At 41.0% G+C, this 72,064-nt stretch overlaps 3 protein-coding genes across 5 annotated transcripts; all 3 read right to left on the bottom strand.

Annotated features, from left to right (window-relative positions):
- Nucleotides 1-16,633: 16,633 nt before the first annotated feature.
- LOC308315487 (enhancer of mRNA-decapping protein 3-like) lies at nucleotides 16,634-55,835 on the bottom strand. The gene is made up of 7 exons (XM_080763493.1): nucleotides 55,672-55,835; nucleotides 51,872-52,048; nucleotides 47,073-47,263; nucleotides 37,552-37,905; nucleotides 27,988-28,141; nucleotides 23,656-23,873; nucleotides 16,634-22,017 (listed from the first exon to the last, which is right to left on the bottom strand). The coding sequence occupies exons 2-7, from the start codon at nucleotides 52,036-52,038 to the stop codon at nucleotides 21,680-21,682; spliced, it is 1,422 nt and encodes a 473-aa protein (XP_080619619.1). The 5' UTR covers nucleotides 52,039-52,048; nucleotides 55,672-55,835; the 3' UTR covers nucleotides 16,634-21,679.
- Nucleotides 55,836-57,242: 1,407 nt separating this feature from the next.
- On the bottom strand, nucleotides 57,243-68,429 carry LOC308315459 (cytochrome P450 1A1-like). 3 transcript variants are annotated; one of them, XM_080763444.1, is made up of 7 exons: nucleotides 68,326-68,429; nucleotides 61,434-62,298; nucleotides 61,153-61,279; nucleotides 60,959-61,048; nucleotides 60,089-60,212; nucleotides 58,898-58,984; nucleotides 57,243-58,376 (listed from the first exon to the last, which is right to left on the bottom strand). In XM_080763444.1, exons 2-7 carry the CDS (start codon nucleotides 62,271-62,273, stop codon nucleotides 58,079-58,081), a joined length of 1,566 nt encoding a protein of 521 aa, XP_080619570.1. In that variant the 5' UTR covers nucleotides 62,274-62,298; nucleotides 68,326-68,429; the 3' UTR covers nucleotides 57,243-58,078. The 3 variants fall into 3 exon arrangements, with proteins under 3 accessions (XP_080619570.1, XP_080619571.1, XP_080619572.1); XM_080763445.1 differs by lacking the exon at nucleotides 68,326-68,429 and adding an exon at nucleotides 62,565-62,668; XM_080763446.1 differs by lacking the exon at nucleotides 68,326-68,429 and adding an exon at nucleotides 62,565-62,663 and having other exon boundaries at nucleotides 61,434-62,319.
- Nucleotides 63,624-68,423, bottom strand: cyp1a (cytochrome P450, family 1, subfamily A). The gene is made up of 7 exons (XM_080763436.1): nucleotides 68,326-68,423; nucleotides 67,168-68,032; nucleotides 66,927-67,053; nucleotides 66,737-66,826; nucleotides 66,139-66,262; nucleotides 65,369-65,455; nucleotides 63,624-64,783 (listed from the first exon to the last, which is right to left on the bottom strand). The coding sequence occupies exons 2-7, from the start codon at nucleotides 68,005-68,007 to the stop codon at nucleotides 64,486-64,488; spliced, it is 1,566 nt and encodes a 521-aa protein (XP_080619562.1). The 5' UTR covers nucleotides 68,008-68,032; nucleotides 68,326-68,423; the 3' UTR covers nucleotides 63,624-64,485.
- Nucleotides 68,430-72,064: the final 3,635 nt, after the last annotated feature.

Here is a 72,064-nt window from a genome sequence, read left to right as displayed (position 1 = left end):
GCTCTGTCGGTTGTTGATGTTCCATCTTGGCAGTTTTGGGCTCTGAGCGCCGCCTTGTGGCCAATCGTGCGATGTGGATCAACTTGTCACAAAATGTATTGTCACAACAAGGTCAGAAAATCAGATGAATTGACACAGAACAGGTTTACTTTACAGGTGTATAATTAAGTGAAAATCGTTCTTGTGTTTTCAGGAAAAAGAAAGAGGGAGCGAGGAAAAAAACAGAAAAATAAAATAAGAAATCACATCTGTGTGAAGTGAGGGGCGCTGTATACATCTGACGTAATTATCAGACAAAACAAACATTAAACTCTGTCCATGTCAATGGTGTTTTTAATGTTTGTTTAAGGAAAAACAACCATTAAACCTGTATATAGGAGGGGCTAATCAATGATATCTAAATATAGCATAAAATTCCTACAAGTAGGGGACATGCCATTGTGCTGTTATACCTTTCTGCATTTTATGTCTATTACCTAATGCTAATGCAGCAGGCTATTGCATAGGCAAAAAGCTCGCTGTAGGTAGGCCACTAGGATGGGATTAGACACGAGGTGCAAAGAGTGGCTACGCATCGGTAAGTCCACTCCACATAGTATAGCAGCAGGACATAAGGAGGTAATAGACATCAGTGTATTAGACATAACATGCAAAAAGGTATAGCAGCTCAATGGCAGGTCCCCATAAGAAGGATTGATTGATTGATTGATTGAATACTTTATTAACCGTTTGCAAATAGTACAGTGGTACGATTAAAGTCGATTATACAACACAAAAAGCCTGTTTTCCTATCAATTCATCAAGATGGAAGTCCACATAGGGCCGATAACTTCACAGGTAAAAAATAATCCATATGTTTGATCCACATAGGGCAACAAAACCACACAAAGGGAGGTATCCAACCTAGGAAAAGGTCAGTTAATATCTAGTGATGTTAGGCTTTTGGTCATCATCAGGCAAAAGAAATCACACCCATGTGAAGTGAGTGTTGCAACTCTGTGTGGGGGTCCCCGGAAGTTCCAGACCCACAAGAACGCGGCCAGGGTGCCGGCCCGGTTCCGGCGAGCCGCCCCGCGTCCGAAATGGTTGAGAAATTACAGTTACCGTGAGGGGGTCCCCAGGTGGGCCCCCTCTACTGTACTGTAACATCCCAAATCATCATATATACAGTTAATGTGTGTAAATGGTGCATTTATATAGCACCCTTTATCCAAGGCGCTTTACATAGATTGTGCATTACATTCACCCATTCACACACACATTCATGCACCGATGCAAGGCACTAACCAGCACATCAGGAGCAATTAGGGGTTCAGTGTCTTGCTCAACGACACTTTGACACTAACTTTGGGGGAGCCCGTGTTTGAACTGGCAACCTTGCGGTTACCATCTGGCCACTCTACCCCTGAGCCAACACCACCTGTGTGTTTGTGATAGGCTGCACCAAGTGACACTTGGTTGTGCAAACAAACCAAACACAATTTTCGTGCTCGGACAGACCCAGCCAGCCAGGGACGGACACAGCCAGCCAGCCACCCAGCCAGAGACACACATAGCTGTCAAAATATACTCATAAATAGAGAACGAAACTAATGTTGTGGTCTTACCTGGGCCAACAATAACAGTAAGATGAGAAAATAAATAAATAATTCTACTACGTCTGTCTGTCTGTCGGTCTGTCTGTCTGTCTGTACACTCTGATCGACGCATCACAAAGGGAAGCGTTGTCAGCATACCTGATTTTGAGCTTATACAAATCTAATGTAGAACAATATTGATTTAAACGAAGAATTCTAATGAAAGAGCAGAATATTGCACTTACTGTACTTTATAGTAATTTAGTTTCAGTGTATCTGGAATTAGTTTTGGTGAGTGGTGCAGTAATAACCATAGAACACATGACAATATGAACACAATGCTGGCCATCTATGTTGTTTTTCACCTCTTTTCTCTTGTCAAAATGCAGTACTCCTCCCCCTACGCCGGTATCCCCCCTCAGAGCTCCTTCTCACTTTCAAAAATGAACGGTGGCCAGAGCGCTCAGTCTTCTGGTCTGTGGAATGTAAAATAAGACCATTATATAAACCATTATAATAAAACCATTATAATATAACCTTATATGTTTTCACTGTTGCTACACATGAAGCAAAGCATAGTTTGGCGTGAAAACGTTTGGTGTAGCCACTATCAATTTAGGCTGCATAGGCCTAATTATGTACGTGGACGTAAAAAAGAAAACAGCGATCGTTCATAATGTAACTGTAACAAAACGTAAACATGCAGTTAGCTTGCAAGCTAACTGTTAGATTGCAAGCTAACGGCAGAAATATAACATGATACAGTAAGCAGTAGCACTGCAGGCTGTAGGCAGCAGACACACATACATTTGTAACTTGCTTTCGCCGTGTACGTGGAGACTGAACTTGAAGTGAACACGTTGCTATGACAATGCTGGTGTTTGAAATAATTAAGGTATGTGTCGTGTCGTTAGCACTAAATACCTGTGATAACAGCGCGCAAAACAAGGCTAGTATTTATCTGGCTAAATAAACACTTTAATATTAGGCCTTCAAAGTAGTTCACACGGGAAGAAATAAGGCTCACATATAAATGAATCTAAACTAAGGGCTCTTTTCTCGGATCTACTAGCCTACATGGTCTAGTATACTGTAGCACTAGCAACAACAAGTTAGCCTGCTGACTGGCGTTAAACTCCTACGTCACATCATAGAAGAACCAATGGAATGTGAGCGTTGAACGTGAACCGTGAACGTGATGATAATAAGTCATTTCCTAGTCTAACCAATGGGAAGCGCATATTTTAAATCGCATTGAGCATAGAATTCATCTTCATCATTCATCTCTGAACAGCGAACAGTTAAGGTGCAAAGTGTGACGCTCATGTTACAACTTCTTAACTAACGTAACGTTAGCATTGTATGTTAGCATTGATATTTCCGTCTGCATTACAGCAAATATGTTCAGTATGTCTACTGTCTAATTTAAAACATTTAACTTCTCTCTTATAAAGCATCAACAGACCAAGGGCTTACACGCACACTGGTGATTGGCGGAGAGGATTGGTTGACAGGCCGTTCCTACGAATCAGCTCACAGGATCATCATTTACAATATTCCCCAGCGGCAAGGAGACGTGAAAACTGCACGAGAGACCAAGATGGACGGCACAGGTGAATGTTTTCTATTTAGATATAATGATTTAGTTAACATAATAATCATGAGGCAATACAACGTGTCTTCCACTTTACCATAGTCTACTGTGTTGGTGAGCTGAAATAGTCAAAATGACGATGTAATTTACACAATTGATCGATCCTGTTAAAAGTTATGCTAGCAGTCAATTGAAAGTTTAGCTAAAGTCCTTTATTCTGTCGTCGACATTATTGTTAATATGCCGATGCTTTGTAGATTTGTAACTTTTAGCGTTTTGGGGTGACAGAGTAAGCCTGGGACCGAGGCTAGGGTGACAGTGGTATGAAAGGGAAAGGGCACCTATCCAGACGGCTGCAATTCGAAACTGGCCCCGTAAATTCTGAATCCTCCACCCAGGCACCCACCCCTTTTCCCCCTCACTGTATGTTCTTTTCCCCTTTCTACCTCCTCTATGATGATTTCCTGTTTTTGGCTATATAGAAGTGTATGGTGGACCCTATTGTAAACAAGTGTAGTGCATGGTGTCGTCCACAGTTAACAGTTGAGTTGTGCTTGAAATGTACTGTAATTCTACAAACTGTTAATACATTCTTCAATCAATCAATAAAACATTGATTGATTGAATGAATTAACATTATTAACAGTTTGCAAAAAAAAAGTACAGTGGTAGATTTATACAAAGGGTGCTAAAATGATAAATAAGGACGTGTAATTACAATGTCATTTGTTATCGTGTGGAATGTTAAACTGTGAATACAAATGATAGTTCATAATAGTAGCCTACTAGAATAGTGTGTATGTGCAAACATACCTAATAATGTATGTATTGTTGTTATTATTATCATCTACAGGGCCAATGGTGAAGGTTAAGCCGAGGTTCTCCGCTCCTCTGAAAAGCTCGAAAGAATCAGGAGGAGCGAGACGAGGAGAAAGAGAGGAGCAGACAGCTGCAGGGCCGAGCAGCAAGAAGGCATGGATTCAGTTGTCTGTTGCCAGTGCCACAACTGATTTCAGTCATTTGGATTTTATAGAACAGTATTTTATAGCAGTGGTTTTCAACCTTTTTCATATCATGTTCGATTATTTATTCTGCATTTGAGCCACAGACCCAAAATAATATTTTGTCATTGCATAAGTTGCACAATTCTGTGCTGTATTGATGTTGGGAACTTGGGATTAGGAGAGATAACAGGCAAACGTTGATCAAAATAAGAATTTTCTACATTCTCTAATTGTGTAGACTTCTTGTAAATTAAGTAATGCAGATGTTTGAGAGTTTAAAATGATACTTTACAAGCTTTACAAACACGTCTGCATTGTGAGCTTGTAGATCTTCTATTTTTGGTTATTAGTTATTTTAAATGAAACTGAAAGAGTAATAGAAGTGTTCAAACTAGCAATAGAATAGATTGTATGTTTGAATTGGTCAAACTAGCTACAGTACATGTTGCAAGTTGCATGTTCAGAAGCATCTTCCAAAAACCTTAGTTATATGGTCTCGGATATTTCATAAAAGCAAAAGGCTAAAGGCTCAATCTGTGATTTCTTCAACTGGAATGTAGAACATAGTGTAGAAAAATACAAACAAAACATAATAATTCTACATATTGTACCAATTGTTTCGGAATCACAAATCACAGATTGGGTTTTGGGTTAACAAAAGTTTTCAGTCAAGAGATTCTATTTTGTGTTGGTAACCATGCAGAGTGGTATAAGTGGGAATAAGAAGGGAAAGAAGCGACCGGTGAAGGAGGGAGAGGATGGCGGGAGAAAGGACAACATGAAGAAGAGAAGAGAGGAGGCAAAGGAGGACGACCAGAAGCAGGTAAAGAGAAAGAAATGGAAGGAGAAAACCAAGAAGAGAATTGAGGAACAGGAGGTAGGCCTACAGTGGTTCTCAAACATTTTTATGTCAGCTAAAGTATACAATATGGTTAAAATGGCTGTTGGCTAAAATGATTGACACTCTATTTAGCTTTGAGAACCACTGCTGTAAGATAAGATCTTACATGTTTGGTTAAGTTACAGTAAGATGAGATATGATGTTTGTTCGTGGCTTGTCTAAACAAAGTAACAGGAAACGTACATTGTCCATTCACTTTGGTAATCAGGTGCAGCGCACACAAGATCAGGTACCGTACGGATAGAGTCTACTGCACTGTTTGATGCTCCCACTGTTTATTGCAAGGACCGTTTTCCATCACAAATGGATCTTCATCAGGAAGGAACTTGTTTCATTCATTTCAAGTGTTCTGAAAAATGAAAATTCAGAAATGACAAAAGCCCAGAGGGCTTATTTCCATTGAGGTCCTGTGAATTCAATTAATCAAATTTACAATGTAAACGTTTTCAGTCAAGAGATTCTATTTTGTTTTAAACCATGCAGAGTGGTAATGGGAATAAGAAAGGAAAGAAGCGACCGGTGAAGGAGGAGGGAGAGGATGACTGGAGAAAGGACAACATGAAGAAGAGAAGAGTGGAGGAGGAGGTGGACGACCAGGAGGTAGGCCATCACAAATGGATCTTCATCAGGAACTTGTTTAATTTAAGCCCTTATGCCCTATTCAAGGTAGACAGACAGACAGAGGGATCCGGACGCAATTCCAACGGAGTATTAGTCCGACATGCTGGAACAACGGTCGGACTACCGCTCGAACATGCACTGCTCCCGTGCTTGCGGTTATTAAGGTTAGGTTAGGGATAGAGGTAGGTTATATTTACCGGTATGTCTCTGTTTTCTACAGGCGGCTGGGGACATCTCAACTGATGCTGAACCAGATGACATCATGCACAGGTCACTTACACACACACACACACACGCACACACGCTCACACACACATGCATGCGTATACATACACACACACACACACACACACACAAGCTTGCACGCACACATACACACACACACGCACACACTCCTTGTTGAGACCTTGTTATGGAAACAGGGAGGAAGAGGAGGAGAGGCCTCAGTCCAGAGGAGGACAGGAGGATGAAGGAGAGGGAGAGGCTAAGGAAGACAGCGGTAAGTACAGACCGGACCCGTTTGGAAACTTTAGGACTTTAGCGATTCCATAACAGTTCCCTTTAAGGATTCCTATACTGTATATACCTCAAAGTGGGGCACAGGGACACTTGAGAGTGTTCCAAATGGACTCTAAAGGTGGTTGCACAAATGGACTCTAGGCACGTTTTTTGGGAAACCGACAGAAAAACACAGCTAAAACTCAGAAAACTTGTCAAGTGTGCAGGGACCTTTAAGTACACCTCTGAGAGTGTCTCGGGGGTTATGGTGTTCCTTGAAATGACAAGTTTGAGAATCACCAGTATTGTAATTGTATAGCAGATGTGAAGTACTCTGACAGTGTGATAAATCCGGTTCTGAAAACGGTTCCAAATGTAATGGAGCCAATTTCGAGGCTACAGTAGATGTTGGATCCGGTTTCTGGATCCCAACCCTAGTTCTTGCCAATAGTTTTAGAGATTACGGACTGTGGAGACTGGAGAGGTTGTTTTCATATCAGTGTACAATAGATCTCACTTCTGCTGTTATCAAACATTACAAACATCCATCCATCTGGCAATTTTACCAATTTATAACCACTTCCTAGCATCCCTAGTTTGGGCATATTGAAATGATTTGACAAATGAGAAATGACCAATGATTGTTGGTAAATTTCGACATTGTCTGTTGGGTTTAAATGATTGAAGCCAGGAAAAGACAACACTTAAGCATATCACTGTACAACACAATTTCTATATCCCAAATAATCCCAGATGCTATCTAGTCTCATATCGTGATATTGTTATAATCGCTATATTGCCCGTCCCTAGATCCACTGCTGTCTAATACAGAATGTTGCATTTTAATAATGATAACAATATCTATTATATTGTGTTCTAGGTGATAAAAGCTGGGTCCAGTGCTGTAAACCAGAATGTGGGAAATGGAGAAAACTTCTCCCACACAGCGATCCCTCCGAACTCTCACGAAACTGGAACTGCACAATGAATATTGGTACCATTACAAGACTTATACATACTAGATAAAAACACTATTCACAGTCCCACTGCACACTTGAGTATTGATTTCAAAATATTGTTGTTCATCTTTGAATCATTCATTGATTTAAAGCCACAAATATGATATATTCTTTATGAACCCTGAAGAAGTTTCAGGTCATCCGAGAACTGTCTAACTGGATACCAATGGATGTCAATTGTATCCAATTAGGATAGAGAACTCATCTGAAAATGTTTTGTACCAGGGACCTCCAGAAGAAAAGATTTGTGTCAAAAATATTCAAAATTTTTCAAGATTTTCAAAAGTAGCACTAGCAGATGTACAAGCTTGCAGCGCTACGGGAAGTGACACCACTGTTCCAAAAATCTTTTGTGTTGTTATATAGCTAAATTCTAAAATGACACAGATGCTTTCCCGCCCAGTTTTAATGGGTTAAAGGGATGTACTGTATTTGCTTTCTTACCACTACCAGTAAGCTTTGGGAAACCGATACACTAACTCTGTCGAAGCCCAGGGTTAAACTGGGAATTTGTTTCCGTTCTGCAGTCTCCACACTAACTACTGTATCAAGCTAGTACTCTATCGCTCTACATAAAGTATTTAGTAGTTATTTCTCTCTCTCTCTCTCTCTCTCTCTCTCTCTCTCTCTCTCTCTCTCTCTCTCTCTCTATCTCTCTCCCTCTCTCTCTCTCTCTCTCTCTCTCTCTCTCTCTCTCTCTCTCTCTCTCTCTCTCTCTCTCTCTCTCTCTCTCTCTCTCTCTCTCTCTCTCCTCTCTCTCTAGATCCAGTATACAACAGTTGCTTGGTTTCTGAGGAGGAGTGTGATGAAAGTGAAGAGTGCGTCATCATGAGTAATTTGGTGCCAGGTTCTCTGGTCTGGGCCCAGCAGAGAGGATATCCCTGGTAAACTACCCTACATACAATACATACCGTAGTCCTACTGGTAAACTACCCTACATACAATACATACCGTAGTCCTACTGGTAAACTACCGTACAGTTTCCCCGTGGTAGGAGGTCAAAGGGGGGTGAGTGTATTAGAATGACTCAGAGCCTCTGCCTGATGGCCTCAAAAGTCGAATATCTCCCAGGGGGATAACCAGTGATATAACTTTCACGCGGGAGACCCGAGTTAAAATCCTGGGCGTTACACAAGCACATGGACGGATTGATATCGATCAAAAACAACCCTTAGCACCTCGCTTACAAAAGCGTGTGCACAGTGTGAATGATATCGGGAATGACTGACCTGGCTGGATACATATCAGTGGTCCATCCATTGTGTGACCTGCTTAACGAGCAAGGGCAAAAAAGATCTGTCCCCCCACCACCACCACCACCACACCTCACCTCCTTCGGGGTAGCAGACAGGCAGCTATAAAGCTTAGTAAGTTATAGTCTACCGTAGCTGTATATGTCAGATGTTCTGTCTGAAGCAGTCAAAGCTAAGGAGAATGTTAACAATACAATTTCACCATTGAGCAGCCTGCCCTGCACCGAATGTCACATGATAGAACAGCAGGATAAAAACAGATAGATTATCTATCTATCTATGAGCAACAAAAAACAATTGATTATCCATCTATCTGCATAAAAAACAAATAATCTATCAGCATAAAAACAAATTGATAAAAACGAACATAAAACCGATATTGTGATAAATATCGTTATCCTGATAATGGCTGAAAAGATAATGTGATATAATATTTTGCCATATCGCCCACCCCTACCTCATATCACTTAATTCAATTAAAACTCATTATTTGATAACTTTTCATCGTGCCCCTAAGATTAGAGACTAGATTTTTTAATTTTGGAGCACACTGCCTACATACAATACATACTCCTACTCCTACTGGTAAACTACCCTATCCTAGCTGGACCAAGGACCTAGGGGTCTCGCCCAGACCCATACAGCTCAGTGAGCAGTTTTATCTGTTCACTGAGCTCAGATCTTGTTTTGATGTGTGTGTGTGTGTGTGTGTGTGCGTGCGTGTGCGTGTGCGTGTGCGTGTGCGTGCGTTTCTTGTTCTAGGTGGCCTGCCCTGATAGAAGATGACCCAAACACACACTCTTTCTACCAGTTTAAAACTGAAGCCGACACGCAGCCTGTAAGAATTGATTTATTTGAATACTTTAACAGTTGCAAATATAGTACAGTGGTACAATATTACAATCATTGCTAAAAGGATAAGTTACACCAAAGGACATGGTAGGGCATTCCACATTTTGGTGGCATAGCAGTAGAACAAATTTGTCCCCATGTTGGTGCCGAAGCTGGGTTTGAGTGAAATCAGTGGAGCTTCCTCTGGTGTTGTACCTGTGGGTGTCTTTCACGTAATTGAAGTAGTCTAACATATAATATAGTATAGTATGTATAGTTTACATAGATACTCCACTGTTACGTTCTTAGTTTATAACTACTTTTTATATATGTGATGTATGCCATGTTTTTGTTATTGCTTAATGTAAATCGCTCTGAATTAAGAGCGTCTGCTAAATGCCTAAATTGTAACAGGGACATGGGTATCCCTGTTCTCTTGAAGACCAGGTCTGTTCATGCAAGTTGTGCAAAGAATCAACTGTCAGTGAGGTGTACTTTATATTTATGTACATTGGGAATATTCACCAGCAAAACTATTATTTTTTCACTTGACGTAGCACTTGCACTAGCCTCGACGACCTTACAGGAGTATGCAAAGGCTAAACGTATGTAATTTAGATACCAGTTTATGTAGCCATATAGTACTAGTATAGTGTATACTCATAGTACTTCACTGTACAGATATACTTCTGTTAGACAGATATTAGGTGCTTATGATTCTTGATGACTATTTCTATTTGATTACCATGTGTTGTTGTTGCTTACTGTAAATCGCTCTGGATTAAGAGTGTCTGCTAAATGCCTAAATTGTAAATTGCATTCTGAAGGGAATGTTTATTTGCCAAAAATAGCAGATCTAGCTCACATCATTGTGAGCTTGTAGATGGACAATACAGTAGCTCATTGCCAAGTACTTTCGTCAAATAATTCAGAGTTTATAATATCCTAAGATGCGTGACATGATCATCGCAACATAATTTTGCACACTCTGTAAACAAGACAAACATAATAATTTGTAGTGAAACTTCAAAATAGCTTGGTTAAGATCTTTTTACATCATTGTCTCAATTAATCTCTGTGGTCTGTTTTCGAAAATGGCATTCGTAAAATTGCCGTCCTAAAATGTTGATGTCCTCACAAGTATAGCACTACAAACGTGTGTGTCTGTGTCCGTCCATCTAGTCTCGGTACCATGTCACATATCTGGGTGAACCAGTCAGCAGAGCCTGGGTGCCAAAGAGTAAGGTCATGCCTTACATGGACCTGACGGAACACTATGTGAAGATGGTGAGTAGTGGTGGAAAAAGAATGCCCAGAATATAAAATGTAGTTAAGTAAGTACAAAAGTATTGGTATCAAAATATACTTGAAGTACAAAATTAAATCATTCAAATGTATGAAAATATTTTGGAAATAGCAGATCTACAAGCTAAATGGGGCGCATTGTGACACATTGTGTTTCTATTATTTTATAGACCTCATTATTTTGACTCTGTTTTTTCGTAAATGAATGCCCTGCTTGATCATACAGCAGCGTCAAACAAAAGCATAGAAAGTAACTGATCTACAAGCTCGATATGTGCTGCAAAGCGACGCGTTTGAAACTTGTAGATCTGTTGCATTTGCTGTTTTTTTCTCACACACAGATTTCACAAATTTACAGTAGTTTTACTTTTAATATAATGTTTCTTATGTTTACAGTCTGCATCTAAGGGGTACCAGCAGAAGCTCAAGGCAGCCATTTTCATGGCAACAAAAGCCCAGAAAATACCAGTAGTGGTACCTATCTTTCTGTCTGTCTGTCTGCATGCCTGCATTCTTTACCTGTCTGTCTGTCTATCTGTCTGTCTGTCTGTCTGTCTACATGCCAGTTATCACACAATTATTTGAGCGACAATTAATAGTCAAGAAAAATGTCCTAATGGTGACAGCCCTACACTACCTGGAGTCACTTGGAGGATGTGACTGAGTGACAAATCATTGGAAATGATTATGACGATTGTGAATAATTGTGACAGGCCTAACTCCCAGGGTCAGTTAATGACATGCCCAGGTCTGGGCATGTCATTATAAGTAACGTCTTGCTTGATACACCCCCTGGACATGAATTATAGGTGAAAATTCAAACATTCACCCCGTCTCTATCTATCTCTCTCTCTCTCTCTCTCTTCCAGAGGAGGCTAGAGGAGTTTGGGTTTTTCCCTAGCCTGGCAAAACAGGAAATATCTGATGGAGAGTCCGATTTTTCACTGTCTTCTTGTGACAGCGAACTGAAAGGTACCCCACCCACACCCAACACTCTCACACACACACACACACACACACACACACGCGCGCAAGCAATACAATTGTATATCAAAGACCCATACATTGATTTGGTCCTTTTTTATTACGATTTAAAGTAGTGAAAATATCCGATCCACAAGCTCACAACGCCTCGCAACCCGAGCTTTCCTTTTTTCTTTATTATTATTTTTACAATAAAATAACTAAACTGTAAATAGCAAACAGATCTACACAAAACAGAACTACAAAATAATTGATAAAAATACAAAACTATAATAACTGTCTGTCTGTCTGTAGAAACAATGGGGAAAATTCTGGTTGAGAAAATGAAGAAGGCTCACAAGAAGGTAGGATTAAACCAGGGGTGCCCAAAAGGTAGATCGCGATCTACCAGTAGATCACAATGGCTGTGCAGGTAGATCTCATGACATGCCCCTAAAGAATATTTAATCTAAAAACAATTTTTGGCATCTGCCAGACTGCCACTTGAATTAAGTTGACTTGATTGATTGATTGACTGACATAAAAAAGGGCCTGTCAGGCTCAGCTCAATGCAATACTTTGTTTTCAAGCGTGTTGCTGTGCACAAATAACAAGTAACAAAAACTCATGTTTTTGTGAATGTTAGAAGTGAACACTTCCCATATTTCTGAGATATCGTATAAGCAACATTATGCACTTATACTGCCACCATCCATGTAGGCATATAATCACACATCCATACCATATCAGATCTGTTTTTATAATTATTTATTTATTTCCTCCAATTATATTGACCCTATTGTCACAATCAGCTCAGCTCATCATCCAATTAAATCATAGTTTAACAGCAGAAACAATTAGTTTGATAGATCATTTAGCAATTTGCCAATATAGCATAGGCTATTGATTTCCTCCAGCTAAGCACCCTGGCATTAAAACTGTCCTTTATTGACAAAACACTTGCACTGCCCTAGGCACATGATGCTCTGGACAGAAGACTCTTCTATTGCTCTGATCAAACTCAATTTACAACATGAATGTTCCTTCTGACTGCATTGAGTTTCAGCAAAAGTCGCCAGATTTTTTACATTTTCAATAAAGGTTTTATACTGCATGTGATTCTGGGTGGAGGTCTGTTTTGGAATTTAGGACAGTGGTTCTCAAAGTACGGTTCAGGTTTGAGAACCCCTGCAATAGGACATTTTACATTGTATAACCAGTGTGAGAGTAATGACAGAAACGCAAGACATTTTGAAATGCTTTTATTCCCCATACAAACCACAATTTATAGGATTATCACCTTTAATAACATGTAAACATACGTTCACCACGCTCTTCATCATCGCAAACATTTAAATACTGTAGTATGTGGTTTATATTCTGGTACCATTTGTACACTCCCAGATTTTAACACTGGATTTTACAGTGTATTTAGAGAGTATTTTTGGACTGTTTGAAAATCTGCCACGCAGTTAGGCACAGAGCAGCAAACTGGCTGGCTGCGCCGTTCAGTTCACACGTGTGTATGTGGCAGGCAGCTCCGCCCATAGATTTGTCGTATTTAAAAAAATATATAGAGGGGGAGGTGCGTGTGTGCGTCACACTATCCGTGTTTATTTCATTGGCCCGTTTGACCGTCAAGGGTTCAGCCTCCAGGAAGAAACCCTAAATACAAAGTTATTACACCATTTGACCATAAAAACGACTCCAGGGTGTCTAATGAAGTACTGTCACCCCATAGACACATGAAAAGATGGAAAAATACAAAAGTTGTGGCACACAGTTTTAAGTATGTCAACCGAAAATAGCCACATTTTCAGTGTACGACACTGGCGTGCAATCAGCCCTTACGGTGTGTTGCTTATCATGTGACGTTGTCCTGTTACGGTATGTTAGTTCCATGTCATCTCTGTCGGGTGGAAACCTCATGTCCAAAACTGCTACTTTTCAGGATTCAAATTAAAAAGTAGCAGATCTACTGTGGATCTGCTACTTATCAAGTCGGGCATTCACAAAACAACGCAAAAAGTTTAATTAGGTTTCTGCCCGACAGAAACGATATCTTTAATTCACATCGTCCCTGAACTTCATGGATTCTGTGTTTCATCTCTCTCTCCCTCTCTGTCTCTCTCTCTCTCTTTTAGAGGGACACAAGAAAGGAAAGAGAGAGGCAAAGAAGAGAGCAGCGGACACCAAGCCAAAGAAGAGGATTGGAGGATTGAAGAAGAAGGAGAAGAGGGTGGCGAAACCAGGTGAAAGAAACATTTGTTACAGAATGTGGAACTTAAGTTCTCACCGGTGAAAAGTTTTTTCATACTATGTTGTTACTATGTTGTTACTGCCTGTCCAATTGTCCATGAGTAGCTGTCTGTCTGTCTATGAGTAGCTGTCTGCCTTCCTGCCTGTCCAATTGTCCATGAGTAGCTGTCTGCCTGCCTGTCCAATTCTCCATGAGTAGCTGTCTGTCTGCCTGTCTATGAGTAGCTGTCTGCCTGCCTGCCTAATTGTCCATGAGTAGCTGTCTGTCTGCCTGTCTATGAGTAGCTGTCTGCCTTCCTGCCTGTCCAATTGTCCATGAGTAGCTGTCTGCCTGCCCAATTGTCTATGAGTAGCTGTCTGTCTGTCTATGAGTAGCTGTCTGCCTTCCTGCCTGTCCAATTGTCCATGAGTAGCTGTCTGTCTGTCTATGAGTAGCTGTCTGCCTTCCTGCCTGTCCAATTGTCCATGAGTAGCTGTCTGCCTGCCTGTCCAATTCTCCATGAGTAGCTGTCTGTCTGCCTGTCTATGAGTAGCTGTCTGCCTGCCTGCCAGCCAGCAAGTTGGTTAACAGAAAATAAATTGTTATGGCTGAGTAAAATAAAATACAATAAACACAATTTGCCTGAAAATAGATTACCCAGCTATGACCTTTTTCATGAAAAAAAATGAGTAGTAATATGGCTGACTGAGTAAAATAAAACAATCTACCTGAAAATAGATAGCTATAAGTGAAGAGCAATTTCCGCAATTACCATTTCCGCAATTTCCTCAATTTCCATTTCCGCATTTTCCATTTCCACCATTTCCGCAATTTCCGCAATTTCCATTTCCGCAATTTCCATTTCCATTTCCAACTATTAATGGCAGCTGGGTTTCATTATTCAAATAAAATAGAATTCTGTCCGTTTAGCTATAAAATTATGTCAGGGAATAGGGATACACAGTATATGTCTTTCATTTGCATTGCATCTCCCCCCCCCAAGCTTTTATTTTCGTTCGAGTAATAGTACAACTCTAATAGTATTACTTATAATAATGTAATTAAAGATAACTTCATTCAGATTTATTTATTTTTATTTCATTTTCCAGATTTTTTTTTTCTTCTTTTTTTTTAGATTTTCATTGGTGGGCCAGTCATAATGGTCCCGCGGGCCTGATGTGGCCCGCGGGCCTGAGGTTGAGTATCACTGTTCTAGGGGGTCCCTGGCAAATAAGTAGTTAATGTAGCAGGACATCCATTTATATTTTGGCTATTCAAAAATAGCATATCTACAAGTTCGTAGTGTGTCTGTTCTGAATCTGCACATTTTTAATAATGTAATTTTCACAAATCTTTTCTTCTGGGGGTCCCTGGCACAAAACCTTTTCAGATTGTTCTTGGCAAAATCAATTTGGTCTGTGACCTGAAAAATGGATTGGTGATTCATTGATATACCCCTTTTGGTGTTTTAACTAAGCATTATGTTATACTTTAGCTATTGAAAAATAGCAGTTTTCTAATAATTGTAGTGGAGTAAAAAGTATTTGTAATATTTGACTCTGAGATTTAGTGGAGTAAAAGTAAAAGTATAAACAATTGGAAAAGTACCTCAAATTTTTACTTAAGTACAGTACCTAAGTTACTTTCCACCACTAGCTATGGGTGGCCCAGCAGTGTTGTCATCACACTTCAAGCTAACGGTGAGAATACATTGTTCTACATTTAGATCATGGGATCAGGAAGTGTCAGAGAGAAGATTGTGATTGGCTGACACTTCACAAGGTCTTTGGAAGGCTCAATATAAATTTGGTAGGTACTACTTAAAGTACCAACCCATTTAAAAAAAAAAAGTTTTACATTATGTAGAAGCTTGTAGATCTGCTATTTTTGAACAGCCAACGTATTAATGGATAAACTAAACTCGATGACATGATTGTGATTCCAGTCATTCTACTTAGCATTATTGTATACCTGCACCTCTGTACCTTTAACAAACTGTTAAAAGTATTCAATCAAATCCAAATTACTGAAATCAGTTTTTGCAACTGAGAACTTAAATCCATGTACTTGTAATCCTGCAGCACCATATGGGAGCATAGGAGACCAAGAGGAGAGAGAGATGGAGTGGACAGACCGAGACCAAGAGGAAAGCGAGGGCGGAAAGGAGACAGACTTCTCCTCAGACTCCTGGTGAAGAGATGGGATGGAGATTTGATCACAAACCCTTTATTTTCTTTCATATCATCCCTATCAGGCAGAAACCATCTACATATTTTAATTCATTGAGTTTTTTCATAAATGAACACCCAACGTGATCATTCTAGTGTCGATCTGAGTACTGCTACTTTTGAATTTGAAAAGTAACAGTTTTGGACATATGAGGTTTCCACCCGGCAGAGACGGCATGTTGTGTTAGGTTTTAGGTAATTGTTACTTGATTAGTATTTGAGGGTGTTTGGATAATTGCTTATTCGTTACTTGATTAGTAATTGAGGGTGTTCAAAAACAAAGTGGAGAGAAGAGGGTATAAGTGTGATCAGGGAGTGTGGGTATGTTGTCGGGTTATGAATCCTGTTGGTTCTGAAGACAAATTGTTTTGATTCTGTTAAGACTCATGTTTTACAACCGTTAGTGGTTGCACAACGGTGGTAAATTTGTTACATTTTCAATAAAGGTTTTATACTGCATGTGATTCTGGGTGGAGGTCTGTTTTGGAATTTAGGACAGTGGTTCTCAAAGTACGGTTCAGGTTTGAGAACCCCTGCAATAGGACATTTTACATTGTATAACCAGTGTGAGAGTAATGACAGAAACGCAAGACATTTTGAAATGCTTTTATTCCCCATACAAACCACAATTTATAGGATTATCCCCTTTAATAACATGTAAACATACGTTCACCACGCTCTTCATCATCGCAAACATTTAAATACTGTAGTATGTGGTTTATATTCTGGTACCATGTGTACACTCCCAGATTTTAACACTGGATTTTACAGTGTATTTAGAGAGTATTTTTGGGGCCTGGGAGAATTGAGTTAACCACTTAAACCGCAGCAACCTTGTCAGGAAGGATTTAGCAAAAGAGGTGTCAAGCTGTGAGCTTGTCAAACTGATATTTTCTGCCACTGCGAAAGCCTTCCCCACAATAACAGAAAAGACACTAGAGTCTAGTATAGAGCCCTGCCCCTGAGGGACTCCGGTCACATCCTGGCAGAACCCAAAACTACTAAGTTTCAGGACCAGAGAAACAAGTTTATTAGCTGGTAGAATTGAAAATTAATTCCTCTCCCATGCACACACATTTGTGTGTTGTTACTGCCGTTGTATCCTATGCTACCGACTCACCTGGCTGTCATTGAGGAGCCCCCACCGGGAGGCATAAATAGCTAAAATAGTCGATAGAAGCTCACATGTCCCGATGCCACGTTTTGTGATTTGTATATATTTACGCCATTCGTTGTGGGGCTTAAGTGGTTAACTATAACACTCTGGCAATGAGTGAGCAGGTAATTATTGCTCAAAGACAGGTCAAATGATCAATGCCAGTACTGGTACTGTATTTAATACACCGTTTTCTTAATACAAATTACTTTGCATAGAAATGTAAACAATGAAAAGAACATGAACATACAGTTGCAGTTCAAAGCGAAATGTATTAACTTAAATTCCCTTTGTACCTTGTGGTATTAAAACATGGTCTTCGTCATACTAGTGTGTGCAGGCTGGCCAGTGGCCAATTTACACACAACATATTTACATTTTAATCTTTACTCCGTTTCAAAATGTTGCTCTTTTTCTTGACATTTGGGCAGGTGTCCAATATGATTGTATGCTTAAGTTGGCAAAATATGGTGGTCCTCAAAAGATAAGCATACAGAGCACAAAGCTCACAATGGTTGGAAAGACATGCTTTTAAAGAGAAAATCATGTCAAATGTGTGTCAGGAACGACGCATCATCACACCTATAACACCTTTCTAGACTTTGAGCCCAACTAAAGCCATTCCAAAAGTTGGAAATTATCAAATGTATTCAAACTTCTGGACTTGTGTGAAACAGGAGACACTGCCACATGGTGGACCATCTCTGTAACTACTACTCCAACAGCAACTTCAAATGCTACAGTGTTTACTAGGGGTGGCAAAAAAGAAATACAGTTTTGAATTCATAATTTCCAAAAATCGATTTCTTTTTTTGTTTGTTATTTTTTTCCCTTCTGGATACAGTTACAGGAGTTTTCACTACATGGTGTTTGTGATATGAAATGTAAGCTTACCCTAATCATCTTGGAGCTCCAGGTATGGAAACTTGGAAAGCCTTTTCCACTTTCTAAATTTCTAGTCAGACAATCAGAGATCTGCTGATAATGTGATATGCCTTTCCAGTCTCCACAGTCCTCGGATGAGCCAGCCAGTCATTTTATGTCTGGTGACCTCTAAATTTAAAGACTGTGTTAAGAGACTTGAGACCGTCTGATTTCGTAGCCTTGGATTACAAGTTGACAGCTAAATTGAATGAGAACAAATGCTGTATCACAAAGCTTTCCACTAAAACGTGTTACTCTAAGATGACATGTCAATAAGGCCCAGCTGTCTAAGGAACTATTTGACCTAGACAAAATGTTGGCTTTGAAAGAGGACTACATTAAGAAAACCAGATGTAGATAACCTTTTTGCCAACAAGTTTGAGGATAGATTGCTTATTCATGCTTTGTCAACATAAGGCACATTCTGTACAACAAAGTAACATGGACCTTCAAAATTCAGCCAGGAAAAAGGTGCGTGAGCGTGCGACACACACACACACACACACACACTATATAAAAAAAGGTTCACATGAAATTAGGGGTGCACGATTATGAACTTGCAGGATTATGACTGATTCCGATATTATACAGAGGACCACAATGGAAACAAGCCTAGGCCCTTCTAAGTTTTGCTGGTGAAAACAGATTAAATAATCTGCATTATTTTTAGACCGATCTGATACCGATATGGCATTTCTATGGCTGATTTGGCCTATTCCAATTATGCTACTGATTATATCGTGCATCCCTACATGAAATGCATAAAAGCATGGAAATGTAAAAGAAAAGGAATAGTATAGATCTATAAACCAACAACGTTGTTCACCTATTCTGGCCACGCGACACCATCATATGACGGAGTATAAAATAGGGCTTAAGTGGTTAATCACAAAATCCAATCACATAGACTGCATGTACATTGAAACAGAATACCATGCTGACTTGGCTCATCATTGGCCATTATAGTGCTCTATTACAAATACTCAATAGAGCCCAGGCAAATGAAAAAATGAATAAGTCAAGTCAGGAAAATGAGATGCAAAATACAATTTTTCTCTATAGCTACCTCGAGATGAAATTAAATGTCTATGGGAGCAAAGTGTGCACAGATTGCAAACATTCGAGTAATGACTTGCTAGTTTGGACACACTTGAGAAAACAGAATGGCCATGCACAAGCCCAACAACAGAATGAGAGCAAGAAATTAGCCACAACCTGGTGACCCCAATTCTGGTCACTGGAGGTTAAAATGGTCCAAAAAAAAAGAAAAGTTCTCAAAAGAGAAATAACAGAATCTACAAACTCACAATGCATCGCCGTGATGCATCGTGATCATGGATTTGACAAGGTGGCTAAATCGCTCATTTGATGGTACAAATTCAGGCAATTGGTCAAAAATGTTTTTCCACTAAGTTTGATTTAAAAATGTTCATTGCTCAACCTGTACAACAGTTTTGTAAGTCAAAAGCTCAATGTAGCTGATGACATCAACAGCAGTCAACAGTAAAAGGCTCTGTAATGGTAACCGCCACCTAGTAAAAGTGTATATTTATAGTACTAAACTAAACAAAGTAACTTTTATACATATTGCATCTTTCAAAATGGTGAATGGCTCATAATGAATCTGTATTTAAGCATATGTAGGTTTTACCCCTGGTTAGGTCAAATCCATGACATACTTCTCCCTCTTAAAAAGAAAATACACAAAAATAAATTAAAAACTCAAAATGAAACTCAGTGGATTTAAAGAAAAAAAATAAAGATTGTCAATTACAAAATGTTTAGCTGCGTTCCTTCCTGCAATCATGTTCGGAATAAAAATGAATTAGCTTTCCAAACCCCTAAATATGTTGTGGTGAAACCACACATGATTACAACTATCAGTAACATTATCTCCTGCATGATTCTTCTGAAACAAACATGGGTTCTTTAAGTGGGGTCCGGGGGGGGGGGGGACGACGACGACCTCCCAGGGGCCAAATAAAACACATTAATTTGGGGCGACCGGCTTGACGTGAAAAGGTTTGAGAAGCACTGTACTGAAACACTTGCATTGGGAAAGACTAGGCTGTTTTGCACAGCTGAATTGTTTGACACTTCAGAGTATCATTATGCTGGAAACAGCTTGCAGACAGTCAGTAGTTGTTGTGTGGTGGTTGTGTTGTGTGTGTGTTTTGTTATAATAAAACCATATTGTTGTTGTCGGTCAGAAACCTCTCAACTCCATATTTTAACGTATTTTTTTAAATTAACGGCGTGCTTGATCACACTACAGCGTCACACAAAATAATTGTGGATCTGCTACTTATGCCGTTTTTTTAAATTACAATCCTGAAAAGTAACAGTTTTGGACATAATGAGATTGGTGATTGTTTGATAGAGTCTGTCAGGTGGCACTTATCTTAAAGAAACGATTGAAACAACTTCTGAATGAATGGATAACATTCACATCATCAGTAAAGCCAATAGCAACAAAGATGATAAATGTGTACAGATCTACAACAACTTTCAACCTGGCGTCCCTAGATAAGGTGAAAATAGTTGAAAAGCTTGTAGATCTGATATTTGCTATATTTTACAATAATTACACATATTTGACAACAGGTCTTAAGCGGAGTGTTGTGCATTGCCCCAAATGGGCTGAAATATAGTTTACCTGAGCTATAACTGCCAGAAACATAATAAAAATATATTTCTGAATTGATATCCATGTTTTTGCTACAATTAATTCTACAATGGGGCGAGGGTTCCAACAAGGTCTGTAAACATTGTGAGAACCACTGGGCCAGGCCACTATGGGGGCAGATGAGTGGCAGATTTGGGACGGCCATAACCCTCAAATAGGATGACGCTTTGAGCCGAGCAATGCTGTGCTTGGTTCATAGGTCAGGCTCAGGCTCCATGCACAATCTAAAGGAGGAAACAGGAAGTGTGTCTCTTGGTCAGAGGTCACAGATATAGAGTCACAGCGGTCAGCATTTATAAGCATTCTTACACACTGTGGGTGAGCGAAAGGGCAACGCAGAGCCCTTATCAAAACACCCCAAAGAACAGGAAGCTTTTCCCTTTCATAAAAACAACAGCTATCGCACGCAACATGTAAAAACTAAAGACCCCCTGGGGGATTTGTAGTTAGAAGAAAAACACATAAGAAAACATACAGCACCAGCACAATGACCTGTTGTGGGATGGTGTCTGCAAAAGCTGCACTGGTTTAGCAGACTGAGCATTTGTACACTCAGAGTTAAATGAACACTCATACTTGTACTGCGTGCCCACTGCCCAGTTGCTGCAATGCCCCCCTCCCAATTTGCCTTTGTCTTGGACCATAATGTTGCTCTTGAACTATAGCACTGCGGTGCCTGGTACACCCCTTGTGGAAACAAACCATTCCCCTCCCATTGTCCCTTTGTGTATCAAAACCCGAGTCTGAACGTGCCTCATAAGCCTGAATTGAACTGCGCTGCACGCTAGTGTCGCACGACGAAAATAGCTGACACTGACGAGTAACATAAGTATAAATCTGGCTACACTGTGGCCTTGCGGAGTTAACCAGCCACCCCCTGCTATGCAGAGTGAAGTGGGATGACAAATTTGCTTGCGAAGGGAGAGTGGTAGTCGATGCCCACTTCCTGGAAAACCAGCTTGGGAATGCCGATGTCACAGAGGTAAACTCTGCCCTCACCCGGGGCCAGAGGCAGGGGCAGGCCCAGGGAGAGTGTCCACTTGGCCTGGATGGCCGGCTGATTCTCTCCGTCCGGAGGAGGGTCGATGCTGAGGACCGGGGCTCGGTTTCTGTTGGCCCACTGGGCAGCGGCCTGGTACCAGCTTTGCTCTCTCAGCAGAGGGTTTTCATGGCAGTCCAGGCAATTGATGACTAGGTCCACAGGACTTGTAGGCAGATCTGGGGGAGAGGACATGAGGAGAGGAACAAGAACACACATTTGATGTTGGCTAAGTTTGTGAATTTATAGTAGCTGTAGACTCTACAGCTACTATAAATGTTTGCGAGTTCCTCTACAGTGTAGAGGAACTCGCAAAACAGACCACTAGGGACAACTAATTTGCAGTGTTTTTTTTTAAAACCTTATGCCAATACCTAACAGGCTAACACCTGTTAGGTACTTATTTAACTTAAAGCTTTCAAAACTAGCCAATTTACAGACTCACGATGGGCCACACAACATGTTGTAAGCTTGTAGATATTTTTTAAATGTTTCCTATAGTGCCCAAAACAGGGGTGTCAGTTTGTGGTAATATCTGCATACATTGCAGATACAGATGTAGTCCAAATAGTCAAATGGGTCAAGATATAAAATCAAGATCAATCTAATTTAATAATTCATCAAAAACGTTCTGCACATGTGTGGCCTGAGGGTCCTATGGAATCCAAATTACTGAAATAAGTCATGGTGAATCCATGGTTTCCAAATGTAGCACCCAGAGCAGTCCCAAGAGAACATGCAGAAAGAACCCATGCAGCCTCAAAGCCAGGACCTTTCCTGCTGTGAAGCAAACTGTGCGAACCATGGACCTGTGATGATATCGATAAGTTCTGATCAACTTGATTTTAAGTTACCCTAAAATCAGTTAAAGCTACATTCGATTTGTTTTTTTTGTTTCATCTCCAGTAGAGGGCAGGGTTGTCTCATTGTGCAACTCTTCCAAGTTCCAACAACTCCACACAGTTGCACTCACACCAAAGACATTTTATAAAGCAGCACATTTCATACCCAGTGACAGTTCAAAATGCTTTACATGAGTAGAAATAACAAATTAAAACATAAAACTTTAAATGGAGAAATAAAACCGCATAGAAAGAGTAAAGGTCAAAGTGGAATTATTAGAACATTTTAATAAAAGTGGATAACAAATGTTTTTAGCCTGGATTTAAAAGTAATCAGAGTTGGAGAAGGTCTCAGATCCTCTGGATAAACGATAACTCAACATGATTTGTTAACTCTGGGAACAGTGTGTAATCAGGTCCCAGATGACCCCACATGTCTACAGGGTCATATTAGAAAAAGCAAGTCAGAGATATATTTTGGCCATTGAGTGATTTAAAGACATCTGCAAATGCCTTCTAAATCAGTAGTTCTCACTTTCAAGATTTTTCAAAAATGTCCAAAGTGGACATGATCTGCTATTTTTGAATAGCCAATGAAAAAATCTAAAATGACAGACTTTCCCAGTTTTAATGAGTTACGGACAAAGCCACAGAAATTTTAGATCAATTCTGCGAATGATGTTGTGTAATGTGTTCATTAAGTTATCGTTATTGTCTCCAGCTGCATTCTACTTCTCTAGAGCAGAGGGTCTCAACTTTTTCATGTAAAGGAGCCCCAGGGACCCCCAGAAGAGAAGATTTGTGTTAGATCTGGCGACTAAAATGTAAATCTGAATCTAAATTGTACAGTACCAGCAATTTAGCTGGAGATAAAGTTAAACACTGAATTAGACCACACACACACACACACACACACACACACACACACACACACACACGTTACTAATCATAGTATGCCTTTTGGTTAAGTGTTACCTTTGACATTGGACACTTGCTTGCCACTGGTCTGGCTGTAGAGGCTGAGCTCGTTGGTGACAGGATCCTGTATCTTGATATAGTTGGGCAGGAACAGAATGACGTCCACCTCTCGATTGGCCAGGTGTCGCCCACAGCTGATGCCCTGGGCTCCCTGGATGTGTGGCCCGCACAGCAGAGCCACCGTGGGCTTCTGGTGCACATTCTTAGGGGTGAGCCTGCGGACAAGTTTGTTTTTCAAGAGACACCTTAGTCACTGTGTGAAATAAACGGGTATCAGTTTACAAATCTTATAATGATAGCTTAGAGCAGGGACAGAGAGCACAATAGGTCGTGGTGGCGAGGGCAGTGAGAAGGACATTCACATTCAAATATCTAGCCGACACTCTTGTCCACAGTGACTTATTGTACATACCGAGTGAATTAATAGGAGAGGGCTCTGCTGATGCAGTGTTTCCCAAACATAGGGTTGCGATCCATTCTGGGCCACGGACCCGTTTTGTTCTCGTTTACTGTTAAATCGCTCTGGATTAAGAGCGTCGGCATAATGGCTATAAATTGTTGTAATGTAAAAGAGGTCACAGTAAAAAATGCATCCCATCAAACATTCAGATCCCATTTTCATCCCAGTGGAGGAGAATGCTTAGGACGTTTACTGTGATTCCCCGCTCTTGAAATATATAATCCTTGGTTTCTGTTGTGTGTAAACAATAATAGTGATTCAAAGTAGTTGTCCTACACACTCCACATCCAGTCGCTGTCATTAGGAAAAAACAAAGCAAAAAAAGATCACGTCTTGCTCGCTTTAATGCATCAGCTCAAGTCTTATTTATGCTACGTACGTTAGGGTGTCTGGTGGCTCTTATGTTGTAAGTTCTACGTTTCTGTGACCATTATCCTTTATTCAGTTTATTGTAACACTTTCCTGATGGGAGTAGTTCATGCATCCATACACAGGTCACTGTTAGCCAACCATTTAGGTTGGCTAAATGGTTTGGCGAGTATGAATATAAATCATGTGAATCATATGCTATAGGCTGTGCACAATGTGCAGTCGCCAGATCTCTACCCAAATGAACACATGAGGTTTTGGACTGCCGTGTTAAGACAGCGTTACCGTCATCAAAACGACGTTTGTTATACAGGTATTTTGTAACAATGGCGTTTCATATCTCCAGTTGGATAAATACCTAAATAAGGACACTTTTGTATTAGAGTGTGTATATGAAATAATCTTAGTTCCACGTCAAGTTTCCTGGGCCTAGAAGTTCCCCACAGCCTCACAGTTGGACTTATTTGCTAGTGACAGAGGTCACCAGTAAAGCTGGAAGTACCACAACATCTGGTTTAAAAATGTCAGGCCAACACCCAAAAAGGTCACTTCCAAGACCGCCAGCAGCCTCCAGGGTTTGTCTGATAGCCAAGTAGACGACCATTTATCTTTTTAACAATCCTCAGTCTAAATGTCTATTAGAGGTTCACAAAGGCCCTGAATTGACAGGATAAATTGACAATCTGATATGGAAACTGTAATTTATCTCACAGACTGCTTAATTCTAGACTGCCCATTACCCATAAATGGAATTAATGACAGTATACAATACATACACCATCCATGGCATGATGTTATTTTGTTTTTGGAGTTCCAAAAATATCTATATTAATGAAATAAAGCCATCTAGGCACCTGGTGAATCATGAATGATCATACAATTCTGTGTTCAAATATATTTGAAAAACACATAAAAAGGGTATAATATAATGCAATTAAATATTCAGGTTTATACAAGATAATAAAATGTTATCTATAGAACTGTCTGGAGTGCTCACAAAAACCAAAGTGGACATGTACATGACCCCAAACTTGTTTGAAAGTGAAATATCCCTTTTAATTAACTCCATGAGTTCACAGCCATTGAGTCTCCAATAGAGCGCCGCAGTCCCCGCCCCCTTTCAGAAAAGCGAGTGGCCCAGGAAGTGGAAGCCCCATGCATTCTCCCATCGGCTCTTTTAATATAATTTATTTAAAGACGGTTACGCCGCGGACAAAGCCAATTCGGATCGTGACGAATCATGACAATGAACACAATATTTTGGGACGATCAAATCATTAGAAAGAAGAAAAGAAAGTCAGGAGACACTATTTGTTTTATTTTTCGTCTTATAAATTATTTGATCGGCCCAAAATATTGTGTTCATTGTCATGATTCGTCACGATCCGAATTGGCTTTGTCCGCGGCGTAACCGTCTTTAAATAAATTATATTAAAAGTGCCGATGGGAGAATGCATGGGGCTTCCACTTCCTGGGCCACTCGCTTTTCTGAAAGGGGGCGGGACTGCGGCGCTCTATAGTGGAGACAGTAATACTACTGGGCTTCGATAGCAGGATCACAGCGGTAACGGAGGACAAAAACAAACCTGTTTGTTATACGACACTAGGTTCTAGAGTGCTTTGATCTCAGAAAACTACACTGCCCAACACTAAAGGTGGATTTAAACAATACTAAAGCCTTCCAGATAAACTCCGATTAGGGTCAGCAGTTTGTGCTCGTCTGCTGAAGACATCTGTACTATCTGTAAAATGCCGGTAACCCAAATTTGTCTCCCAATACAGACACATTGTGTTGTCGATGAATTCCTGTTCTGTTCTTTAACTATATAGAAGTGTCTATTTGTACGTCTCTAAATGTTTTGATGAATTGAACATGGTAGACCCTGTTGTAAACAAGTGTAATGCTTAATTGGGTCGTCCACTCACAGTTAACAGTCTTTGTAAATATTTCAATCAATCAATTGTGACGTTCAGGCCCAGGCGGTGGCGTAACCGTCTGGGCACCAGACTGGTAATCCAGTCGCAGTGTGCCGCGGGTTCGACTCCCGAGCCCGACACAGCCTTTACTGCATGTCTTCCCCCATCTCTCTCCCGTTTCCTGTCAGCCTACTGTCTGTCCCTTCAAAAACCAATAAAAAGGTGTAAGCCGCAAAAGAATATCTTTAAAAAATTGTGACGTTCAGTCTGAAAATGAAACCGCAGAGTAAAAAGTGTCTTCCATTAACACATTCAAGCATGGTAGATTAGTACTAGAGGGATCGATCTCATTTTTATGTTGTTCAATTGAGCAATATTACACTGTAGTCTGCGCTTAATTCAATATAGAAGGAATAAATAAAATACAATTCAAGCACTTGTTCCTGTAATTGCTATACGGATTTAAAAAAAAAAGACTAGACAACTTGCATCAAAACATTTTTCCAGTTGAAAATATGACATGTATGTCGAGTGACAGGCATGAAATTAAGCTTTGGGAAATCTCCTTCAGCCTATGTAAAGTGATGCTTGTTGATTACTTTTTACGTACTGTAGGCTGGTTGGCGAACTTTCCAGCTCAAGCTCTCTGCACACAGTGACCGAACAAAACGGAAGGTGTTACTCTGAGAAAGATTCTACAAATGCCTTTTAAAAATCAGTAGTTCTCGCACTTAAAATTAATTAATTAAAAGTGACACGCTGTGAGATTGTATACGTGTTCTTTTTTAATAGCCAACGTAAAAGTGTCTACAATTAACGGGGAGGAGAAATGTATACTTCACTTTCTGTATGTGAAAATCAAAGTAACACGATTATATAATTGTGAAACATGAAACACTTGATTAATTGCGCAGCCCTAGCTCATATTACACGCAACAAAATGCTTGGGAAATACCGCACAGAAGGACCAATCATCTTACATCCTTGACCTGCCTTCCACAGTTAACTACTGTCAACCTGGCATCCCTATTGTGAGCATGAGGTGAAAACTAATTGCTTTCCTTCTTTTAGAGCAGAGTAGTGGTCATAATGGTAAATGGACAGGACTGTATTTATACAGCGATTCTCTCCACAGCGCTTTACAATGTATTTCATATTCAGCCATTCACACACATTCATAAACCGATGGCAAAGGAAACCATGCAAGGACACTTCTGACTGGTCTGGTTCCCAAATGGAAAAAAACCCTTCAGAAAATGACCCTGATGGCATTCTTGAGGAAAGTTACTTAACGTGTCGTTTGTATATGATACAAGTCACCAATTAGTCAGAAATTGAGTAATTAGTGCAATTTAGCAGCAAGTAGTGCACTTGTTGGCGCCGCGTCCACACAAACGGAAGGTTTTTTCCATGGAGCGGCCGGCGGCAGGGCACATGCAGATCATGATGCCGCTATGGCAGATGCAAGCAGCATATCATTCATTACAGTTTGTGAGTCCGTCAGAAAACATGCTCCGAGCAGCGGGCTCCACCCCCACCCGGCCACCCCTGGCCCGTTACTGGCACACAGCCGTGTCACTCACCTGTTGGGCCCTCCCAGCAGTGTGAGAGCCATTTGACTGGCACACACCCCTGTCATCTCTAGTCTGCGCTCCAACGACAGGCCGTGCCGCTCCGCTGCTGCAAGAACACGCTGGTGGAGCTCATAGGACACACTTGGAACCACCAGCCCCGAGTCTGAGGAGAAAACATGGAGCGAGATTGTGAGAGTGCTGTGGTTTATAAAAGAGTCAATAAAGAAACAAAAAGGTGCACTTCCTCTGGAAAATGACCTTGGTTGAGGCAGTGGTGGGTGCTCAGCTTTGAAAATAACTTGACTCATAAGCCAACTAAACGGAAAATCCAAAATAAAAGATGCAAGACTGACTCGGATGCATTTCTCTTATTTGCGAACGTTGACGCGTTTCAGCAGAGCCTTCTTCAGAGCAGACCTTCGGCCGCACGCCAGAAGGTCCCCCTCGTGCCCAGCACCATGCCAAAGCTTTTTCCTGCAGGAAACACTAGTAGTTAAAGTGCACAACGTGTCACAACAAGCAAGCTTGTAGATCTCCTATATTCAAAAAAAAATGCGTTTTGACATTTACAGCAATAATCATATGCACAGAATAGGGATGCCAGGTAAGGTTAGAAGTGGTTAATGTCCATATTTATAGCCTGGCTCCAGCACTGAATCGCTACCATTAAAAATATCTCAGATTAATGAAGTGAAACTAAATGAAAATTCAGACTGAGTGACAGGCTAACATATTTAACCAATGAAAACAACAAGACTAAATTGAAACTACATTGGATCCTTATTCAAAATATATATATTATTATTATTTTTTTGCTGAAAAGTAACCGTTTTGCATATACAAGGTTTCTACCTGACAGAGACATTATGTTAAAGCATAAAATAATTCCACACACTACCATAGCTTATAAACTTCCAATGTTTAATGCAATGTTTTGGTCATAGAGGAAAATGTTATCATAAAGACTATCTGTTCTCCCTAAAGATGCCATGAAAAGCCTCTTTCAATAGTTTGATATGTTCCAGAAATGAGCTCACGAATAAAATATGTTGGATTTCTAAAAATACAGCTGAATTCAATAAAAAGATCCTCATCAGCAGCAGTATATCTTCATTGGAGCAGAACCTCCTCGGGGGCAAACAAAGTAGGAGTCTAGAGGAGCAGTAGTAAAAATACAGTGCGCAGCTCTGACCTCCAGCATAAGGACAAACACAGGCCTCCAAACGCACGCAAAGAGACTCTCAGGAGACGGTAGTTTATGTATAAGCAACACACATCCTCACGCGAGGAACTAGTTCCCCTGGGAAATGCAGCCCCCCCCCCCCCCGCTCCCAATCCCCCTTCCTCCCTCTTTTTTCTTCAACCTGAGCTCTCTCTCATCACAGAAGATTCTTGTTATTTCTCCTGTATCTGTCCACTGTCACTGTTGTCCAAGGCCAACAAAAGAGATTGGCAGCCTTTACAAAACATGACAAACATGAGACGGACACTGTTAAGCCTCCTACTCCCCGCGGAGCCCGCGTTCACACGCACCATATCATGCCACTGTTCCGGTCAACCCTGTGGATCCAGAGCTCTGGGGCTGAGGGAGTGGTCCCTGCAGGGCCGGGCCCCCCCACGACGCCCAGCGTCTCAAGTCAAAACACTGTTGGCATGACAAATGGGAGATAAACACCTGTGCCTGTATTCTAATGGCTAGGGGTGAGAGGTGTGCGTGCGACCGCGTGTGTGTGTATGTGCTGGCTTAGGCTAAGATGAACTCTATGTGCTCTACAGGACAGGATGGGGAAAACAAACTAACCATGTGATGTATGGTATAGGGATGTACAGGTGTATGCCCACCTGCTGTGTGGGGGTGTATGCCCACCTGCTGTGTGGGGGTGTATGCCCACCTGCTGTGTGGGGGTGTATGGAAAACGGCAGAAAAAATAAGAGATGTGCTTCCGATTTCCGAGAGTACGTACAGAGAGAGGACACACACCATGGGCGTAGTTTGAACTTAAGTTAACCCCCAGGGGGGGAGATACGTCGGGAAGGAATCCCCCGCGCATGCTGATTTTTTTTTTTTACCTTTATTTTATTATTTTTGCGTTTTTTACAATGCCCTAAACCCTAAAAATGAGTTATTTAGGTAGTAGGCCTACAGCAGCACACAATTACGTACACACACAAGCCTGCTCCAGGCTTCCAGCACTAAGATTTCTTCAGACTACTTACTTCAGATGTACAGGTCCATCTCATGAAATTTGAATATTTTGTAAAAGTTAATTTTCTTCCGTAATATAATTCAAAAAGTATTAAAAACATTTGTTTTAATCTTTATTATTATGGCGTACAGCTCATGAAAATCAAAAATCCTATCTCAATGAATTCGAATATTTTACTAAAGCACAAAAAAAATAAACAACTGTCTGTCATGGAAGTAGGCTACAACCTAAAACAGACTTACTCTCCCTCTTCAACATAAGATATATACTTGTAATGATTAGTCAACACTAGTTTTATTTCTTAAGTGAACTTACAGGTTGTGTAGATATATTTGTAGCGCCCTCAGTCCTGAGAGATAATGCTTTGACCGAGTGTCTGTGTAACGCTGTGTGGTCGTCGATCGATCATCTGACAGCCCCGGGCCCCCTGGAGTCACGGGCCGGGTGACTTATTCTGTTATTCAACAGAATAAGTCACTGACAAGGGAAAGTACCATTTTACAGATACTGTAATATTCTCCATTCTATGATGGTTCAATTGGTAAGGCTATAATTTATGGAGCTTTTTGGAACGGTAAGCTCTGCCTTCGGACATTCCATGATGCAATTCCATGTACAATTTTTAATAACACATTAAGTGCGGAAGTAGCTTATATTCTGGAAACTGTTTGTGCATGTCATAAACAGTCTAACCATCATGATTGTGGAGACAATACATGAAACTAATTTAAATGGATAATCAATCGGACTAACTTAACAGGTTAATAAAAAGGTAGGCCTACACATCAAATTCAGAATAAATTTTCGATTATAGTAGGGGTCAGCAATAATAATAATAATAATGTGCAGGCTGCAAATGGCCCCTGGAAGAAATTCTTTTTTTTTGTTGTATGGCTAATGAAAAGCAGGTATGGTGTGTGGGATAAGATGGTGTACAAATGTAGTGTACAATGGAACCAAATGGATCAGGTCCATTTGGTTCCAGTTGACATTGATTGAATAAACAAATAAAAGTTATAAATAAATTGAGGTCCCAGATATAAAAAGGCATTAAATGGGGGTCAGTAGCCTATGCATGTCAAACTGGGCATCCTTCAAATTAAAATGAGAATCACTGCTAGGGCACTGCCATATATTTCAATTTTACACTCTCAAGAGTTAAAGATTTATACGGGTGCATTTGTTTACAAACATAATTTAGCTGGAGACTACCTGGAACCCCCTCAAGGACCACTGGTGGTCCCTGGACCACTGGTTGATAACGACTGTTCTACATCTATCCTAAGCTTAATTAATGAACACTTACAGCACTAGCATTTTTTGAAAAATTAGGATCTAATTCACGCCAGCATTTTTTCCAGTCAAGCTCATATTTTGAAAAGCCACATTTCCAGTCTACTGGAAGTAGTATTAACCTAGGAAGCTGAACGGAGCCTGGACAGGCCTCGTTTACAATATGAATCCAAGCCGGAGCACTGGAGAGTGGAGAGCTCCACATCGTCGGCTCTGTGCCGTCAAAGAATGCCATCTGGGACAAGTAATAGGAGATACAGGCGATTGAAAGAAACGGATAGAATGGATTATTATGGCGAGTTTGGCGACGACGATCTAAGATGGGCGATCCAGTGCTGGTTAGCTAGCTAACCGGCTAACGTAAGCAGCATTATGGCTCGATCGATCGAATGCACTATAAAAGCGCAATTGCCATTAATCAACGGCAATGGCGGCAAGCGTTGTATCAAAAAATAGGCTTCAATTGACCTACATCTACGGCAATGGTGCTGAAAAACATTATGAAAAAATTAAAACACATTACATTCAAAGTAATGTAGAGGGAGCACAAGGAGATCGAGCAGGGAGATCATGGCATCGGGGTAAAAATAGTCTTTAATGTTAATTTAAATTGAGATATTATATAAATTGACGTTAAAAAAAGGCATACAATAAGAAATCACAGCGCTGTAGTCGCATGCCGCCCCCCCCCCAAAACAAGTCCTGGACAGAACTTGGCCCCAGGCAAAACCTAATTGCCTACCCCTGTAGTAGGCTATTGCGCCATCAATAAACGACACAAATGAAGCAAAATGTTGCTTCATGTGCACGAGTGGAGTGTGTCCATGCGTGGCCAGTGAGAACTGCTGCATTCATTAACATGGGAGGGAGTGTGGACTAGCATCTGTGTTCTTATACTCTTGCACGTCTGGCAGGGCATGACCCATCTGATGAAATGCTGGAACCCGTGCTCCTCCTGGCTCAATTGGCTAGACGCCAGTGGTGTGCTCTTGCGCCAAAAACAATCGTCCTGCATCCTGATGAACACATTGTGCGCGTATATGTACGCATACAGCACATGTGCGGATTGTGTGCATGAGCCCGTTCATTAAGGTTCCAGTTTGAGGGTCTGAAAATATGCTCACCCTAATCAATACTTTTGGGTTGTTAAAATGGTGAATGTTCAGATATGCCTCGCGAGATAAGCCTTCCGGTAGCACGACACTTAAATAATCTCATAACCTCAAAATTGCCCAACTTCCATGTGCCTCTGTTCTCCAAAGTTTGGAGTGTGGAGCCCTTAAAGAGCCCGACCTAATCTCCATTTGCCCATGGCGCATTAGAGAGGAGAGACAGAAACAGAGGGGGGGGATCAAAGCCAAGCAGGGGAAACTGCAGGGCTCAGGGTCCCTTTGACAAATAAAGCTACCGAGAGGCACTTAAGTCTTTAATGGTCTCCTACAGATATCTGGCCTGGAAATGAAGTACACAGTGGCCTCAGTGGGGATACACATATTCACACGCATGCATGTGTATACTGTAGATGCAATACACCCCACCCCCCACACACACGTGCACACACACACGCAACTAGCACAGTGATTCATGCAAACAGACAGTGATTGATGTTGTGCCTGAACTGAAATGCTCCTTATCTTTTGGCTGGGTCTAATTCCCCTCCCACCATTATTTTGTTGGCACTGTGCAAAGACAGGTAATATATTACAGTGGGGTGAGAGAAATATGGGACGTGCCGGTCCACATCCAATCACGCAAGGCGATAAGCACTGCAAAGTCAACTGCCCCTTGTCATGCAACCTGCTGCCTACAAGTACCAAGCTGGGGGGAAGTGGGGTGTTGTACAAGTTATGCACTAATTGCTTTTCAACCATCACACCAGGTGCAACGGTTTTAATAACTCACTCACTGAAACGGCAGCTACTGGCCCACTCAAAACCCTTCACTGTTCTGTCACATACACACACGCCACAGTGTTTCTCTCTCACACACACACACGCAACACAACTTGCTCAACTGGGTAGCCAAGAGGAGCGTGCGGCGGCAGTAAAATAAACTGAAGTGGAAGCAATCCCTCAAGCATGACGAGGGGAACCACAGGGCAGAAACCAATACATGCTGGCTGGATGCAGGCCATGTGTGTCTGCAGGGGGTTGGGGGCTGGTAGAGGCTGTGCTGTAGCCCCAAAGGCCCATTCCATCACCTCCAAGCACTCAGTATATGTACACATGAGGCTGCACAATAGGCATTGAACCTGTGTTGTGCAAGACTACCTGCTCACTCCTTTTAGCCGCTGTGGATATAAATACTTGACGATGAATCTACAAATGCCTTCTAAATCAGTAGTCTTCAAACTTTTTTGTACCAAGGACCCCCAAATTGATATAGGCTGACATTTGGTTGCAGACCCCCATTTGAATGTTTTTGTGCAGAAGAGAAAATGTGTTAAACATTTCTAAATTATTCAAATATTTGTAAACACTTTTTTGCCAATAGGCAGATCTGCAGTTCTCTCTTCACAACACAGAGTATAAAATGTGGAAGTACAGTATAAAAAAGTAAAGTTGCTCATAAATGAAGATTTCATGTAGTGAAAATGGTGTGCCACTGGAAGTGATCATGCAAACATACACTTTGTATTCTGTTACACCATAATCACACTTAAAGGAGAATTCCATGCTAGAAGGCTTTCTTACCTTTATTTGTAGTTGTTACGTCCCCACCAAAGAGGTCCAGGTGTTATTTTGTGCAAAAGTGCATTATTGGCTATTTCCCCTACCATAAGCCTTCAATGAATTGCATTGAATGGGGCTATGGGGTGTTGTGCTAATTTGCTTATTTCCGTCTCTCAATAAAAACAAAAATCTATATATCCTCTCTTCATGTAAATAGAATCTCAAGCGGCACACTTCACTTCACTACTTATTTCGATGGAAATAAGCGAATTAGCACAAAAACCCAACCCCCATTGAGGGCTTATGGAAGGGGAAATAGCCAATAATGCACTTTTGCACTAAATAACACCTGAACCTCTTTGGTGGGGACGTAACAACTACAAATAAGGTAAGAAAGCCTTCCATTATGGAATTCTCCTTATCACATACATATTTATTTCATTGTGAACTACGTGTGCAGGCTTAATTATTTCATACAATACCTGCAGCATACATTTTCATTGTAATTTACATACATTGTCCTTGCTCCCATACAGACTACAAACTTGGCTTTGATTCATGGTGCGCCCCAGGTTGTTTGCATAGAGGAGATTTGAGTACACACTGGTGCCAATCAAACTGTAGGAAAACAATGGCAGAAATAACTCCACAATAGCGTCAACTTCCATGGATAAGCTATAACCCATTTATGCCACCCCCTCCCCTTCTGTTGTTGTTGCAGCACTGTTCTGGTGTCTGGAGGTGTCGTATGCGTTTCCAGGCAAGGTTTTCTAGGTTAACACTAGTGCTGCTGCGTGTTCCTACTGCTAGAGGTGATGTTTATGTAAAGGCTGCAGAGCGGCATGTTAATTACAGAGTACACAGGATGAGGATTAAGATGACAACCATGAGAAGCACATCTACCCATCCCAGTAGGAGGGGGTGAATGCTTCTGCACGGCAAGCAGCTGGGCCTCGTCAAGGGGGATGGTACCGTTTGACACAATTCCGTTCCATTTGATTCGTAGTAAAATATTAAATGGGGGGGGGGGGGGGCCGCTACTACACCATCAATGAGGTGTAGTATATCCTCGTGGTACCCATCCGGACACTCTACCCCTGAGCCACTAGCTTAATGTCTTACTGTAACATGCCGTTTACATTTCTGACTACCGGTAATAAGTATTGAGTCAATCAAATAAAAAATAAAACTGCCAAAGCACAGGTACAAAACTGGACAATAAAAACAAGTCATACAGACATGCTTCACATAACATGCCAACACGTAACAATAAAAAGTGGTTACCGGTATGTACGGTCCAAAACGGTCAACTGGTTTAGTAAGTAACTTAACCTACATTCCTGTGCTTTTCACATGGGGCTAGAAGGTGTCAGGCGAGGCCTTGTGGGTACAGCGATCATCCTTTGATGATAAAGCTAGCTAGTTTGATCTCAGCTACTGTTAATGTGACTCACTCCAGCAATGTGCAAAAAGACATTGACCCTTGGGACTCTTAGGGAAGAACATCATGAGTTAGCTACTTCAAATATACCAGTAAATGCAGAATTTATATGAATTCAGACTCAACTGGACCGCCTAACAAGCACCTTCGCAAAAGTACTTTCCATAAGACCCCCACCGCACGCACACAAATACCCTCAGGAGTGTTTAAAGACCTAAAGGCTGACTTATTGTTCTCATTCCCCCGGACTCCAGTAGCAAGGCTAGCGTGCCATTCCCTTATCTTGTGCCCGTTTTAACCAGTTATGCAATATTTGCTCAGTGCACTTGTAGTATAGAGAGAACGGGCTCAGGGCCTTCCCTGTTGATGGCCCGTTTGCTAGGTTGTATTTAACACACACACACACACACACACACACACACACACACACACACACGCACGCACGCACGCACACAATTGTGTGTAAAGCAGCAACAAGGCAGATTGGCCGTTGTTCAAGGTGGGTGGGCCCACGGGGCTGTGTGAGGTCAGGTGGAGAGGTGACTCTGGTGTAATAAAAGCCATCCAGCATTGCACTGACTACATGAATGGAGGTGGTCTTCACGTCTGCCATCCAGCATTGCACGGACTACATGAATGGAGGTGGTCTTCTAATCTACAGTACAGTACACTGCTGTCCCTGTGAGCTAGCAGGGATGGGTGTGTCTGACCTTAGGGAGAGGGTAGCAGTGATTAGAAGGAAAGGGGTGAGGCGATACCTCCCTCTCAATCTGTGTGTTGACCGACCCCAAATCTCTCCATCTTAGACCGATGGGCATCGCTGAAAATATCCACAAAGTTTGATTACTACGGCAATTTACTCCGCTATGTTTGTTGTGGGGTCTATTATTGGATTGTCAGCACTGTCCGCAGGCTCACGCATACTCAAAGACCAAGGGTCATCACGTACACAGAGGCAGTGGTTTTGTCCAAACACCACAACAAACTAGCTTGAACGCAGAGGGGAAGGTTGGGAAGGTGGCATCATCATGGTGCGCGCAGTTTAACCCCTTGTTAGCCCCCTTGGAATTAAAATAATATGAACTATTTTTAAACTGAAGATGATATTGTGTGCGTTTTAAATGTTACATTTTTGTTAGAGGGCACGTATAATATTTTAAGACATACAAGTCTTATCAGCCATGGTTCCTTTTTAAAGAGGCAATGCTTTTACCCCTTTATATACGGTTCTAAAATCAAACCAGAAACGCCGATACAAAGCTCTGTGGTTCCGCATTGTAGATCCATCTTCCCATACATAGTTTATTTTTTAATTTGTTTCACTCCAACTCTTAACTAGGCAAGACGAACCGGCGGTGTGCGATACCCGAGTCCCTGGCTCCGAGAGGCTGTTCACTTGACTTGAATGTGATGAATGTGATATTACGCACATGCTGACTAGCCAAAACATTTCGCCTGAATCTAACAGCATATTGAACGTTATAAGAAGTTATCTACCACATCAAAGCACACGCCCTTGGCTTAACTCGCATAGGTTTGAGCAAACTCCTTCTGACACAATGAAGTCAGATGGCTATCCACGGGGAGTATGCTGGCAAACAAAGTTATGACTTATGTGAGCAGTCCACGCTGGCAGCACATTTCAATGATGAGAAATGATTTTTTTTCTCCATATGGACCAGTTAGTTTAGCTAGACTGCTAGGCTCTGCCTGCTAATGGGCTCTCCCTCTCACTTCCCACCTGTCTGGCATGGCATAGAATAGGCCAAAAATCACCCCCTCAGAGATGTAGGCTAGATGAAAAGCTGGCCTGAAATCCAATAATCTTTTGGGACCCATTGGGGTTAGGGTGTGTGTGTGTGTGTGTGTGTGTGCGCGCACGCTATGAATACAAGCCAATATTGTCGTAGTGTGTCTTGTGTGAAATGTTCATGTGTACAACGTGTGAGTGTGTCCTTACCTGTACAGTACTCCTTGCCTCTGTGCTGTGGCACAGTAATTTGCCGATAGACGACGGGTTTAGCTGCCAGAATGTTCTCGTCGTGGCGGTAGCGGGCAGGGGTCCGCTCGCTTGTCGTGCTGCGTAGGCGCGCCCCATTGCTGTTCTGACCCGCTTCGTCAATCTCCGAGAATACAGCAGCTTTGTCGAACAGGGCGAGGTTCCCCTCAAAGTCAAAGTCCTCGTCCAGGTCCTCGAACACGGCATCTCCGAAGCACTCGTAATTCTTGGGCCTCGTGTGTGTGCTGCTGCCGTTCCTCACACCGTTCTTCTTGGCCGTGGCCTGTGCCGTTGTTCCTCGGCCAGTAGAGGAACCTGCATGAAAGAACACAACTGAGGCGTTGGGGAGTCTTGGGAATACAGACCGACCCATGCTAGATATTTTTTTTTATTTTTTAACGATTTTCAAAAAAAACGAAACCCCCCCCCCCCCCTCTTTTTAAGGGGGGCTTGTGTGTGATGTGAAATGTGAGCTTTAGTCATATTCCATCATATTCAAGTGCTTTTGGAGAGAAATGATAGTCACTTTCAGTAGTAGAGCACTGTAGAGGGGAGCTGTGTGTCTGTGACTGTGCTCAGGTGATGGTCGTTGATGCTCATCAAGGAAGGCAATTATGTTTCTGCACTGTCAAAAGTAATGCTACTTCTTTTGCAATGTAGTTAAATAAAACATCTCAGGGGGAAAGATAAATTATATAAAATTTAAAAATCGTATCGTGAGTTGAATGAATCGTTACATGCCTACAAATAGATAATCGATAGGACATGCTGTAGTTGTAAATAATTAGTTGCGCTTTTATGGTTGCCTGAACTCTAAGCCATGTAAATAAGATTAAAACATGTAGGAGGAAAAGTGTTTTATAAAGCTGCAGTGAGCCACCAAAACGGCCCCTTAATCCTTCTGGTCCCCACTTCACTTAATAATACACATAATTTCTCATCTTGGTGGTCATATCAAGCACAACACATGAACATTTCCTGGAAAGCCAGTCCTAGTAATCACATCCTTCCAAGAAAGGAAGCATCAAAGAGTTACACATTCATTCCATCATACGTCATATTTAATTACGAATGGGATAAACTACAATAGCAGTTGGCATTTTCAAATTACTAATATTTCTAACTCCTTTACTGTGTGTCATTGACCATTTGTCAGTCAATGACACAGTAAAGGTGTTAGAAATATTAGTAATTTAAAATACCTTTTAACAGCTAGCTTGTCCCCATAGGAAAAAAGCACTACAGACACAAACAAAAAACAATTATCCAACTATGTGCCACTCAACACAGTGTGCCACTTTCAGTTTACATACATGCACAAAAATAAAACAAAATGAACCAAGATGGGAACACCAAAAAAAAAAAAAGACAAAACTGGAAAAACCTGGCATTCAACACAGGCCGCAGTGCATGAGCTCTCACGCTAAGCTATAGACAAGAAAGCCACGGTCGCACGCTAATGTCACAGTGACAGCTAAGGTGCTCTCGGCCCTGTCACGCAAGACACAGGGACGACTCTCAGTCAAAATAGACTGCCATTCATACAAAAGAAACTAGCCAATCAGACTATACATCTATAACCTGCCACTGTGTCACAACTACACAACAACAATAGCCTGACCTAACTCCCGGTCTTAAATGACAGACAACCGATCCATGTTCTACCGCATCCAGTCAGAAGTGAGATGAAAATACAGGTAGCCACACATTTTTTGCAATTGAAATATACCCAAATAACCATTTAACACTGCAACGCCACTAACCAAAACATCACAGATGACCAAAACAAAACATCCATGATACATACATACAAAAGCTTCTTTTTTTAAAGGGATTTATGTCACCGACTATTCATCAACAAACCTTTTTGTCAATGGTTGAACCAGACGTCTGAATGAACTGGGCAGCTTTCCAAGTCAAGCAAACTAGTGAATAGCAGTAATAAAGTTGTGAGATTTATGAGGACACCAAGGATCAGTCTGGATGCCAGAGAAAACATTGTCATTGTATGCTTCAGCTAAACGCAAAGAAGTGTGTATTGCTTGAGAACGTGCCTAGATGCGGACCATGTTGACTCAAACATAGATTTTAATTCAAACTACATAACTAACCCTAAATGTAACTGGTGGCGACATAGAGATTTGGAGATGACCGACATCAATGTTGTAATAAAAGCTATAAAAAGTGTAAATTAGTCTGTTATTTTGCTTTCAACACAATGTCTCGTAGCAATCCAAATGCAAAGTGAGTAAACATTTTTCTGCATATTTCTGCCTGGCCAAAATCCATACAGTGAGAAATAAATAGACAAAAACAAGACCTGAGAACTATTAGTGGACAGCTGATTGGAATGTAAATGTCGGTTTATTGTCATTGTTTATGTAAACTGTAAAAAGTGTCCTGTAAGTCCATATGGGCATGACACTTAAATCAATCAAAGAATCTATCAACCAATCTGCATGCCTTTCAGCCTTTGTATCCTACTCGTCTGGCAGGTATATCTCTTTGAAAACCTTTAGTGCTACGATTGTGCGCGGGGAGACGACAATTAACACATCTTGCCTGCCCAAAATGTAATTCCTGGAAACGCCACTGGCCTGACCCGTTTTGGCTTTCTTGAACTGTACTCTCAAGGATCTATTAAATGAGTAAAGTCTCAGAGGGAGCTAGCCCTTGGGGCACAAGTCTCCACCAGGATAGGATAGATTGTGATGTATCAGTATATTCATAATGCTTATTATTGTTGTGAAGATGAATGCATGTTGCATTTTCAATAAATGGCTGGCATAGTACGAAACTGGCCACTCCTGAAAACCTTGGAAGGGAATCATAGCCAATCAGGGTGGAATATGAGAATCAAACGTCTTGATCAAATGGAGGTGGGTGTGGCGGTGGCTCAGGGGTAGAGTGGCTGGATGGTAACCTCAAGGTTGCCAGTTCGAACCCGGGCTCCCCCAGAGTTAGTGTCGAAGTGTCCTTGAGCAAGACACTCTAGCCCTAATTGCTCCTGATGTGCTGGTTGGTGCCTTGCATGGTTTCCGCCGCAATCGGTGTATGTAATGCACAATCTAATCTAATGTAAAGCACCTTGGATAAAGGCGCTATATAAATGCACCATTTACATGACTATATAATGTGTACTGATTTGCGTGAGATTTGGATGAAATCTGTGAGTGTGCATACAACGTTGTACACAGATCGGTGCAGTTCTAGGTAAAACAGGAGTTGGCCTGGCTAATATAGCACCACCGTGAGGCTGTTTTGACATTTTTTAAGTGGCATTTCGTCCTCAGCCTAGTGGGAATGTGTGCGTATAATTTCACGGAAATTGCACGCAGTGTTCATGATTTGTGGCATTTTGTTCAAAACTGACCAATCCTGCAAGCTTTGGAAGCCAATCTTAGCCAATCAGGATGGAATATGGGAAATTGGACAGATTCGTGTTGATCACATGAGTATAGAGATAGTGTATACCGATTTGCGTGATGTATGGATAAAGTGTGTGATGAAATGAGTTTAGAAAAAAATCTGCCTCATGGTGGCCCTATAACAGGGTGTTCTGAATAATTTGGGGTAGAGGTTAGTCGTTGGCATCCAGGGAGTGTGTGCACACAGTTTGGCATCGACCGGGCCAATGGTGCCAGAGATTAGCTGTACACAGACGGACGGACACACGGACTGACGGACGGACAGAGTGCAAAACATACTCTCTCCCCCATGCCTTCGGCCTGGTGCAGACAAAAAGTCAATGGCGAGAGACAGGAGGCAGGGCCGGCCGGAGTAGCGGGACATTGAGATGGTGTGTGAGGACTGTCATCCTCCTGTTCATTGGATACAATTCCCACCACCTTTCTCAAAGAGGTCTTGGACAGTGTGATTGGAGATATACTAAAAATTGTAAACAGCTCTCTACAATCAGGTGTCTTCCCAGACTCACTGAAGACTGCTGTAGTTAGGCCCCTACTCAAGAAACACAATCTTGATCCCTCCGTTTTGGGTAACTATCGACCCATTTCAAATCTACCCTTTCTGGGCAAGGTTTTGGAAAAATGCATCTTTCATCAATTGGATGTATTTCTACAGAATAATAATGTGCACAACAAATTCCAATCTGGCTTTAGGAAAGGCCATAGCACAGAAACAGCACTTGTAAAAGTAATGAACGATCTTAGGGTGTCTGCCGACAAGAAACATGTATCTGTTCTCTTACTTCTAGATCTAACGGCTGCATTTGACACGATTGATCATTCAATTTTAATACAGCGTCTGGAGCACTGGATAGGCCTGTCTGGTACGGCCCTGTCCTGGTTTTCCTCCTACCTATCAAACAGAAGTTACTTTGTCAATCTAGCCGAGTTTGACTCAGACAACCACGACATCAGCTCTGGTATTCCACAGGGCTCGATTCTTGGCCCCTTGCTTTTTTCCTTGTACATACTGCCATTGGGCGAACTCATTACCAATCACGGAGTCAATTTTCATTTGTATGCTGATGATACCCAACTTTATCTTTCTGTTGCTCCAGATGATCCCTGTGCTTTAGACCCGCTGTTGAACTGTTTGTCTAGCATTAAATGTTGGATGAGTGAGAAATTTCTCAAGCTAAATGAGGATAAGACAGAAGTTCTCATAATCGGTTCTAGTGAGCAGAAACAATCAATAATAAGCAGACTTGGTAACCTGACTGTAGAAAGTAACAGTACAGTAAAGAACCTGGGGGTTATTATTGATTCTGAATTGAATTTTAATTCTCACATTAATCATGTTACCAAGATTGCCTTTTTTCACCTTAGAAATATTGCACGAATCAGAGCCTATTTGTCCTTGGACGATGCAAAAACGCTAATCCACGCCTTCGTTTTCTCTCGGCTTGACTACTGCAATGCACTTTATTCAGGACTGCCTAAGAAAACAACTGACAGATTACAACTCGTCCAAAATGCAGCAGCCAGAGTTTTAACTAGAACTAAGATGAGAGAACATATTACTCCAGTTTTGGCATCACTGCACTGGCTTCCGGTTGTTTTTAGGATTGATTTTAAAATTCTTTTACTTGTCTATAAAGCTCTCAATGGCCTCGCACCTTCCTACCTAAATGACTGCCTGCCTAAATATGTCCCAAACCGCCCCCTAAGGTATTCCACTGCTGGCCTTTTGTTTTTATTTGTTTTTATTTATTTTATGTTCTTATATTCAATTTTGTTCTTTGCCATTGTTTTATCATTTTAACTACTTATTTTTATTGTATTCTATTTTTGCCCTGTGAAGCACTTTGCGCTACATTTATGTATGAAAGGTGCTATACAAATAAAGTTTATTATTATTATTATTATCACATGGCCCAAGTAGGATACAATTAAAATTGTCATTATTATGAAGGTTTCTTAATTTTGGCGGAGCAGATTAATTTAGGCTTCATTGAGACACACACACACACGGCTGTTTTTTCACAGCACCAACATGGTTTGTTTTGCTTCTGTGTGAACGTGAAAGAATTGGTTAGGCCATGACTTTATTTGTAAACTGTATTTGTAAACTTTATGGGGACAAAAAGTGAAATCAAACGAGCCCGCATATTTTGCGTGGAAATATGCGATTATTGCAGTGAATATGCGCCCTTTTTTGAAAGAAATTTACCCCTGCGTAATCTCCATTTGGCCGATTATGCAATGAATTATGCGATCGCATAATCACGTTTTTCTGGAGGTCTATATAATATTCATCGTACAACAAAAATAAAAAGTAATCCATCTACAAGCTCACAATACGTAGCCTGCAACAAATGAGTGTTTCATTTATACTTTTGTTTATCAACAAAAACTAAATACTTTCAATTCCCTCAACACTAAGCAACCGGGCCTGCAAAAAGTTATAATTTGTGTGAATTATCCTTTACAAAGAAGCTATGTTGGATTTGAGCTGGCTGGCTGGCTTGTGAACAGAGGGCCATCAGTTCCATGACTACACAAACTTTGTTCAGTATGTTGCACTGAATAGCTTGATGGACAGTGGTGTCATTAAAAGGCAAACATTTTCAAAAATCACAATGCGGGTAAAAAAAAAAAGAAGTAGTTAACCATTGACTGGGCTCCTGTGTCCAAAATCCAAATGCCTGTGAATCTGTTACAGCCGTGAACTATTTTCAAAAGGGCAGATGAAGTCCTTCACCAAAAGTGCAATTATTAATGAGGTCTTTCTGGGTCCATGGGTTGTTTGCTCCAATTGGGGAGGCTTAGCCACATCATTCATGAAAGCTCTCCAATTTTCTAAATACCACAAATACTGTAGAATAATCAGGAGAAACTTGTGCAGTCCGCAACTTCATTAAGTGTCCTCATCTCCACTAGCTTTGTGGCCAGAGGTTGCATGCATGGCGTTGCGTGTGAAAGGGGTCAGCCCAGCCCACACCACTCAGCACTTTGGCCCCTTGCAATTTGTGCCTCAGCTCCTGGGCCAGCGGCCCAAAAGAAAGAGCAAGACTTTTCCCAAATCACAAGGTAAACAGTCCTTCCACATTTGATATCGCCTCGGCATTCCGAGCACACTGGGACACAACACAGCTTCCTGGGGATGGTGATTGGGGGTGGGGGGGTGTTTCCTGTTCTACGAAGCAGTGAGGGACGGAGGGAGCAGAGAGGGGAGAACCAGGGCACTATTGCTCATAAGCCAGCCTTTACATAACCTCTTTAGGAGCAGAAACAGAGTGGTGTATGTGGTGGGTGTGTGTGGTGGTGGGCTGGGGGGGGTGTTTATTGATCTTAGTCACACACATATTGTAAAGAGGAACTTTGGTACAACCCTTTAGCACGCTATGGGAATATGAGGGAAGTCATAGCAAACAGCGGCTGGTTCCACGCTCTGGTTTGTTATCAGGAACTAGTGACATAAGAGGAATATACTGTAGATAGATGTTATGACTGTTACTGGCCGTTAGCGTGCCATTTATTACTACTGCGTGCTATTTACTACTACTAAAGTGTCACTTGCGCAATCTTGGACTACTCCCCGTCTGTTTAAGCCTTTGCACACTACACCATTTTGAGGGTTTGGGGTTTTGTTTAGCCAATTGGTAATGCATCGTTATATTATAATATAATATATATATATATTATTATACTGTTGAGCATCTTTTACTGCCACATAAAATTTATGTACATTTCACTTGGTAAATAAAACCGATTCCAAAAGATTCAACCAGATGCTAGCTACCCATACACAACTTAGTGATGTGAAATGAAATGTACAGTGTATACATTACAATGCTTCAAGCGATTCAGTCATGTGGGACTCTCCCCTCTCTATTGATCGTCAAACACACGTATGAAAGCAAGGAAACTATGCAGACAGGGTCGTGATCCGAAATTGTCCAAGGAGACTTCCTGACGAGATGCTTATAGTGACCAGGTTGGGATGCACAGGCAGATCCGACACACCAAAGATCCGATATGCGGGAACAACGGACATGCGCTGTCGGAACTAAAGCCTGTACCCACCAGGATTACTGCCCGTTTTTGTGAGGGTCCTAGGGGACACGAGGGGGAACATGGAACCTCCACACAGATGACCCAATTACCCCCTTGTATTGGAATGTCACAGGGTCTTTGAGGGTTGATGGGCCGGCTGGCTGGCAGGCGGACATCACACATGACCATGATTGGGCAAATACTCTATGACACTAACTATGTAATTTCACACTATAGTCTTCGCTCTGTGATAATTGGCATTGGCAAGTGCCAATAGGGAAAGTGCTGAAAGGGTCTAGTTAGTATATAACATAATACAGCAATTTCACTTCAGCCCCAAATCTGGACTAGTTTTTCAACCCATCAAGACCAGGAAAGCATCGTGTCATTTTAGATTTTAACCAATTTAAACCATTATTTTATTACTTTGGATATTCAAAAATGGTGAAAATGTGTGCAAATAATTTTTGTGACCCATGTGACATATCTGATGCATGCTCTTTGAGTCTGGGGGTCCCTGGAACAATGTATTTTGGGATTGAAGTCGGCAAAGAAATGTAAACGCTTTCCCATCCACCAGCTGTTTAAAAACCAGGAAGAGGCGCATGACAGTGTGGATGCAAGCAACCGTAACAGCCTACCATGTCAGCGGCCGCAGATGCACACCAACCCGTGCATAACCATTTCACTGCTGTGTTCAAGTGTGTTGACTTATAAAGTCATGCTATAGTACCAACAACAAGTGGACTGGAGAAGCACTATTTTCTTAGACAAAATAATCATCATAACACGATGAAAACGAACACCAACATCATACGGCCTGAGATCTAATAGCGGACCGAAACTCTAGTTTGTAGAATTGGCCTCAGGTTCTAAAGGGTCAATATGTCTTGTAATTTGTAGATTAGCTATTTTTGCCATTTGTGCGACACTGTCATACAATGGAAGTATAAAATAGGGCATTCATGTATGAATGAAAATATGAAATATTGAGTTAGGTTTTGCCCGACAGCAACGATAGCCAATGCCACAAATAGGGCACCCATTATATTGGTCATTTCATGAGCTTTACTATCCCTGGGGGGTTCAACAATAAGTACTGATATGACACATCTGTCATAAGTGAACATAAACGCACATCAGAATAATTCCAGGTGCTAGACAGAAGAACAAACTGCAATAGAAAAACAGTCCACACACTGAATTATTCTCCCATAGTGAGTTTTACAGACAAATGGGAAAAAAAGGTTTTGTCCGACTCTGAGGAAGAGCCAATATGCTTAATTCTTTCTCTCCCATGTCCGTGTATATATATATATATATATATATATATATATATATATATACCGCCCAGCTAGGGGACGTTATTTGCCAAGTCTGTGTGTGTGTGTGTGTGTATATAAAAATGGACCCCAACGTATACTCTGTGTATATAATGGCTCCACAGCAGCTTTTAACATAGATCTGGTTGCTATGCAACGCCTCCGTCACCACCAGCTATGAGACGTTAAATCTGATGTTAGTTTACCTCGGTTACAAGCTGGATTTTCAAACCTCCATAAGCAGGAATCCAGGAGAGCTGTCCATGGTGGATCTTCTTCAAAGTGTGTGCATTGAGTGTGTGTATGGAGACTCCCTCTCATAAACCCATTTTGGTGTTTTACTGCTATATAAATATATTTTTTACAGAAAACTTAGGTCAGGATTTAGAAGGCGTTTTTAGAGTTGGCCTCAGGCCTAAATGGGTTAAGAGAACGCTGATGGTAGCATAGGTTAACTACATTTATGCTAACAGCTAGCGGCACAGAAATAATTAAAACGTCACGCAACTTGGTAATTTATTAAAAATGGACGATCCACCGATCCAGTGTGTGGACTCTCTAGTCTCTATTATGAGGTAGGCTACCCAAGCAAAAATAACCAAAATATGACATTCAGCCACAGCACAGAATAATTTAGCATCATTCTGATATGCACCGTTTTCATAACCCCTGCTCTGCAAGCTGCCCATCCACTCACCTTTACGTTGGCTGGCAACTGGAACGCTGGCAACTGGAACACTGTTGTTGGCCAAGTGACTGGTCCTATTGCTCTGGCCAGCAGGTGTGGAGTATGTGGGACCAGGTTCTGTTGTAGCTGGCTGGGAAACATCATTGGTCCTGTTGGCACTACTCTCATCTAGGAACTTTAGCTCCTTAATGTCCATGGCACTGCATCAAAACACACAAGCCGATTTGAAAAAGAGAAGAGAACCTGCACACTCATCTGCTCCAAAAGTTATACTTTATATTGACAACGTTTAGAGCCAAGGCTCTTCATCTGGTCAAACTTTTTTTACATAAGCTGATCATCTGGTCAATTTTTTTTTACATAAGCTGATTTGACCTGCTTTCCAAAATAAGATAGCAAGAAGGAAAAAAATAATAATTGTGCAATATATATCACTCATTCTTGAGATGAGGGACAAAAGTGGAAAAAACCTGTCCCACACATAAGAGCCTTATTTTATGTAAAAAATTAATTAATTCATAAAAATAAAAGCACTTGCAAAGTTAAGTGTAATACAGTTGTGTATTATTATGCCCTTAATTTCATTATAATTGTTTTCATATTCCATCTGAATTAGTTAAAAGCAGGCCCTGTACCCAAAAAGGCCTGTATTTAGCCTGTCCCCAGCAAGTGGCCACAATTTCAAACTGCCAAAAAAGTGTCTAATACTGTCACAATCACATAAATATACATACTAAATTAAAGTAGATTGTCAACAACATAGCAAATAATATACACAGTTAATTTTAATTTATATTTTCTATTAAATATCTCATATCAAATGTTCGTCCCACGTCTCCGTCAACTCCGTCAGGTTTTTTTAAAAGTCTTAAATTAATCAGAAAATATTGTCGACAGATTTAGCCTGAAGACTCCTTTTCCAAGTCCCATTTATATTTGTTGCAACAGTGGAGTACCTGGTCTGACAAGCATTCAATTGTTTGATATTTTAAACAAACAATGTTGATAACAATGTGGTCACAGCTTTTACATGTCAACTCCGTCTGCACATTTTTATGATCTTTGTTAAGAATTCCAAAATAATGTTTATTATTTTAGTTTAGGGGTTAGGTTTAGCTAACAAAATTAAGCAAAAACAAAATGGCTACATTGTACTAAAGAGGGTTAAGATGAAAACAAATGCCATTTTGTCAACTCCGTCAGACGTCAACTCCGTCAGATTTTGTGTCTGACGGAGTTGACGTGTATCTGACGGAGTTGACAAAAGTGTTCCTAAAACAATAAAATTATTGTTTTTGAATAATGGGCAGTATTCTAATTTGGCACACAGTTAGAGCATGCCTTAAGGAAAAATTTTGGCTATGGGGCCATCACAGATTTGTCTCGTGGTGACCATGGCAGCCATATTACAAAAGAGCCGCCACCTGATGTTATTTTACAATAACTCAAGTTCTACACCACCTAGGATCTTGATTCTGGTGACTAAGACCTCATTTTCAAGGATGAGGGATACAGTGGTACAATTTAGACTTTCCCTGTGACCATGGCAGCCATTTTTCAAAATGGCCGCCACCTGCTGTTATTTTACAATAACTCAAGTTCTACACCACCTAGGATCTTGATTCTGGTGACTAATCATACATTTTCAAGGATGTGGGGTACATTGGTAATATTTAGATTTGTCCTGTGACCATAGCAGCCATTTTTTTTTCAAAATGGCCGCCACCTGCTGTTATTTTACAATAACTCAAGTTTTAGACCACCTAGGATCTTGATTTTGGCGACTAATCATACATTTTAAAAGATGAGAAATACAGTGGTACTATTTAGATTTGTCCTGTGACCATGGCAGCCATTGTTTTTCAAAATGACCACCAACCTGCTGTTATTTTACCAATAACTCAAGTTTTAGACCACCAAGGATCTTGATTCTGGCGACTAATCATTACATTTTCAAGGATGAACTTTCTCTGGGAGAGGTAAGGGCTTATTTCAGGTGCAGGTTGAGTTTCTACTGACAGGACATTAAAAGGAGGTGGGCTTTCTGGCCTTTGACTTGCCCCTTTCAGGTACAGATGCACAGTTTGACTTCACTGGCCACTGCAGGGAACTGTGGGGGAGAAACTTTGGTCTCTTGACACCCCGATTAGGTTCAGGTTTTTTTTTGGTGGAGACTTGCCTTTCATGACATCTTTGCTGCAGCAGTTGATCTCCTTACTGCCAGTGGTGGCACACTCTGGGTCTCTGGGGCATTGTATCTTGGTGGCCTCCTGCCAGTGTTTCTCCATCCTTCTCCTGAGCTCTGTGTTCTGGGGCTCTGTTATAGTCAACTTACATTGTCTTGGCTGGAGATTGCTTTCCTGCAGGGTCCAGCCCAGTCTTGTGCAGATGGCTGCTGGCCCACCTGGAGGCCCCAACCTCACTTGTTCGGTTGGTGTGATTAGGTGGGGTGGTCTTCCCCAATCAGGATGAGGGGTTTGACCCTTTCAAACGGCAGTCTGGCCAAGTGTCTGTATTTAGTTGTGAGTTTAGATACAGGATACGATTGCTCACCCAGCCCCAGGTGACATGAGGTGAAGGCTCCTTTGATTTGGTAACATTGCTTTGGTTGACATGCTGGGGACACAGAGAAAGACACTGATGCCTTCAGTGTCTGCACATCCTGCCTGATGGTCCTGAAGCCAAATCTTCTGTCTTCAGTCTTTCGCTCACTGTTCACTGCTCACTGTTCACCTCACCGAATTTAGCCCAAGGAGTTTGACCCCTAGTTTGGCCATAGACCCCCTAGTTTGGCCATAGCCACTTGCCCAAATGTGCCGACATGTGCTGACCTCATCACATCTGTGATGATGGCTATGGCCGTTTTTAGCCAACGTAGTGTTTTTTGTGCAAAACTAATGCTTGGAATGGATCCAGAATCATGAAAAGCCCCTAGTTTGACATGCCACATGCTACTTAAAGCATAATGAAATTTAGAACATTTAGCCTTATATTGGTTGTTGATGGTACCCAACTTTCAGCAGCTGTCAAACATGCCCCTAGGGTGGTCAAATAGAAACCAATGTGGGATATGTTAGTAGACACCTTTACAAACATTGGTGAAGAAAATTCTTGGTAAGAAATGTATTCACAGATTTTATATTATTCTGATAATATTCCCTGAGTAAATTGGTAAAATAATAGCAGGTCCACCATTTTTGAAAATGTCTACCATCCATGGTCACAGGATAAATCTAAATAGTACTACTGTATTCCTCACCCTTGAAAATGTATGATTAGTCACCAGAATCAAGATCCTAGGTGGTGTAGAACTTGAGTTATTGGGAAATAACAGAAAGTTGGCGGCCATTTTGAAAAATGTCTACCATGGTCACAGGACAAATCGAAATAGTACCAATGTATCCCACATCCTTGAAAATGTATGATTAGTCACCAGAATCAAGATCCTAGGTGGTGTAGAACTTGAGTTATTGGGAAATAACAGAAAGTTGGCGGCCATTTTGAAAAATGGCTGCCATGTTCACAGGGCAAATCTAAATAGTACCACTGTATTCCTCATCCTTGAAAATGTGGGATTAGTCACCAGAATCAAGATCCTAGGTGGTCTAGAACCTAAATCAGTTAAACTTGTCAACTCCGTCAGATGTTCGTCAACTCCGTCAGACGTTCGTCCCGTGATGTTTTTGTTAATTTCCAAAGAAATAGAAAATTCGCTGTCAAATCTTTTGTGCTTATGTATTGAAACACCAACTGAAATGATACGTAATGATGATTTTTTTTTTTTTTACATGGTTTTCATGTTATAATATTGAAAATAAAGGTTGAAATGACGGTTTTGAGAAATTGGATATTTCATAATAGTGTGATATTGGAACAAAATAATATTAAAAGATTTGTATTACTTAACTTGATTACTGAAAGCCATTATAAGATAACTGAGGACTTTATATTATTGTTGAAATGATAAAATTCAATTAAAAGGGATTTTAGTGTGTCTGACGGAGTTGACATGAATCAGGTATTAAGTGCATAAATGTCCCATTTTAGAAAGAAATGTTATGCGAAAAACCTGTTCCTTCTCAAGATTGGTAGTTGAGACCTGGGTCTACAAATACATCTATTTGATTTGAATGTATCTTAAAAAAAAAAAAAATCCAGTTTGAAAAAAGTTTTGTCCCTTATCTCAAGAATGGGTGACATATATATATATATTTTTTTTTTGTCTTTTATGGTATTCTAGTATAAAAACATGTTGAAAAGCTCAAAGCACATCGCAAATTGTGCAATGACACATGTGAGAGTAATCCTTTTTTTTGCCATTTTATTTGTAAAAGTATGATATAGTTTAAGCAGCTACACTTTATTTGACATTGCAAAAGAAAGATACATGTTGATTACAGGCATGCAAACAGGCCCAGGGTGAAAGATATATATGCGAACTTCCTCCAAGAGGAGGCCGGATGCGACCAAAATGTAAAAAATAATTATAAAAATAAATAAAAACAGTAATCTCACGGAAGGACAATATCAGTCAACAGAAAAAAGGACGGGTGTTTTTGATTATGGTTAAAATGGAGTTTGACGTTATAATGGGTTTGTATAGGAAGTTGGCAGGACAGCAAAAAGGAATATCAAATATCTAAATACTGAATCAAGCAACTTAAAAGTATATGCAAACAAAATAAATTAAATAGCATCAAATTACAGTACAGTGCTGAGTACAGTAGTAGTAGTAGTAGTATGAATTTACTCACTCAGGGTGGACCATGGATGTCTATATTCTTGAATCGTTATAGGGCGACCCTTACCTGAAAGTAATCTCAGGAACGGCACACTTCACCCCATTGTGGTATGCCTCCCTCAGAGAGATGGTCTGTTTGGCCTGGTCCACGCTGGACACGTCTCCCTGGTAAACTCCCAGGGTTGGCCCACAGTATATAGACACCACACTACCCAGCCAGTCTGCTGAGGCCATTCTCTTCACACTACACCATGAACACACACACACACACCCACACACACACCCACACACACGATGTCGAAAAATATGTGCCATGAATATGATAGGATACAAGATTACCACAATACAGAATTCCTCCTGGTGCATTTGAGCCCATATGTTGGGTATACCCTCCCCCCATCTGTATAATGTTCATATTTGTACAGCCTTTTCTGGAATAAAAAAGAAAACACACAGGTCAGGTTAAACTTGGCTTCACTCCCCGAGTGTCCATTTTGACAGGCTGGAATGGCTTAGTGTTGACGACGACACCACCAAGATGCAACGCAGATTCAGCACAAACAAGGGACAATTCATTTCGCTCCTATGCCACCAAAATGTGGAACGCCCTACCAACATGCGAATCCATTGACTCCTTCAAAACAGCTCTCTCAAAGGGCACCTACGGATGGCTGCAATTCGAAACTGGCCCCACCCACCCCCTTTTCCCCCTCACTATTGTGTTTTTTCCCTTTTTACCTCCTCTATGATGATTTCCTATTTTTGGCTATATAGAAGTGTTTATTTGTCTCTAAATGTTATGATGAATTGAACATGGTGGACCCTATCTAATTTAACATTTGTGGAGTTGGTCACCTGACCAAAAGCGGTTAACAAAACTGGTCGACATGTTCTGTTGCCCCAACACGGGCAGAAACAAGGCCTTTTAACCAGGCTACTTACACACACTACAACTCGCTTACAATTCGCAAACCTGGCAACACTGTTCCGTGTTCTCATAGGCCCTCCAGGCCCGCCCCCACAGCTACTTTTCAGTCTCACAATCGGCCATCTTGCTTTTTACTTCGATGCGCGAGTGGACATTTAATGCAAATACATTAATTATAGCTCCAGCAAGCAAACACAAACACCTCAACTCCATCTCATTGTGAATAAGAATTCCGAGGGGAAAAATAATTTTTGGAACGCCACTTTCACCCAGTATGAAGCTAAATGTGGAAGCCGTGTGTGTCACACCAACACTGGTGACCCAGAGAATCCTGTGCCGATTCTCAGGCATCTGGCCTGAGGCACTGCCTGCGAGTTGGCTCTGCGTGCGCTTTTTCCAACTCTCACTGATTTATCCAGCTCACACGTCAATCACAGTCAGCAGCTCTCAGCCTGCACACACACGCACGTCTGTCTTGCGCACACGCGCACACACACACACATACACACACACACACACACACACACACAGAGACACAGAATAGGCATGCAGGCTAAGGCGAGTGGCAATTTAATGCAAATAAATTATTTATAGGTCCAGCAAGCAAATCATGATGGTCTGTAGGTCACAATCACATTCCGATTTGAGGGGTTGTGTTTTGTATGACATTTTGGCCAGTAGTTTTATATCTATCTCAGCTTTTGCCTGATAGCACACATGCTAACAGTGCTGACCACAACGTTAGCAGCATTTGATGACAGCTTGCCATAGCAACGTACAGTGTGCGCAGACCTAACGTGAGCTTCTGGGACAGAAACTTGCGTTTTCATGACAGCAGCAGCTGCTGCACCCTGTGATAGATACTGTGCTAAAGATGCTAAAGCAACACAAAACAACATCCACACGCAAAACAAACCAGGGACCAGGGTTGCCACATATCGTGGATGTGAGAGTGAAACAAGCAACCAGGTCTATAAAAATGTTAATAGGCCAGTTCAAAGTAGGTAAATCAGAAATGGTCCGGAAATTAGTCTTAAAATAATCAATTATAGTGTTGACTGTCACACTTTGTTGTCTAATGTTGTTTCAGAGCAGTGGAACTCAAACATTTCCATGTCAAGGACTACCAATAGATAAACAAGTCCAAAGTAGCTTATAATGATCAGACTTGGCAACACTGTCTCTAGGTTGAACGTTCGACTTTACAAGCTCACACATATGAAATATGTTTTTTTGAATCTTCAAACTGAGACATATTTGATGATAATACTGTTAGCACAGTCATCATACTCCAAGAGCATACAAATGGAACCAAATGGACCCTGATTTTCCCAGAGAGCAAATGGTATCAAATGGGGGTCTGTGGCCTAATGCATTTCAAACTGGGGCTTCTTGCTATTATATTCTCTGCATATCTTATCAACTTGGGGTGAATATTTCACCACAATACTTTACTGAATATTTCACAAGAATATAACACAAGAGTCAAATGTACGGTCAAATGTAATCACAATATAGGCTACAGATGTACATATTTATGACACAGTAAAATGTCGAAAATTAGTGCTATCCCCCCCCCACACACACACACACACACACGACAGGCAAGGCTGTTGTTTGCATCGTTAGCAGGCAGCAGCTACCTTGCCACTGCTCTCTGTGACTGTAGTTGTTTCACCATGTTTGCGTATTTATGAGAAATAAAAAACACTTTCTGTTATTGCAACGACACTGGGATGAGCCCGGCGAAGCCGGGCGAAATTCTAGTTGTAAACAAGTGTAATGATTTATGGTGTCGTCCACAATTAACAGTTTTGTATAGAGTTGTGCTTGAAATGTACTGTAATTATCCAATCTGTTAATAAATTATTCAATCAACCAACTTGCAACAGGAGCAGTTCCTATTGAGTGAAATATTATATAAAATATATGTGTAGAGAGCAAGTATAATGTTTTAAGGCATATTTGTCTTATTGGCCAGGGATCCTTTTAAATGTTTCTATGAATTGACCCAACTAGCATGGTTCACATGACGCTCATGATTATGACGGTCGTGTTTCATGTTTCAGAGCTAGACCCTATCCCCATACAGTATGTGCCCTATCCTAGCCCTGATCCAGTGCTTATAGCGAATCTCTCTCGACTCGCTGTAAGCACTGGACCAGGCGGGCTAGGCTAGGGTAACAAGACTACTCGCCCCGTTTCTGTTTTCCTCCCAGAATTTTCCCCAGTGAGAGGCTGGACAGCAGACGGCTGGACTTTGAATTTCTCTAACTATAAACTTTCATGACAGCAGAACAGCCTAAGTACAAATATAATTTATGAAAAGCTACTACAGTGAAGTCTGTTCACAGAAGTTGTTGAGAGGGCACATATGGGGCTAGACCCAACAACAATTAAGCTAGCCCAAACATTTAGACTCTCGTAGAGGGTTTTTTTCGATGCTGACGAATCTCTTGTCAGAATCTAAAAAACCTCTACGAGAGTCTAAATGTTTGGGCTACCAACAAGCCATAGGCTTTCTTGCATAAATCCTTTTAGCAGACTTTGTATTGTATTGTACTTCCCTGTGCTTGTTAATGCAAACTGAAAAGTAATCAACCAACCAGACTATCAATGTACTTTATCAAGTCTGACTTTTATACTTTATCATACGAAAGTAAAGGTCAAGACTCGATCAAATACATCGATGATAGTCTTGATCCAAGGATAGCTACTCTATAGTAAACACGACCTGTCAGTGTCGACAGTATTGTCGTGATCTGAAATGTAGCTGTAAATCCCGTTAAGAACATGTTCTATTAAAGTCACACACAAAAACGTCAATGCTCAGCATCAATAAAACAGCATTTAACAGTCCGCCACTCAATAACTTGAGTTAACAAAACATACCGCTAACATTAGCTTAGCTAGCTGGTTTATTGCACTGCGTTACTGACCTGTTGCAGAGGCGTTAACTGTTTCTTCCAAGCGAAAGGGAGACTGAACACATTAGATTTAGCGCAGACAAAAGTCCATCAACAGTCAGTCACCCAGATAATGAGGAAAACAAATCCAAAACAATCTCCTGGTTCCAATTTAGCCTGATGAGCTGTAGGATTATTTGTTGTTTTCCTGGTTTTAAACCTCACTTCCGGTGAGTGACTCACGTGGGTTTGTTTTGAGCAAATTGCATGACAGGAGCCAAAAAGTAGGCTAATACATGTAAAATATGTACCTGCAATATTGATTGGTTTTTTGCACACTGACTAGCCTATATCAAAAAGAAATCATATGAGAAATACACATAATAAAATATTAATATATTGAAGAATATGTCGTGCACATTTCTCTCCTGTATGGTATAAAATATACTTCAATATCTTTAAATAATATACAAAAAAGTCATAATACAAACAACATAGGCTAAATCAAACAAGCACTTGCAGGGGATTGAATGAATCATACAATGAATGCGTTACATATTTTTAATGTGACATTTTTCTATATGCCGTGCAGTGTGCAGCACATTGGTTTAAAGGTGCTTTAAATAAAATTGACTTAACTTGACCTATCCATCCATGTACCTGTATATACAAAAACTCACTCGTTCAGATATGCAAGGTATATTGTATGCAAGTTTGAGAAGCAACCACCACATACTTTATCAAAATATGACTTGTACCCCAAGAAGAGGCAATACATGGCCTACCTAATCCTTTCAATATGTTTATAAGCACACTGAGACACATTTTTGTGGTTAATCGTTTTTCCTACAGTAAGATAGTAAACACTGCTGGGGTTTAACATCATCAGATAGGCCTATTCCAAAACCTTTCATGATATTTTATCATAACACGTATTATTGTTTAATGTTTCCTCATCTTGGAAATTGTAGGCCTATAGTACTTGTTCAATTCCCTAAAAGTGAAGGAAAAATATGGGATGAGAGCAAGTTGTAAACTTGATAAACAACAACAGGGGTATTTGGGATCAGAATGTCTGAATGGAAGTTTTTAAATATCATATTGGTGTTGCATGGGATGAAACCCCTCACCAGATAACATTACCCAGTTCTGTGGTGTTTTAGAGGTGCCATTCAAAGGGTCTGATAGTTTGATCCTAATGCATAATCAAATTCGACCGTTACCGTATTTTTGTAAAAGTCTCCTGTGGACAGGTTGTGAAAACTAGCACTCGTGCTAACACATTGTAAGCAAAATAAACATTTAACCTTTGGACTGTGGGCAGTTAACGCGGATAACCGTCTATGATAACGTCATGTCAATAAATAAGGTTGCAGTCCTATATGTGGCCGCAGTTCAAATAAGACCTAAACATATTCTAACATATCTCATTCTGTAAGGTTGATTTCTTCTTTTCAAATGTTTTTTTCTTTATTAGGTATTGTAAAATATTGTATGAGGAACAATTATAGATTATATTTAAAGTTACGGTTAACCGTCCGTTTCACTGTCCTATACCCCCAGAAATGTCTGAAGCAAGACAACAGAAACAAAAGGAAATGTGTCACACTTCTTTTATTCCTGTGAATGACTAAATGATACACTTTACACAAGTCCTTCATTGCATTTTACAAAATCAATTATATTAACAAAAACAACTTCACTGCTATATTCAGTAAAACTCTTTTGGTATTCGGACAAATCAGCTGCACGGTAAAATCACAAATATATACAAATGTTAGGAACGTAAAAATGACTTTACAAAAATGCAAATACACAAAAAAGTCACATTTTGGGACATATACCTTCAGTGTCTTACATAATACAGTGAAATGAATATATTTAGCTTAGAAGTGGTATCGTATCACCTGAATGACAGCTTTATATATAGGCACATATCATTTTACTTTTATTTTATCTTAAATGCAAAAACACAAATGTCAAATTTGCTGGAACAAACATGCCTGTTATGCAGATCATATAACATCCCCGACACGGAGCCAACAGCTAGTCAGCTAAGTGTTTTATAACTGCTACTGAGTGGTGTTGAGCCAAAAGGATGTGTTACATGAGCTGGGACTTAATACTGAGTGGAAGCATTTAACTAGGGGACAGGAAAGGTAATCTGTATCTAGCCTCTGCTGGTACCAGGTAGCTGGTACGTGCTACCTGTAGGAACTGAAACATGGAAAGCTCCTATGTGAACTTCCCAACATGATTCTCATGTCTGCCATTCCTAAACATGCCCCTTCCATGCATGCCTGAGTGCCCACAGCGGCTTTATAAATAAACCCTCCGTCTGTGAAGGAAGCATCGACCCCGGCTTATTAATCACAACTGGACTAATATCATCAGAGTCTACATAATAAACCACCTACAAAGATAGTGTGGTACAATAGTATCATTCCTCAGTCCTTGCTCGTAGGGTGGCCCTCAGGTGGCAGCGTTTGTGTTTCATAGTGAGACCATACTCAGGAGTCAAGTCCAGCAGTTGACCAGGCATAGCGTAGAAGTGTATCCTCTGGACGAGTATGGCCAAGAAGAGGTAGCATTCGTTCCGTGCGATGACCTCGCCGATGCAGCGCCGCTTACCCAGGCCGAAAACCATCACCTTCTCGCCCTCCAGCTTGTTGAGTTCTGTGCCGTCGGCACTCAGGAAACGGGCTGGGTCGAAAGAGGATGGATCTTTCCACAGCTCACTGTGAAGAATTAGATAACTAACGTAAGCTCGAGAAACGAGGGAGTCACAGTCTGTCATGATACATCAAGGTTTCTCAACCAGTGGGGTTGACACTCAGCATTGGATAATGAGATGTTCTGACAGGGTCACAAATCAATAGCTTTAAAAGGGGGATTGCTGTGTACTTAGGTTAGTTGTGTTATTGTGTGACAATTCAATAAATCAATCCTATATAAATTATGTGACATATAATGATATAAGTGACATTATATCGCTTTGTTTGTGCTCCAAGCAGCATGAACAGAGACAATTTAAAAGATTGTTTTTTTGTGCATGTGCATGTGTATTTTTTGAGTTACAGTACAATAAATTCACCAAATGTCACTTGTATAGGTTCTGCACTTATTTTTTATCATGTCCAGGTACTCTGAATGTACCTTCTATGTTTAACACAGAATGTGGATCTTACTACAAAACAAGCTCAAGTTTCTGAGAAGCTGAGAAGCTTAGAAGCTCTGTAATACTAGACATCATACTTACGGGTCATGATTGATCTGCCACTGATTGATGAAGACACAGGTATCTTTGGGGATGAAATAGCCATTGAGGGATGTGTCTTTAGTGGTGCTAAAAATACAAGAAAGAGTATTTACTGTCATATGACATATTTTCTCTCTGATACTCTCTGATAGGCTTACTGTGTACTAACTAACTGGTTGGTTTCCAATTCACATTAGGGCCACGCATAACAAATTTCAGTCGGGGTGGGCAACCTTTGCGGGCCCATGATCACTTAGCCGTTTCACAACACTACCGTGATCACCCAGTGCCAGACAGTGAAAACCACATTATATATTACATATTACTATAGGCTGGTAATTACAATAGTTCAAGCATAGAATAAGTGAATAATTTAACCACATATACCCTGGTGGCCCTAGTGTAAATTAGATCATGTTCTAAATGCATTGCTCAATGTGGTAGTGCTCATTGTGCCACAATGCAATGCATTGTGAGCTTGTACACTTATTTCCGTTGATTGTGGTGGTTAATAATAACCACACAACAAAAAAAACAAGTAAATAATTTAATATCAAACGTTATGACTATCTGGGGAGAAATGTTGCATGTATTTTTGATCAACTCAATCTGATCACCTGGCAGATCAAAAAGAGGTGGTTGACCATTCCTGTTTCATAGTGTAGATTATAACAAAAAATACATTGCATGGATGCACCTGGGACGTATCCTCAGTGATGTATCCTGAGGTCAACGGGGTTTCCAACATCATACCCCTCACTCATGCGACCCAGCCGGGGTTGATCAAATCCAGTCTTACATCCCAGTAGCTACCCTCGATCAGTCCATCAGGGAATGAGCAAGGCCACACAATCCGTTGCTCCGGAACTACTCTGCGGGACTGGGAGAACCAAATTCTGGCACGTGGAAGGACTAGGCTCTATGTGGGTTGACTCCTGTCCGGACCCCTCCTACGTCTCACCAGGTCCACTCCTGCTCTCACCAGGCCCAGGACCTGTGTGTTGCACCAGACTCCCAGCACCAGGCACTTCATTCAGGAGTGGTGGATTATAATGGCCCTCCTAAAGGGGGCTTCCTCCTCACAGAGGACACAGGCTGGGGCGCTAACCCATACTGCTCACCCGGGTGCCGTCTACATTCCGGCTGTCACCCGTCACTATACCCGGTTGTCACATAGTCTATTAAACTTACCAGTGTGGGATGGTGAAAGGCAGGAAGGAAGAGTGACGGAAGGTTTCAATGATAAATGCTTCCAGGAGAGGCAGACCTGATCTGTCAGAAATACGAGGACTGCGATTCAATCCCACTTTATCCTCTGTTGAGAAACAATGAGATAACAGTGAATATCAGGCAGGGTGGGAAATGCATTGTGTAAAGTGTACATTGTGCTATGATATTTGTTAGTGATCTGACACTAAACAATTTAATAGTGGCTTGTAATAATATCATTTTGCATTCAGACAATATGTGTGAGCTGCATGCAGAGAATTCATCTATTTGGCATTTAGGATTAATTGAATAGTAAACTTATACCGTATATTAAGTAATTAGGACATTATTGTCCTTCAGTTGAGCTCTATTCATACAGGTTATACTGTGTGTGTGTGTGTGTGTGTGTGTGTGTGTGTGTGTGTGTGTGTGTGTGTGTGTGTGTGTGTGTGAGTGTGTGTGTGTGTGTGTGTGTGTGTGTGTGTGTGTGTGTGTGTGTGTGTGTGTGTGTGTGTGTGTGTGTGTGTGTGTGTGTGTGTGTGTGTGTGTGTGTGTGTGTGTGTGCGTGCGTGCGTGAGTGCGTGCGTGCGTCTATGTGAGAGATTTCATTTAAAGTGTCCATTTATATTTATATTTGCCAATTGCACTGAGTAGAACAACTTTCATGTTAGAAATGGTATGCATGCAACATATCAAATGCCATGCATCATCATGCCAAATTCTAAATTAGTCCATGGAGGGATTGAGAATGAGACCCCAATGACAGTTTGGTTGCATAGGTGACTAATACTGGTGTAACATCAATCCTATTGATGTCTCTTTCAGTCTTGAGTAAAATACAGTTACACTTACTCAGTTCTTGGTAAAGCCTTTCTTGGATCTCTGGATAAGCCACCAGGTACATTACAGACCAAGACAATGCAGTACTGACTGTGTCAAAACCTGTGAAAGAAACAGAACTCTATGATGCCACCATATATTCTTTCTTTGCTTTTTGTTATGTTTCTTTGTGTATTATCATTCACAAGTGGAGGAACTGAACTTACCAGCTCCGAACAAGTCATTGACAATGCCGACAATCTTCTCATCAGACATCTGGATATTGGAGTTTTCATCCAACTTCCGGTCATCACAGTGATCAATGAGGGAATCTGTGATGTCACGAATATTGTCCTGAAAACAGACCGACAGACTGTCAGCAACGGGTAAGCTAATGTATATTACAGAGACAGTTTTGTCAGCCATGTCTTGCAGCACAATTCTGTCATGTAAAATATAGTTTATTGGAATCAAGGGCATTTTGGTAAGGATTTAGAGTTCCATGTACCTTATTATGAGTTGCATAGTGCTCACTGACGATCTTCTGCACAAAGTTGTTGAAACGGTCATTGATAGCTATAAATTTCTTCATGGTAATACTGGGGAGGAAGCGCAGAATGGGTATAAAGTCTGCAGGATTACCGCTGGCGACCACCTTCCCAAACTCATCACCTAATGAGACCAAACTGAGCAGCTCCTGGTCATCGTGGTCGTAGCGCCGGCCAAAGCACATTCCACAGATGACATTGGCAACAGACACCACAATGAGACGGAAGGGGTCAAAGCTGCCGTCGGTCTTCATGACCTTGTGTAGCTGCTTGACGAGGTACTCTCCCTCTTTGCAGACGTGTTCCTCCAACATGCAGGAGTGCTCGGGGGTCGTGCCCTCAAGGCTGGAGAACGAACGCAGGGCATTCATGGCCAGCTTGCGGCGGGCACGCCACACACCAGCCTGGTCAGTGCTGAAGGTCAGACTATTCCCGTCGTTAATGAACTGGAAGCTGTACAGGTCCGGCCTGCCAGCAAACTCTTCCCCTTGTTTGATGAGAGCTTGCCGCACTGTCTCACGCCCACTCAGGACCACCACTGGACGCATGCCAATTTGTATCTGGTAGACGGGGCCGAAGCGCTTGCTCATTGCAGTCAGGCTGAGGTGAGGCTTGCTGCCCACCTCCAGCACGTTTCCGATGATGGGCAGGGGTCTGGGTCCTGGGAGCCGACGGAGCCCCTCTGGGATCTCGGTGTGGAAGCACTTGAGCATCAGGTAAACCAGACAAACAGTTGCAGTAGCCACCAAACTCTCACATATAGACACTGCACCGATGAAGGGCAGGATCATGAATGCCATGACTATAATTCCACTTCAATACAACCTGGAAGTAGACAGACTGTTACTGTGGAGATGTTAGGGTTAAGTAATTATTCAGGTTTTAGTAATCATTTGATATAATTGCATGTTGAAGAATATACAATTAGTATGCAAACCATTGCAGTTTACATCTAGTAGGCTACATTATACATATCACAGAATTAAATAAATAAAACACTAATGAAATATATTATATACTATATCTATTATAGTAGTACTATTTTCAATATAATTTCCAAACACTCCAAACACTGCACAAAGTATGCCTACCTTATAGTAGAAGATAACAAATTAGTAATCCTTTCAGATGAGCAAAGGCATGCCAAGTTAATAACAATATGCTCTATAGGATGTATTTTCCCAGTTAACTCTCTTTCTGTCTCCAAAACAGAGAATGGGCACTTCTTATATACAGCCTTCCTTGGTTTCATTGGTTGTTGTTGTCTATGACGTAACTCTCTCTCTCTCTCTCTCTCTCTCTCTCTCTCATACATACGCTGTGACAGTGTCACACATGCACCTCTCGCTCACTCTGCGGTAGTTGAAAGACTCAGAGGTGCCATAAAAGATTTCAGCCAAGAAGGGAAGGTGGAGTGAAAATTAGACAGAATAAAAAGTAGGCCTATGTCCTATTCGAACAAATGATGAAGTTAGAATCACAAATCACAAATTTAAAAAGTCCAAGGCTGTTACCAAATTGCATTTTAGTATTAGTAAGCTATGAGACCATAGTTTAAGTCCTCTGTAGGAGACATTACCATCCGTCTCTAGTTTTAGACCCGTAGGCAAGGAGTTCCAAAGGTTTGCCCCCTTTACTGAGAAGGTATACTGTCCGAAAGAATTGTTACACCGGGGAACAATACAGTTACCACCACTTGTTGAGGCTTGTGTAGTTGCTCTACCAGAGCTCGGAAGACTATCAACCAGTCCAGAGAACAAAGGTGAAACATGACCATGTAAACATTTAGAAAAACATTTTTAATACCACAAAGGTGCCATCTCATCGTTTTTTGATCCATGATTTTTATAGCCTGTTTGTATAATGATGTTATTGGTTTGAGAGTGTTGGTTTGAGAGTATTGTGACCATGTTGTAAGGCTGTATGATATATGTGAGAAAATCATAGCGTGCATGTAGGCTTTTATCCAAGATACTGTAATTCCTAAATATTTTACATGTCATTCTGTAAGGTTGTTTTCTTCTCTTCAAATGTTTTTACCTTTATTAGGTATTGTAGAATATTTTATGAGGAACATAGATAGACGGTTAACCGTTTAACTGTCCTATACCCCCAGAAATGTCTGAAGCAAGACAACAGAAACAACAGGAAATGTGTCACACTTCTTTTATTCCTGTGAATGACTAAATGATACACTTTACACAAGTCCTTCATAGCATGTTACAAAATCAATTATAATAACAAAAACAACTTCACTGCTATATTCAGTAAAACTCTTTTGGTAATCAGACAAATCCTACAGCTGCACAGTAAACAATATCATCATCACAAATATAAACAAATTTTAGGAACATAAAAATGACTTTACAAAAATGAAAATACACAAAAAATGTCACATTTTGGGATAACATCATAGCTTCAGTGTATTACATAATACAGTAAAATAAAATATAGTTAGCTTAGACGTGGAATCGTATCACCTGAATGACAGTTTATAGGCACATATAATTGTACTTTTATTTTTGTCTTAAATACAAAAACACAAATGTCAAATTTGCTGGGACAAACATGCCTGTTATGTGCAGATCCCCGACACGGAGCCAACAGCAAGTCTCCGCCGGCTAAGTGTTTTATAACTGCTACTGAGTGGTGTTGAGCCAAGAGGATGTGTTACATGAGCTGGGACTTAATACTGAGTGGAAGCATTTAACTAGGGGACAGGAAAGCTAATCTGTGTCTAGCCTCTGCTGGTAGAATTTAGAAACACCAGCTACCCGTAGGAACTGAAACATGGAAAGCTCTCACGTGAACTTCTCAACATGATTCTCATGTCTGCCATTCCTAAAGATGCCCCTTCCATGGAATAGCCTCAGTCAGTGCCCACAGCGGCATCATAAATAAAGCCTCCCTCTGTGAAGGAAGCATTGTCCCCGGCTTATTAATCACAACTGGACTAATATCATCAGAGTCTACATAATAAACCACCTACAAACATAGTGTGGTACAATAGTATCATTCCTCAGTCCTTGCTCGTAGGGTGGCCCTCAGGTGGCAGCGTTTGTGTTTCATAGTGAGACCATACTCGGCAGTCATGTCCAGCAGTTGACCAGGCATAGCGTAGAAGTGTATCCTCTGGACGAGTATAGCCAAGAAGAGGTAGCATTCGTTCCGTGCGATGACCTCGCCGATGCAGCGCCGCTTACCCAGGCCGAAAACCATCACCTTCTCACCCTCCAGCTTGTTGAGTTCTGTGCCGTCGGCACTCAGGAAACGGGCTGGGTCGAAAGAGGATGGATCTTTCCACAGCTCACTGTGAAGAATTTACAGTAAGCTCGAGAAATGAGAGAGTCACAGACATGAGACTGTCATGACTCATGATACATCAAGGTTTCTCAACCGATGGGGTTGACACTCAGCATTGGATAATGAGATGCTCTGATAGGGTCTCAAATAAATAACTTGAAAGAGGGATTATTGTGTAATTATGTTAGTTGTGTCATTGTGTGACGATTCAATAAATCAATGTAAAGATCCTATATAAATGAAGTGACATATCTCTTTGTTTATGCTCCAAGCAGCATGAATAGAGACAATTTGAAAGATGTCTTCTTCTTTTTTTACTCAAGTGGTACTGTACATGTATTTCACCAAAGCGAATATAGTGGCATCTAGTCCACGACCCAGCTAGAGAAACAAGTACTATGTTATTGCGTGTGCATTTACTGAGTTACATGTACAGTCACTTGTATAGGTTCTGCACTTTTTTTAAATCATGTCCAGGTACTCTGAATGTACCTTCTATGTTTAACACAGAATGTGGATCTTACTACAAAACAAGCTCACGTTTATGAGAAGCTGAGAACCTTAGAAGCTCTGTACTAGACATCATACTTACGGGTCATGATTGATCTGCCACTGATTGATGAAGACACAGGTATCTTTGGGGATGAAATAGCCATTGAGGGATGTGTCTTTAGTGGTGCTAAAAATACAAGAAAGAGCATTTACAGTCATATGCCATATTTTCTCTCTGATACTTGACATAGTTTGTTATTATTCTTGTGTGTGTGTGTGTGTGTGTGTGTGTGTGTGTGTGTGTGTGTGTGTGTGTGTGTGTGTGTGTGTGTGTGTGTGTGTGTGTGTGTGTGTGTGTGTGTGTTTGTATGTGTTTCTGTAAAGCTGAATGGATATAGCACTAACTAACTGGTTGGTTTTCAATTCACATTAGGGCCACCCATCCTAAAAACAAATTTAAGTCAGGGTAGGCAGGGTAGCCATGATCATCGCCATTTTCCAACACTGCCGTGATCACAGTGAAAACCACCTAAGCTTATACGTAACATAAGGCTGGTCATTACAATAGTTCAAGCATAGAATACATGTTTACAATTTAACCACATATACCCTGGTGGCCCTATAGTGTAAATTAGATCTACATCTTGTTTTACATTTATTTCTGTTGATTGTAAGTGGTTAATAATAACCACACAACAAACAAACAAAAAATAAAATAATTAGTCAATAATTAAATATCAAACGTTAAGATAACTTCTGACTATCTAGGGAGAAATGTTGCATGTATTTTTGATCAACTCAATCTGATCACCTGGCAGATCAAAAAGAGGTGGTTGACCATTCCTGTTTCATAGTGTAGATTAAACTTACCAGTGTGGGATGGTGAAAGGCAGGAAGGAAGAGTGACGGAAGGTTTCAAGGATAAATGCATCCAGGAGAGGCAGACCTGATCTGTCAGAAATACGAGGACTGCGATTCAATCCCACTTTATCCTCTGTTGAGAAACAATGAGATAACAGTGAATATCAGGCAGGGTGGGAAATGCATTGTGTAAAGTGTACATTGTGCTATGATATTTGTTAGTGATCTGACACTAAACAATTTAATAGTGGCTTGTAATAATATAATTTTGCACTCAAGACAAATGTGTGAGCTGCATGCTGAGAATTCATCTATTTGGCACTTAGGAATAATTGAATAGTATTTATACCATATATTAATTAGGATATGTTATTAGGACATTATTGTCATTCAGTTGAGCAGCTTATACTAGTGAGTGTGTGTGTGTGTGTGTGTGTGTGTGTGTGTGTGTGTGTGTGTGTGTGTGTGTGTGTGTGTGTGTGTGTGTGTGTGTGTGTGTGTGTGTGTGACAATGACAGTTTGTACGTTGCATAGGTGACTAATACTGGTGTAACATCAATCCTATTGATGTCTCTTTCAGTCTTGAGTAAAATACAGTTACACTTACTCAGTTCTTGGTAAAGCCTTTCTTGGATCTCTGGATAAGCCACCAGGTACATTACAGACCAAGACAATGCAGTACTGACTGTGTCAAAACCTGTGAAAGAAACAGTACTCTATGATGCCACCATATATTCTTTCTTTGCTTTTTGTCATGTTTGTGTATGATCATTCACAAGTGGAGGAACTGAACTTACCAGCTCCGAACAAGTCATTGACAATGCCGACAATCTTCTCATCAGACATCTGAATATTGGAGTTTTCATCCAACTTCCGGTCATCACAGTGATCAATGAGGGAATCTGTGATGTCACGAATATTGTCCTGAAAACAGACCGACAGACTGTCAGCAACGAGTAAGCTAATGTATATTAGTCATGTAAAATATAGTTTAATGGAATCAAGGGCATTTTGGTATGGATTTAGAGTTAGATGTACCTTATTATGAGTAGCATAGTGCTCACTGACGATCTTCTTCACAAAGTTGTTGAAACGGTCATTGATAGCTATAAATTTCTTCATGGTAATACTGGGGAGGAAGCGCAGAATTGGTATAAAGTCTGCAGGATTACCGCTGCCGGCCACCTTCCCAAACTCATCACTCATGTTGACTAAACCGACCAGCTCCTGGTCATCGTGGTCGTAGCGCCGGCCAAAGCACATTCCACAGATGACATTGGCAACAGACACCACAATGTGACGGAAGGGGTCAAAGCTGCCGTCGGTCTTCATGACCTCGTGTAGCTGCTTGACGAGGTACTCTCCCTCTTTGCAGACGTGTTCCTCCAACATGCAGGAGTACTCGGGGGTCGTGCCCTCAAGGCTGGAGAAGGAACGCAGGGCACTCATGGCCAGCTTGCGGCGGGCACGCCACACACCAGCCTGGTCAGTGCTGAACGCCAAACTTTTCCCGTCGTTGATGAACTGGAAGCTGTACAGGTCCGGCCTGCCAGCAAACTCTTCCCCTTGTTTGATGAGAGCTTGCCGCACTGTCTCACTCCCGCTCAGGACCACCACTGGACGCATGCCAATTTGTATCTGGTAGACGGGGCCGAAGCGCTTGCTCATTGCAGTCAGGCTGAGGTGAGGCTTGCTGCCCACCTCCAGCACGTTTCCGATGATGGGCAGGGGTCTGGGTCCTGGGAGCCGACGGAGCCCCTCTGGGATCTCAGTGTGGAAGCACTTGAGCATCAGGTAAACCAGACAAACAGTTGCAGTAGCCACCAAACTCTCACATATAGACACTGCACCGATGAAGGGCAGGATCATGAGTGCCATGACTATAATTCCACTTCAATACAACCTGCAGTAGACGGACGGGATGTTACTGCAGAAGATGTTAGGGTTAAGTAATCATTCAGGTTTTAGTAATCATTTGACTCTATATATTTGCAAAAATATACAATTAGTATGCAAACATAGTAGGCTACATATCACAGAATTGTATAAATAAAACACTGATAAAATATATTATATTATTTCTACTATTTTCAATATAATTACAAACACTCCTAAAATATATTTCCCATCATAAACAACAAGCTATTGGGTGTTCTGTAAACGCATTCAGCAATGATGTGCACAAAGTATGCCTACCTTGTAGTGGAAGTTAGTAATCCTTTCAGATGAGCAGGCATGCGAAGTTAATAACAATATTAAGACAGGTATTGTCCCAGTTAACTCCCCTTCTGTCTCCAAAACAGAGAATGGGCACTTCTTTCTTATATACAGCCTTCTTTGGTTTCATTGGTTGTTGTTGTCTATGACGTAACACACACGCTCTCTCTCTCTCTCTCTCTCTCTCTCGCAGTGTCACGCACACACGCTCACTCTGCGGTAGTTGATAGACTCAGAGGTGCCAACCGTGCCATAAAAGATTTCAAAGCGAAGACGTGCAACTACAGAAGCTACGGAAGGTGGAGTGAAAATTAAACAGAATAAAAAAGTAGGCCTATAGCCTATGTCCTATTTGAACAACAAATGATGAAGTTATAATGTAAAAGGACCTATAGGACATTAGTTTAAAATGGTCTAAATTCCCAAAATAAAAAATAAAATCCAAGGCTGTTATTACAAATTGCATTTTAGTATTATAGCCTAAGCTATGAGATTGTTGAAACATAGGCTACATCAAAGAAAGTGCTATGACCATCACTTCTTCAGGCTACCGCAATAACCGCATGGCAATTTGAAGGTCCGCCAAACCAATCTCCTAAATTGCCTAAGGGCACAAGTTCTGCACAAGTTCTCTCAGGCTTGATAGGCTATTGGCTATTTGTTTGTGTGTGGGCCTATCTATTATATAATATATAATTATATATTATATTTTACTTATATGCCTATATTAATCGCCATATTTTGTAAAAATATATAATAAAACTGTCGACTGTTTTGTATAGCCCATAGACCTACACTTAATTAATTCCTGCTGTGTCCTTTAGAATCTAAATTGAATATCTAAAGTTTAGATATTCAATTTATAATTGACATATGTATAGGCTAAAGGCCTATAGTAGGCTATATTTTTTATTTGTATTCTCTTATATCTTTATTCGGCAAAAGTATCATAATTAGGCGACGTTTATGTAAGTTCTCATGATGTTACATTAATTACAGTCAATCATGTCGTTCTCAAAGCCAAGAAACCGCGTGCGTGTTCATTCATTTGATTCATCGCCCTCTCATGGTCTATTAATCAACAATAGTGTTTAAATGCAGACTGGCCGTTTGCATGCAATGACGATGGTTCCTATAGCCTACTTAACAAGTGCAGTCAGATTTAAGTCCCGATAAAAAATGTCAAATGCCATGATGGCGTGCTTATACCTGTTGACTCTCCAACTGGGGTTAAAGATTGACCACGTTGCGTGAGAGCGAAGTGATCGAGACTTCGCCTCCCTCATGAAGCTCTTTGAAAGGGTTCTCAAACGCTGCGGGAGTGCAGGGCAGATGAGTTCATTACCTTTTGGGACGGACTGGTCATTATGCGTGATATGCTTTGTAACCGCGAGAAGCTGCTCAATCAACCGGACAGGGCTTTACTTTCCAGATGGCTTTGCAATCTGAATTACAATGTAAACAAGCTCTTATCATGACACAATCAGGAGATAATTATATGCTTTGATCATTGCATTTGTATAGTGTAATTGTAATGATAATGATGTATAGCCTAATGATATCTCTGTGTGAAGAGGCTAGGCCGTTCTATACCCCACCATGGGATTTGTACTATACGCACGGAATTTTACGCACGAAAAACACCATTCAATCAAACTAGGCTACCAATTGAGTGACATTTTTGTCTTAAAAAAATATAAATCTTTTTTACTTTTAGAACACATCATAGACCATGCAAATTAGGCTGCAGGCATGCGGACTAGGCAATTCATTTCACTTCTCGCATTTCTCCGACCGCCCGAGAGATATTATTTATGACTGAGGGATAAAGTAGGATATTTAGATTCAAAATGGGAAAACGCACCCTGCGATATTATATTGTTCGTTAATCAATTAAAACCCTGCAGGCTAATGCACTGCCACTGCTTGTTAACGTGAATCGAATGATGCCATGGAAACACACATATGCCTATTCTTTATTTTTGCCTGATCTGCGTAAGCCAAACCTATTTGATTTTTTTATATATAATTTCACACACAGGATGTGACATGATGTCCAAAATGATTATGACTATATGACACCTGATTTAAAGAAATGCAACATAGCAATAGCAACGCTAACTCCAGTTTAGAAGTTATGGACGGCGTTATCCACCAGTTCAGGTGATTGCCAGCGCATGTATTTGGTTATTCTGTGTAAAATGCGCACCATTCTGTTTCTGTAACAATGCCAAGTCGCTCTGGCTATTCATACGATGATCCGATTCCGAGTTGTCGGACGAGTCTCCCCGGACTCCTCGCCCTCGGTGCCCGCTCGGCGCGGAGCGCTTCATCGGCGCGTATAGCTGCTCTAGCAGTTCGCGTGAGAAAGTGGTGCTCCGGACCGGCACAGAGAGGGGTGGGCTGGGCTCGGTCTTCGGGACAATCCTAAATCTGCTTGGTCAGTCACGCGAAGGCAACGGCCTCTCTGGAAAGACAAGGGTCTTAAACTAGCAGAACAAAGAGAAGTGCAGGTCAGGACGTGAGACCATTTTTTTCTTGTTGGGCACGGAGGTTTGCGCGCTATAGCTTCTGTTAAATGCGAGGTTCTCGAGCTTTTGAGTCATGCAATCTGCCACTCAGGCATCCTGCAAGCATGCAAACGGCTGAGCCGGAGTCGACTGGTGAAAAATCCACCCAATAGAATAAAGTAACAGTGATAATGCGGCGCCACCCATGGAAGTGCTTGCGTGTTAAAATCTTGAGTGTGAATGTGAACTTCTTGCAATTGCTTTTGGACAACACACAGTCACATGATGCACCGATGCATCAGTGGTTTAATAAATGTAATAAATTGAATACTTTATTAACAGTTTGTAGTAGGCCATCAGTGGTACAATTATACAATGATGATGCTAAAAGTATAATGATGTTAAAGGGCCACTTCATCCCTTTTTCAACCAGATCTTACATGCATTAGGGAGACAAGAAACTATTTTAATGATGCATTGGGAGACAAGAAACACTTTCCCTGTGGTTTTTAATGTGGGTTATGTGTTTTTAGATATTTTAGTATTTCAAAAGGCTACATGTCAGTGATGTCACATACACTGGTCTCACTGGTTCCAGGCTTCCAGCAGCATTAAATGTCAATCCCGGGCTAACCCTTTTCACTGTCTTTTAATGTGTTATTTTATTTTATCTTTTAGTGTTTTTTTTCTTCTAATAAAGTTGTTTTTATTTGTGTTGTTACCTCTGTAAAGCCCCCCCCCCCCCCCCCCATGTAAAGCGTCTTTGGGTACTCAGAAAAGCGCTATATAAGTTTGATATATTATTATTATTATTATCGTATAGGCCTATACTGTTACTTATATGCAAGACACTTGACTTTTTTAATGAAGTGTATTGTTTTATGATAGTGATTCTATATGTTGAGCTTGAGCTATCTGTGGAGGAGTATGCATGTCTCTTATTGAGATTATCTTCATGGCATCTCTGCTTTATACTGCAGGACGGAACAACTGAGAATAGTAGGAAAGATAAGTGAGGCGATGTGCGTGTATATGAGCTGAATCCAAACTCATGCAACAGCAATTAGGTCTGTGTGCATGCGTGGTATGAGAATACTTGGCCAACAGTGTGCCTCTATGTATGGAATGTATGCTTTGTTGTCCGCAGTATGCCTTGCACACAGTCCCTTTGTGCAAGGCATACGTGACAAATTATGTCCTCATCACTG

The sequence above is a fragment of the Protomyctophum bolini genome (genome assembly GCF_963924005.1).
Source record: "Protomyctophum bolini genome assembly, chromosome: 1".
Taxonomy (NCBI): domain Eukaryota; kingdom Metazoa; phylum Chordata; class Actinopteri; order Myctophiformes; family Myctophidae; genus Protomyctophum; species Protomyctophum bolini.
Note: the sequence above shows the minus strand (reverse complement) of the source record. Positions and strands in the feature narration are given on the sequence as shown.

Bases quoted from the DNA above. Each gene is read 5' to 3' on its own strand.
- LOC308315459 (XM_080763444.1), bottom strand. From the start codon at position 62,273: ATGGCATTCATGATCCTGCCCTTCATCGGTGCAGTGTCTATATGTGAG. The intron at 58,985-60,088 runs GTAAGTTTAATA...TTGTATTTTTAG, and splicing joins CCTTTCACCATCCCACACTG to CACCACTAAAGACACATCCC. The intron at 58,377-58,897 runs GTAAGTATGATG...AATTCTTCACAG, and splicing joins TGGCAGATCAATCATGACCC to TGAGCTGTGGAAAGATCCAT.
- cyp1a (XM_080763436.1), bottom strand. From the start codon at position 68,007: ATGGCACTCATGATCCTGCCCTTCATCGGTGCAGTGTCTATATGTGAG. The intron at 65,456-66,138 runs GTAAGTTTAATC...TTGTATTTTTAG, and splicing joins CCTTTCACCATCCCACACTG to CACCACTAAAGACACATCCC. The intron at 64,784-65,368 runs GTAAGTATGATG...AATTCTTCACAG, and splicing joins TGGCAGATCAATCATGACCC to TGAGCTGTGGAAAGATCCAT.
- LOC308315487 (XM_080763493.1), bottom strand. From the start codon at position 52,038: ATGGCCTCAGCAGACTGGCTGGGTAGTGTGGTGTCTATATACTGTGGG. The intron at 47,264-51,871 runs GTAAGGGTCGCC...GTTTTGATGCAG, and splicing joins GTTCCTGAGATTACTTTCAG to TGCCATGGACATTAAGGAGC. The intron at 22,018-23,655 runs GTAACACTTAAC...CCTCTCCCCCAG, and splicing joins GCAAGTGTCCAATGTCAAAG to ATCTGCCTACAAGTCCTGTG.